At 32.4% G+C, this 72,089-nt stretch overlaps 2 long non-coding RNA genes across 6 annotated transcripts; both read left to right on the top strand.

The window, feature by feature from the left end:
- The first annotated feature begins 36,948 nt into the window (after positions 1-36,948).
- Positions 36,949-39,958, top strand: LOC146946861 (uncharacterized). Of its 3 annotated transcripts, XR_015026834.1 has the most exons (5): positions 36,949-37,362; positions 37,463-37,594; positions 37,700-37,869; positions 38,211-38,371; positions 39,722-39,958. It is a non-coding gene; the product is annotated as an uncharacterized LOC146946861 (long non-coding RNA). The 3 variants fall into 3 exon arrangements; XR_015026835.1 differs by lacking the exon at positions 38,211-38,371; XR_015026833.1 differs by having other exon boundaries at positions 38,211-39,958.
- A 1,479-nt stretch (positions 39,959-41,437) lies between these two features.
- On the top strand, positions 41,438-46,344 carry LOC146946860 (uncharacterized). 3 transcript variants are annotated; one of them, XR_015026831.1, is made up of 5 exons: positions 41,438-43,748; positions 43,849-43,980; positions 44,086-44,255; positions 44,597-44,757; positions 46,108-46,344. It is a non-coding gene; the product is annotated as an uncharacterized LOC146946860 (long non-coding RNA). The 3 variants fall into 3 exon arrangements; XR_015026832.1 differs by lacking the exon at positions 44,597-44,757; XR_015026830.1 differs by having other exon boundaries at positions 44,597-46,344.
- The last annotated feature ends 25,745 nt before the right edge of the window (positions 46,345-72,089 follow it).

The following is a 72,089-nucleotide window of genomic DNA, read 5'->3' as shown; positions in this document are numbered from 1 at the left end:
TGATAAATGAGAAGTTTGAACTTGACCGTTGATGCGAAACATGAGGCGAAAATGAGATTTTAGCCTATATGGTTAGATGTTTGATAAAGGTTGAACTTGTCCCTCGATGTCCCTTGATGCAAAATATGATATATGAAACTATTTGGTTTTGTATTCGGTAAAATGAAAGTGTATTGGAATGACCCTTGTCACAAAAATGAGATTTTAGCCTATATGGTTAGAAGTTTGATAAATATGAAGGTTGAATTTGTCCCTCGATGTCCTTTGATGCGTAACATAATATTGAACCTATTTGGTTTTAAATTATGTAAATAGAAAGTAATGAGATGATCCTTGCTGCGAAAACGAAATTTTAGCTAATATCGTTACAAGTTTGATAAATATGAAGGTTGAACCCTCGATGGCCCTTGATGCAAAACATGATATGTGAACCTATTTGGTTTCATATTCGGTAAAATGAAAGTATTGGAATGTTCCTTGTCGCGAAAACGAGATTTTAGCCTATATGGTTAGAAGTTTGATAAATATGAAGGTTGAACTTGTCCCTCTATATCCCTTCATGAGAAACATGATATTTGAACCTATTTTGTTTTAAATTTGGTAAATTGAACACATGCTTTTTCTCTCCTATCATATTGTTTCTCGATGACTCTTGTCGCAAAAATGAGGTTTTAGCATTTATGGTTACAAATATGATAAATGAGAAGGTTGAACTTGTACCTCGATGTCCCTTGATGCGAAATATGATTTTTAAGCCGAGTTTGTTTGGATTTTGCTAAACTGGAAGTATGAAAATGTGGTTCAATGATCCTCAAACCGAAAATCATTTTAGTTTAATATAAATTTGATAAATAGGAAAGTTAATATTTTGTTTCGATGACAGTTGACGCGAAAATGTGATATTTGATTAAATGGGAAGTAATACGAAGCTTCTTGATTGATGGATCAATCGTTAAATATGCAGTTCTTTCAAGGTTAGTCGTGTAACACTTGTAAATTTAATTTCTTTAATCACCACAACATCTCTCTTTATTCATCTTTTTACCATTTGTTTTAGTTTGTTTAGATATTGAATTTTGTCGTCAAAATATAACCTCTTTCGTATGTTTTGTTTATTTTTTTATCGATTGTCTTTTGAGTATATAACTTTGGAGTTTTTTTCTTTTTATTTTATTGAGTTATGTCTTCTGTTTGCCGCGAAAAACAGATTTTAGCTTAAATGGTTACATGTTTGATAAATTGGAAGTTTGAACTTGTCCCTCGGTAAATATAAAGTATTGGGATGACCCTTGACACAAAAACGAGATTTTAGCCTATATGGTTACAAAGTTTGATAAATGGGAAGTTTGAAATTGTCTCTTGATGTCGCTTGATGTGAAACATGATATGTGAACCTATTTGTTTTTGTATTCGGTAAAATGAAAGTATTGGAATGGCCCTTGTCGCGAAAATTTGATTTTGGTATATATGCCTACAAGTTTGATAAATGAGAAGTTTGAACTTGACCGTTGATGCGAAACATGAGGCGAAAATGAGATTTTAGCCTATATGGTTAGAAGTTTGATAAAGGTTGAACTTGTCCCTCGATGTCCCTTGATGCAAAATATGATATATGAAACTATTTGGTTTTGTATTCGGTAAAATGAAAGTGTATTGGAATGACCCTTGTCACAAAAATGAGATTTTAGCCTATATGGTTAGAAGTTTGATAAATATGAAGGTTGAATTTGTCCCTCGATGTCCTTTGATGCGTAACATAATATTGAACCTATTTGGTTTTAAATTATGTAAATAGAAAGTAATGAGATGATCCTTGCTGCGAAAACGAAATTTTAGCTAATATCGTTACAAGTTTGATAAATATGAAGGTTGAACCCTCGATGGCCCTTGATGCAAAACATGATATGTGAACCTATTTGGTTTCATATTCGGTAAAATGAAAGTATTGGAATGTTCCTTGTCGCGAAAACGAGATTTTAGCCTATATGGTTAGAAGTTTGATAAATATGAAGGTTGAACTTGTCCCTCTATATCCCTTCATGCGAAAAATGATATTTGAACCTATTTTGTTTTAAATTTGGTAAATTGAACACATGCTTTTTCTCTCCTATCATATTGTTTCTCGATGACTCTTGTCGCAAAAATGATGGTTTTAGCATTTATGGTTACAAATATGATAAATGAGAAGGTTGAACTTGTACCTCGATGTCCCTCGATGCGAAATATGATTTTTAAGCTGAGTTTGTTTGGATTTTGCTAAACTGGAAGTATGAAAATGTGGTTCAATGATCCTCAAACCGAAAATGATTTTAGTTTAATATAAATTTGATAAATAGGAAAGTTAATATTTTGTTTCGATGACAGTTGACGCGAAAATGTGATATTTGATTAAATGGGAAGAAATACGAAGCTTCTTGATTGATGGATCAGTCGTTAAATATGCAGTTCTCTCAAGGTTAGTCGTGTAACACTTGTAAATTTAATTTCTTTAATCACCACAACATCTCTCTTTATTCATCTTTTTACCATTTGTTTTAGTTTGTTTAGATATTGAATTTTGTCGTCAAAATATAACCTCTTTCGTATGTTTTGTTTATTTTTTTTATCGATTGTCTTTTGAGTATATAACTTTGGAGTTTTTTTCTTTTTATTTTATTGAGTTATGTCTTCTGTTTGCCGCGAAAAACAGATTTTAGCTTAAATGGTTACATGTTTGATAAATTGGAAGTTTGAACTTGTCCCTCGGTAAATATAAAGTATTGGGATGACCCTTGTCACAAAAACGAGATTTTAGCCTATATGGTTACAAAGTTTGATAAATGGGAAGTTTGAAATTGTCTCTTGATGTCGCTTGATGTGAAACATGATATGTGAACCTATTTGTTTTTGTATTCGGTAAAATGAAAGTATTGGAATGGCCCTTGTCGCGAAAATTTGATTTTGGTATATATGCCTACAAGTTTGATAAATGAGAAGTTTGAACTTGACCGTTGATGCGAAACATGAGGCGAAAATGAGATTTTAGCCTATATGGTTAGAAGTTTGATAAAGGTTGAACTTGTCCCTCGATGTCCCTTGATGCAAAATATGATATATGAAACTATTTGGTTTTGTATTCGGTAAAATGAAAGTGTATTGGAATGACCCTTGTCACAAAAATGAGATTTTAGCCTATATGGTTAGAAGTTTGATAAATATGAAGGTTGAATTTGTCCCTCGATGTCCTTTGATGCGTAACATAATATTGAACCTATTTGGTTTTAAATTATGTAAATAGAAAGTAATGAGATGATCCTTGCTGCGAAAACGAAATTTTAGCTAATATCGTTACAAGTTTGATAAATATGAAGGTTGAACCCTCGATGGCCCTTGATGCAAAACATGATATGTGAACCTATTTGGTTTCATATTCGGTAAAATGAAAGTATTGGAATGTTCCTTGTCGCGAAAACGAGATTTCAGCCTATATGGTTAGAAGTTTGATAAATATGAAGGTTGAACTTGTCCCTCTATATCCCTTCATGCGAAACATGATATTTGAACCTATTTTGTTTTAAATTTGGTAAATTGAACACATGCTTTTTCTCTCCTATCATATTGTTTCTCGATGACTCTTGTCGCAAAAATGATGGTTTTAGGATTTATGGTTACAAATATGATAAATGAGAAGGTTGAACTTGTACCTCGATGTCCCTCGATGCGAAATATGATTTTTAAGCTGAGTTTGTTTGGATTTTGCTAAACTGGAAGTATGAAAATGTGGTTCAATGATCCTCAAACCGAAAATGATTTTAGTTTAATATAAATTTGATAAATAGGAAAGTTAATATTTTGTTTCGATGACAGTTGACGCGAAAATATGATATTTGATTAAATGGGAAGAAATACGAAGCTTCTTGATTGATGGATCAATCGTTAAATATGCAGTTCTCTCAAGGTTAGTCGTGTAACACTTGTAAATTTAATTTCTTTAATCACCACAACATCTCTCTTTATTCATCTTTTTACCATTTGTTTTAGTTTGTTTAGATATTGAATTTTGTCGTCAAAATATAACCTCTTTCGTATGTTTTGTTTATTTTTTTTATCGATTGTCTTTTGAGTTTATAACTTTGGAGTTTTTTTCTTTTTATTTTATTGAGTTATGTCTTCTGTTTGCCGCGAAAAACAGATTTTAGCTTAAATGGTTACATGTTTGATAAATTGGAAGTTTGAACTTGTCCCTCGGTAAATATAAAGTATTGGGATGACCCTTGTCACAAAAACGAGATTTTAGCCTATATGGTTACAAAGTTTGATAAATGGGAAGTTTGAAATTGTCTCTTGATGTCGCTTGATGTGAAACATGATATGTGAACCTATTTGTTTTTGTATTCGGTAAAATGAAAGTATTGGAATGGCCCTTGTCGCGAAAATTTGATTTTGGTATATATGCCTACAAGTTTGATAAATGAGAAGTTTGAACTTGACCGTTGATGCGAAACATGAGGCGAAATTGAGATTTTAGCCTATATGGTTAGAAGTTTGATAAAGGTTGAACTTGTCCCTCGATGTCCCTTGATGCAAAATATGATATATGAAACTATTTGGTTTTGTATTCGGTAAAATGAAAGTGTATTGGAATGACCCTTGTCACAAAAATGAGATTTTAGCCTATATGGTTAGAAGTTTGATAAATATGAAGGTTGAATTTGTCCCTCGATGTCCTTTGATGCGTAACATAATATTGAACCTATTTGGTTTTAAATTATGTAAATAGAAAGTAATGAGATGATCCTTGCTGCGAAAACGAAATTTTAGCTAATATCGTTACAAGTTTGATAAATATGAAGGTTGAACCCTCGATGGCCCTTGATGCAAAACATGATATGTGAACCTATTTGGTTTCATATTCGGTAAAATGAAAGTATTGGAATGTTCCTTGTCGCGAAAACGAGATTTCAGCCTATATGGTTAGAAGTTTGATAAATATGAAGGTTGAACTTGTCCCTCTATATCCCTTCATGCGAAACATGATATTTGAACCTATTTTGTTTTAAATTTGGTAAATTGAACACATGCTTTTTCTCTCCTATCATATTGTTTCTCGATGACTCTTGTCGCAAAAATGATGGTTTTAGCATTTATGGTTACAAATATGATAAATGAGAAGGTTGAACTTGTACCTCGATGTCCCTCGATGCGAAATATGATTTTTAAGCTGAGTTTGTTTGGATTTTGCTAAACTGGAAGTATGAAAATGTGGTTCAATGATCCTCAAACCGAAAATGATTTTAGTTTAATATAAATTTGATAAATAGGAAAGTTAATATTTTGTTTCGATGACAGTTGCCGCGAAAATATGATATTTGATTAAATGGGAAGAAATACGAAGCTTCTTGATTGATGGATCAATCGTTAAATATGCAGTTCTCTCAAGGTTAGTCGTGTAACACTTGTAAATTTAATTTCTTTAATCACCACAACATCTCTCTTTATTCATCTTTTTACCATTTGTTTTAGTTTGTTTAGATATTGAATTTTGTCGTCAAAATATAACCTCTTTCGTATGTTTTGTTTATTTTTTTTTATCGATTGTCTTTTGAGTTTATAACTTTGGAGTTTTTTTCTTTTTATTTTATTGAGTTATGTCTTCTGTTTGCCGCGAAAAACAGATTTTAGCTTAAATGGTTACATATTTGATAAATTGGAAGTTTGAACTTGTCCCTCGGTAAATATAAAGTATTGGGATGACCCTTGTCACAAAAACGAGATTTTAGCCTATATGGTTACAAAGTTTGATAAATGGGAAGTTTGAAATTGTCTCTTGATGTCGCTTAATGTGAAACATGATATGTGAACCTATTTGTTTTTGTATTCGGTAAAATGAAAGTATTGGAATGGCCCTTGTCGCGAAAATTTGATTTTGGTATATATGCCTAGAAGTTTGATAAATGAGAAGTTTGAACTTGACCATTGATGCGAAACATGAGGCGAAAATGAGATTTTAGCCTATATGGTTAGAAGTTTGATAAAGGTTGAACTTGTCCCTCGATGTCCCTTGATGCAAAATATGATATATGAAACTATTTGGTTTTGTATTCGGTAAAATGAAAGTGTATTGGAATGACCCTTGTCACAAAAATGAGATTTTAGCCTATATGGTTAGAAGTTTGATAAATATGAAGGTTGAATTTGTCCCTCGATGTCCTTTGATGCGTAACATAATATTGAACCTATTTGGTTTGAAATTATGTAAATAGAAAGTAATGAGATGATCCTTGCTGCGAAAACAAAATTTTAGCTAATATCGTTACAAGTTTGATAAATATGAAGGTTGAACCCTCGATGGCCCTTGATGCAAAACATGATATGTGAACCTATTTGGTTTCATATTCGGTAAAATGAAAGTATTGGAATGTTCCTTGTCGCGAAAACGAGATTTTAGCCTATATGGTTAGAAGTTTGATAAATATGAAGGTTGAACTTGTCCCTCTATATCCCTTCATGCGAAACATGATATTTGAACCTATTTTGTTTTAAATTTGGTAAATTGAACACATGTTTTTTCTCTCCTATCATATTGTTTCTCGATGACTCTTGTCGCAAAAATGAGGTTTTAGCATTTATGGTTACAAATATGATAAATGAGAAGGTTGAACTTGTACCTCGATGTCCCTCGATGCGAAATATGATTTTTAATCTGAGTTTGTTTGGATTTTGCTAAACTGGAAGTATGAAAATGTGGTTCAATGATCCTCAAACCGAAAATGATTTTAGTTTAATATAAATTTGATAAATAGGAAAGTTAATATTTTGTTTCGATGACTGTTGACGCGAAAATGTGATATTTGATTAAATGGGAAGAAATACGAAGCTTCTTGATTGATGGATCAATCGTTAAATATGCAGTTCTCTCAAGGTTAGTCGTGTAACACTTGTAAATTTAATTTCTTTAATCACCACAACATCTCTCTTTATTCATCTTTTTACCATTTGTTTTAGTTTGTTTAGATATTGAATTTTGTCGTCAAAATATAACCTCTTTTGTATGTTTTGTTTATTTTTTTTATCGATTGTCTTTTGAGTATATAACTTTGGAGTTTTTTTCTTTTTATTTTATTGAGTTATGTCTTCTGTTTGCCGCGAAAAACAGATTTTAGCTTAAATGGTTACATGTTTGATAAATTGGAAGTTTGAACTTGTCCCTCGGTAAATATAAAGTATTGGGATGACCCTTGTCACAAAAACGAGATTTTAGCCTATATGGTTACAAAGTTTGATAAATGGGAAGTTTGAAATTGTCTCTTGATGTCGCTTGATGTGAAACATGATATGTGAACCTATTTGTTTTTGTATTCGGTAAAATGAAAGTATTGGAATGGCCCTTGTCGCGAAAATTTGATTTTGGTATATATGCCTACAAGTTTGATAAATGAGAAGTTTGAACTTGACCGTTGATGCGAAACATGAGGCGAAAATGAGATTTTAGCCTATATGGTTAGAAGTTTGATAAAGGTTGAACTTGTCCCTCGATGTCCCTTGATGCAAAATATGATATATGAAACTATTTGGTTTTGTATTCGGTAAAATGAAAGTGTATTGGAATGACCCTTGTCACAAAAATGAGATTTTAGCCTATATGGTTAGAAGTTTGATAAATATGAAGGTTGAATTTGTCCCTCGATGTCCTTTGATGCGTAACATAATATTGAACCTATTTGGTTTTAAATTATGTAAATAGAAAGTAATGAGATGATCCTTGCTGCGAAAACGAAATTTTAGCTAATATCGTTACAAGTTTGATAAATATGAAGGTTGAACCCTCGATGGCCCTTGATGCAAAACATGATATGTGAACCTATTTGGTTTCATATTCGGTAAAATGAAAGTATTGGAATGTTCCTTGTCGCGAAAACGAGATTTTAGCCTATATGGTTAGAAGTTTGATAAATATGAAGGTTGAACTTGTCCCTCTATATCCCTTCATGCGAAACATGATATTTGAACCTATTTTGTTTTAAATTTGGTAAATTGAACACATGTTTTTTCTCTCCTATCATATTGTTTCTCGATGACTCTTGTCGCAAAAATGAGGTTTTAGCATTTATGGTTACAAATATGATAAATGAGAAGGTTGAACTTGTACCTCGATGTCCCTCGATGCGAAATATGATTTTTAAGCTGAGTTTGTTTGGATTTTGCTAAACTGGAAGTATGAAAATGTGGTTCAATGATCCTCAAACCGAAAATGATTTTAGTTTAATATAAATTTGATAAATAGGAAAGTTAATATTTTGTTTCGATGACTGTTGACGCGAAAATGTGATATTTGATTAAATGGGAAGAAATACGAAGCTTCTTGATTGATGGATCAATCGTTAAATATGCAGTTCTCTCAAGGTTAGTCGTGTAACACTTGTAAATTTAATTTCTTTAATCACCACAACATCTCTCTTTATTCATCTTTTTAGCATTTGTTTTAGTTTGTTTAGATATTGAATTTTGTCGTCAAAATATAACCTCTTTCGTATGTTTTGTTTATTTTTTTTATCGATTGTCTTTTGAGTTTATAACTTTGGAGTTTTTTTCTTTTTATTTTATTGAGTTATGTCTTCTGTTTGCCGCGAAAAACAGATTTTAGCTTAAATGGTTACATGTTTGATAAATTGGAAGTTTGAACTTGTCCCTCGGTAAATATAAAGTATTGGGATGACCCTTGTCACAAAAACGAGATTTTAGCCTATATGGTTACAAAGTTTGATAAATGGGAAGTTTGAAATTGTCTCTTGATGTCGCTTGATGTGAAACATGATATGTGAACCTTTTTGTTTTTGTATTCTGTAAAATGAAAGTATTGGAATGGCCCTTGTCGCGAAAATTTGATTTTGGTATATATGCCTACAAGTTTGATAAATGAGAAGTTTGAACTTGACCATTGACGCGAAACATGAGGCGAAAATGAGATTTTAGCCTATATGGTTAGAAGTTTGATAAAGGTTGAACTTGTCCCTCGATGTCCCATGATGCAAAATATGATATATGAAACTATTTGGTTTTGTATTCGGTAAAATGAAAGTGTATTGGAATGACCCTTGTCACAAAAACGAGATTTTAGCCTATATGGTTAGAAGTTTGATAAATATGAAGGTTGAATTTGTCCCTCGATGTCCTTTGATGCGTAACATAATATTGAACCTATTTGGTTTTAAATTATGTAAATAGAAAGTAATGAGATGATCCTTGCTGCGAAAACGAAATTTTAGCTAATATCGTTACAAGTTTGATAAATATGAAGGTTGAACCCTCGATGGCCCTTGATGCAAAACATGATATGTGAACCTATTTGGTTTCATATTCGGTAAAATGAAAGTATTGGAATGTTCCTTGTCGCGAAAACGAGATTTTAGCCTATATGGTTAGAAGTTTGATAAATATGAAGGTTGAACTTGTCCCTCTATATCCCTTCATGCGAAACATGATATTTGAACCTATTTTGTTTTAAATTTGGTAAATTGAACACATGATTTTTCTCTCCTATCATATTGTTTCTCGATGACTCTTGTCGCAAAAATGATGGTTTTAGCATTTATGGTTACAAATATGATAAATGAGAAGGTTGAACTTGTACCTCGATGTCCCTCGATGCGAAATATGATTTTTAAGCTGAGTTTGTTTGGATTTTGCTAAACTGGAAGTATGAAAATGTGGTTCAATGATCCTCAAACCGAAAATGATTTTAGTTTAATATAAATTTGATAAATAGGAAAGTTAATATTTTGTTTCGATGACAGTTGACGCGAAAATATGATATTTGATTAAATGGGAAGAAATACGAAGCTTCTTGATTGATGGATCAATCGTTAAATATGCAGTTCTCTCAAGGTTAGTCGTGTAACACTTGTAAATTTAATTTCTTTAATCACCACAACATCTCTCTTTATTCATCTTTTTACCATTTGTTTTAGTTTGTTTAGATATTGAATTTTGTCGTCAAAATATAACCTCTTTCGTATGTTTTGTTTATTTTTTTATCGATTGTCTTTTGAGTTTATAACTTTGGAGTTTTTTTCTTTTTATTTTATTGAGTTATGTCTTCTGTTTGCCGCGAAAAACAGATTTTAGCTTAAATGGTTACATGTTTGATAAATTGGAAGTTTGAACTTGTCCCTCGGTAAATATAAAGTATTGGGATGACCCTTGTCACAAAAACGAGATTTTAGCCTATATGGTTACAAAGTTTGATAAATGGGAAGTTTGAAATTGTCTCTTGATGTCGCTTAATGTGAAACATGATATGTGAACCTATTTGTTTTTGTATTCGGTAAAATGAAAGTATTGGAATGGCCCTTGTCGCGAAAATTTGATTTTGGTATATATGCCTACAAGTTTGATAAATGAGAAGTTTGAACTTGACCATTGATGCGAAACATGAGGCGAAAATGAGATTTTACCCTATATGGTTAGAAGTTTGATAAAGGTTGAACTTGTCCCTCGATGTCCCTTGATGCAAAATATGATATATGAAACTATTTGGTTTTGTATTCGGTAAAATGAAAGTGTATTGGAATGAACCTTGTCACAAAAATGAGATTTTAGCCTATATGGTTAGAAGTTTGATAAATATGAAGGTTGAATTTGTCCCTCGATGTCCTTTGATGCGTAACATAATATTGAACCTATTTGGTTTTAAATTATGTATATAGAAAGTAATGAGATGATCCTTGCTGCGAAAACGAAATTTTAGATAATATCGTTACAAGTTTGATAAATATGAAGGTTGAACCCTCGATGGCCCTTGATGCAAAACATGATATGTGAACCTATTTGGTTTCATATTCGGTAAAATGAAAGTATTGGAATGTTCCTTGTCGCGAAAACGAGATTTTAGCCTATATGGTTAGAAGTTTGATAAATATGAAGGTTGAACTTGTCCCTCTATATCCCTTCATGCGAAACATGATATTTGAACCTATTTTGTTTTAAATTTGGTAAATTGAACACATGCTTTTTCTCTCCTATCATATTGTTTCTCGATGACTCTTGTCGCAAAAATGATGGTTTTAGCATTTATGGTTACAAATATGATAAATGAGAAGGTTGAACTTGTACCTCGATGTCCCTCGATGCGAAATATGATTTTAAAGCTGAGTTTGTTTGGATTTTGCTAAACTGGAAGTATGAAAATGTGGTTCAATGATCCTCAAACCGAAAATGATTTTAGTTTAATATAAATTTGATAAATAGGAAAGTTAATATTTTGTTTCGATGACAGTTGACGCGAAAATGTGATATTTGATTAAATGGGAAGAAATACGAAGCTTCTTGATTGATGGATCAGTCGTTAAATATGCAGTTCTCTCAAGGTTAGTCGTGTAACACTTGTAAATTTAATTTCTTTAATCACCACAACATCTCTCTTTATTCATCTTTTTACCATTTGTTTTAGTTTGTTTAGATATTGAATTTTGTCGTCAAAATATAACCTCTTTCGTATGTTTTGTTTATTTTTTTTATCGATTGTCTTTTGAGTATATAACTTTGGAGTTTTTTTCTTTTTATTTTATTGAGTTATGTCTTCTGTTTGCCGCGAAAAACAGATTTTAGCTTAAATGGTTACATGTTTGATAAATTGGAAGTTTGAACTTGTCCCTCGGTAAATATAAAGTATTGGGATGACCCTTGTCACAAAAACGAGATTTTAGCCTATATGGTTACAAAGTTTGATAAATGGGAAGTTTGAAATTGTCTCTTGATGTCGCTTGATGTGAAACATGATATGTGAACCTATTTGTTTTTGTATTCGGTAAAATGAAAGTATTGGAATGGCCCTTGTCGCGAAAATTTGATTTTGGTATATATGCCTACAAGTTTGATAAATGAGAAGTTTGAACTTGACCGTTGATGCGAAACATGAGGCGAAAATGAGATTTTAGCCTATATGGTTAGAAGTTTGATAAAGGTTGAACTTGTCCCTCGATGTCCCTTGATGCAAAATATGATATATGAAACTATTTGGTTTTGTATTCGGTAAAATGAAAGTGTATTGGAATGACCCTTGTCACAAAAATGAGATTTTAGCCTATATGGTTAGAAGTTTGATAAATATGAAGGTTGAATTTGTCCCTCGATGTCCTTTGATGCGTAACATAATATTGAACCTATTTGGTTTTAAATTATGTAAATAGAAAGTAATGAGATGATCCTTGCTGCGAAAACGAAATTTTAGCTAATATCGTTACAAGTTTGATAAATATGAAGGTTGAACCCTCGATGGCCCTTGATGCAAAACATGATATGTGAACCTATTTGGTTTCATATTCGGTAAAATGAAAGTATTGGAATGTTCCTTGTCGCGAAAACGAGATTTCAGCCTATATGGTTAGAAGTTTGATAAATATGAAGGTTGAACTTGTCCCTCTATATCCCTTCATGCGAAACATGATATTTGAACCTATTTTGTTTTAAATTTGGTAAATTGAACACATGCTTTTTCTCTCCTATCATATTGTTTCTCGATGACTCTTGTCGCAAAAATGATGGTTTTAGGATTTATGGTTACAAATATGATAAATGAGAAGGTTGAACTTGTACCTCGATGTCCCTCGATGCGAAATATGATTTTTAAGCTGAGTTTGTTTGGATTTTGCTAAACTGGAAGTATGAAAATGTGGTTCAATGATCCTCAAACCGAAAATGATTTTAGTTTAATATAAATTTGATAAATAGGAAAGTTAATATTTTGTTTCGATGACAGTTGACGCGAAAATATGATATTTGATTAAATGGGAAGAAATACGAAGCTTCTTGATTGATGGATCAATCGTTAAATATGCAGTTCTCTCAAGGTTAGTCGTGTAACACTTGTAAATTTAATTTCTTTAATCACCACAACATCTCTCTTTATTCATCTTTTTAGCATTTGTTTTAGTTTGTTTAGATATTGAATTTTGTCGTCAAAATATAACCTCTTTCGTATGTTTTGTTTATTTTTTTTATCGATTGTCTTTTGAGTTTATAACTTTGGAGTTTTTTTCTTTTTATTTTATTGAGTTATGTCTTCTGTTTGCCGCGAAAAACAGATTTTAGCTTAAATGGTTACATGTTTGATAAATTGGAAGTTTGAACTTGTCCCTCGGTAAATATAAAGTATTGGGATGACCCTTGTCACAAAAACGAGATTTTAGCCTATATGGTTACAAAGTTTGATAAATGGGAAGTTTGAAATTGTCTCTTGATGTCGCTTGATGTGAAACATGATATGTGAACCTTTTTGTTTTTGTATTCTGTAAAATGAAAGTATTGGAATGGCCCTTGTCGCGAAAATTTGATTTTGGTATATATGCCTACAAGTTTGATAAATGAGAAGTTTGAACTTGACCATTGACGCGAAACATGAGGCGAAAATGAGATTTTAGCCTATATGGTTAGAAGTTTGATAAAGGTTGAACTTGTCCCTCGATGTCCCATGATGCAAAATATGATATATGAAACTATTTGGTTTTGTATTCGGTAAAATGAAAGTGTATTGGAATGACCCTTGTCACAAAAACGAGATTTTAGCCTATATGGTTAGAAGTTTGATAAATATGAAGGTTGAATTTGTCCCTCGATGTCCTTTGATGCGTAACATAATATTGAACCTATTTGGTTTTAAATTATGTAAATAGAAAGTAATGAGATGATCCTTGCTGCGAAAACGAAATTTTAGCTAATATCGTTACAAGTTTGATAAATATGAAGGTTGAACCCTCGATGGCCCTTGATGCAAAACATGATATGTGAACCTATTTGGTTTCATATTCGGTAAAATGAAAGTATTGGAATGTTCCTTGTCGCGAAAACGAGATTTTAGCCTATATGGTTAGAAGTTTGATAAATATGAAGGTTGAACTTGTCCCTCTATATCCCTTCATGCGAAACATGATATTTGAACCTATTTTGTTTTAAATTTGGTAAATTGAACACATGATTTTTCTCTCCTATCATATTGTTTCTCGATGACTCTTGTCGCAAAAATGATGGTTTTAGCATTTATGGTTACAAATATGATAAATGAGAAGGTTGAACTTGTACCTCGATGTCCCTCGATGCGAAATATGATTTTTAAGCTGAGTTTGTTTGGATTTTGCTAAACTGGAAGTATGAAAATGTGGTTCAATGATCCTCAAACCGAAAATGATTTTAGTTTAATATAAATTTGATAAATAGGAAAGTTAATATTTTGTTTCGATGACAGTTGACGCGAAAATATGATATTTGATTAAATGGGAAGAAATACGAAGCTTCTTGATTGATGGATCAATCGTTAAATATGCAGTTCTCTCAAGGTTAGTCGTGTAACACTTGTAAATTTAATTTCTTTAATCACCACAACATCTCTCTTTATTCATCTTTTTACCATTTGTTTTAGTTTGTTTAGATATTGAATTTTGTCGTCAAAATATAACCTCTTTCGTATGTTTTGTTTATTTTTTTATCGATTGTCTTTTGAGTTTATAACTTTGGAGTTTTTTTCTTTTTATTTTATTGAGTTATGTCTTCTGTTTGCCGCGAAAAACAGATTTTAGCTTAAATGGTTACATGTTTGATAAATTGGAAGTTTGAACTTGTCCCTCGGTAAATATAAAGTATTGGGATGACCCTTGTCACAAAAACGAGATTTTAGCCTATATGGTTACAAAGTTTGATAAATGGGAAGTTTGAAATTGTCTCTTGATGTCGCTTAATGTGAAACATGATATGTGAACCTATTTGTTTTTGTATTCGGTAAAATGAAAGTATTGGAATGGCCCTTGTCGCGAAAATTTGATTTTGGTATATATGCCTACAAGTTTGATAAATGAGAAGTTTGAACTTGACCATTGATGCGAAACATGAGGCGAAAATGAGATTTTACCCTATATGGTTAGAAGTTTGATAAAGGTTGAACTTGTCCCTCGATGTCCCTTGATGCAAAATATGATATATGAAACTATTTGGTTTTGTATTCGGTAAAATGAAAGTGTATTGGAATGAACCTTGTCACAAAAATGAGATTTTAGCCTATATGGTTAGAAGTTTGATAAATATGAAGGTTGAATTTGTCCCTCGATGTCCTTTGATGCGTAACATAATATTGAACCTATTTGGTTTTAAATTATGTATATAGAAAGTAATGAGATGATCCTTGCTGCGAAAACGAAATTTTAGATAATATCGTTACAAGTTTGATAAATATGAAGGTTGAACCCTCGATGGCCCTTGATGCAAAACATGATATGTGAACCTATTTGGTTTCATATTCGGTAAAATGAAAGTATTGGAATGTTCCTTGTCGCGAAAACGAGATTTTAGCCTATATGGTTAGAAGTTTGATAAATATGAAGGTTGAACTTGTCCCTCTATATCCCTTCATGCGAAACATGATATTTGAACCTATTTTGTTTTAAATTTGGTAAATTGAACACATGCTTTTTCTCTCCTATCATATTGTTTCTCGATGACTCTTGTCGCAAAAATGATGGTTTTAGCATTTATGGTTACAAATATGATAAATGAGAAGGTTGAACTTGTACCTCGATGTCCCTCGATGCGAAATATGATTTTAAAGCTGAGTTTGTTTGGATTTTGCTAAACTGGAAGTATGAAAATGTGGTTCAATGATCCTCAAACCGAAAATGATTTTAGTTTAATATAAATTTGATAAATAGGAAAGTTAATATTTTGTTTCGATGACAGTTGACGCGAAAATGTGATATTTGATTAAATGGGAAGAAATACGAAGCTTCTTGATTGATGGATCAGTCGTTAAATATGCAGTTCTCTCAAGGTTAGTCGTGTAACACTTGTAAATTTAATTTCTTTAATCACCACAACATCTCTCTTTATTCATCTTTTTACCATTTGTTTTAGTTTGTTTAGATATTGAATTTTGTCGTCAAAATATAACCTCTTTCGTATGTTTTGTTTATTTTTTTTATCGATTGTCTTTTGAGTATATAACTTTGGAGTTTTTTTCTTTTTATTTTATTGAGTTATGTCTTCTGTTTGCCGCGAAAAACAGATTTTAGCTTAAATGGTTACATGTTTGATAAATTGGAAGTTTGAACTTGTCCCTCGGTAAATATAAAGTATTGGGATGACCCTTGTCACAAAAACGAGATTTTAGCCTATATGGTTACAAAGTTTGATAAATGGGAAGTTTGAAATTGTCTCTTGATGTCGCTTGATGTGAAACATGATATGTGAACCTATTTGTTTTTGTATTCGGTAAAATGAAAGTATTGGAATGGCCCTTGTCGCGAAAATTTGATTTTGGTATATATGCCTACAAGTTTGATAAATGAGAAGTTTGAACTTGACCGTTGATGCGAAACATGAGGCGAAAATGAGATTTTAGCCTATATGGTTAGAAGTTTGATAAAGGTTGAACTTGTCCCTCGATGTCCCTTGATGCAAAATATGATATATGAAACTATTTGGTTTTGTATTCGGTAAAATGAAAGTGTATTGGAATGACCCTTGTCACAAAAATGAGATTTTAGCCTATATGGTTAGAAGTTTGATAAATATGAAGGTTGAATTTGTCCCTCGATGTCCTTTGATGCGTAACATAATATTGAACCTATTTGGTTTTAAATTATGTAAATAGAAAGTAATGAGATGATCCTTGCTGCGAAAACGAAATTTTAGCTAATATCGTTACAAGTTTGATAAATATGAAGGTTGAACCCTCGATGGCCCTTGATGCAAAACATGATATGTGAACCTATTTGGTTTCATATTCGGTAAAATGAAAGTATTGGAATGTTCCTTGTCGCGTAAACGAGATTTCAGCCTATATGGTTAGAAGTTTGATAAATATGAAGGTTGAACTTGTCCCTCTATATCCCTTCATGCGAAACATGATATTTGAACCTATTTTGTTTTAAATTTGGTAAATTGAACACATGCTTTTTCTCTCCTATCATATTGTTTCTCGATGACTCTTGTCGCAAAAATGATGGTTTTAGGATTTATGGTTACAAATATGATAAATGAGAAGGTTGAACTTGTACCTCGATGTCCCTCGATGCGAAATATGATTTTTAAGCTGAGTTTGTTTGGATTTTGCTAAACTGGAAGTATGAAAATGTGGTTCAATGATCCTCAAACCGAAAATGATTTTAGTTTAATATAAATTTGATAAATAGGAAAGTTAATATTTTGTTTCGATGACAGTTGACGCGAAAATATGATATTTGATTAAATGGGAAGAAATACGAAGCTTCTTGATTGATGGATCAATCGTTAAATATGCAGTTCTCTCAAGGTTAGTCGTGTAACACTTGTAAATTTAATTTCTTTAATCACCACAACATCTCTCTTTATTCATCTTTTTACCATTTGTTTTAGTTTGTTTAGATATTGAATTTTGTCGTCAAAATATAACCTCTTTCGTATGTTTTGTTTATTTTTTTTATCGATTGTCTTTTGAGTTTATAACTTTGGAGTTTTTTTCTTTTCATTTTATTGAGTTATGTCTTCTGTTTGCCGCGAAAAACAGATTTTAGCTTAAATGGTTACATGTTTGATAAATTGGAAGTTTGAACTTGTCCCTCGGTAAATATAAAGTATTGGGATGACCCTTGTCACAAAAACGAGATTTTAGCCTATATGGTTACAAAGTTTGATAAATGGGAAGTTTGAAATTGTCTCTTGATGTCGCTTGATGTGAAACATGATATGTGAACCTATTTGTTTTTGTATTCGGTAAAATGAAAGTATTGGAATGACCCTTGTCGCGAAAATTTGATTTTGGTATATATGCCTACAAGTTTGATAAATGAGAAGTTTGAACTTGACCGTTGATGCGAAACATGAGGCGAAAATGAGATTTTAGCCTATATGGTTAGAAGTTTGATAAAGGTTGAACTTGTCCCTCGATGTCCCTTGATGCAAAATATGATATATGAAACTATTTGGTTTTGTATTCGGTAAAATGAAAGTGTATTGGAATGACCCTTGTCACAAAAATGAGATTTTAGCCTATATGGTTAGAAGTTTGATAAATATGAAGGTTGAATTTGTCCCTCGATGTCCTTTGATGCGTAACATAATATTGAACCTATTTGGTTTTAAATTATGTAAATAGAAAGTAATGAGATGATCCTTGCTGCGAAAACGAAATTTTAGCTAATATCGTTACAAGTTTGATAAATATGAAGGTTGAACCCTCGATGGCCCTTGATGCAAAACATGATATGTGAACCTATTTGGTTTCATATTCGGTAAAATGAAAGTATTGGAATGTTCCTTGTCGCGAAAACGAGATTTCAGCCTATATGGTTAGAAGTTTGATAAATATGAAGGTTGAACTTGTCCCTCTATATCCCTTCATGCGAAACATGATATTTGAACCTATTTTGTTTTAAATTTGGTAAATTGAACACATGCTTTTTCTCTCCTATCATATTGTTTCTCGATGACTCTTGTCGCAAAAATGATGGTTTTAGCATTTATGGTTACAAATATGATAAATGAGAAGGTTGAACTTGTACCTCGATGTCCCTCGATGCGAAATATGATTTTTAAGCTGAGTTTGTTTGGATTTTGCTAAACTGGAAGTATGAAAATGTGGTTCAATGATCCTCAAACCGAAAATGATTTTAGTTTAATATAAATTTGATAAATAGGAAAGTTAATATTTTGTTTCGATGACAGTTGCCGCGAAAATATGATATTTGATTAAATGGGAAGAAATACGAAGCTTCTTGATTGATGGATCAATCGTTAAATATGCAGTTCTCTCAAGGTTAGTCGTGTAACACTTGTAAATTTAATTTCTTTAATCACCACAACATCTCTCTTTATTCATCTTTTTACCATTTGTTTTAGTTTGTTTAGATATTGAATTTTGTCGTCAAAATATAACCTCTTTCGTATGTTTTGTTTATTTTTTTTTATCGATTGTCTTTTGAGTTTATAACTTTGGAGTTTTTTTCTTTTTATTTTATTGAGTTATGTCTTCTGTTTGCCGCGAAAAACAGATTTTAGCTTAAATGGTTACATATTTGATAAATTGGAAGTTTGAACTTGTCCCTCGGTAAATATAAAGTATTGGGATGACCCTTGTCACAAAAACGAGATTTTAGCCTATATGGTTACAAAGTTTGATAAATGGGAAGTTTGAAATTGTCTCTTGATGTCGCTTAATGTGAAACATGATATGTGAACCTATTTGTTTTTGTATTCGGTAAAATGAAAGTATTGGAATGGCCCTTGTCGCGAAAATTTGATTTTGGTATATATGCCTAGAAGTTTGATAAATGAGAAGTTTGAACTTGACCATTGATGCGAAACATGAGGCGAAAATGAGATTTTAGCCTATATGGTTAGAAGTTTGATAAAGGTTGAACTTGTCCCTCGATGTCCCTTGATGCAAAATATGATATATGAAACTATTTGGTTTTGTATTCGGTAAAATGAAAGTGTATTGGAATGACCCTTGTCACAAAAATGAGATTTTAGCCTATATGGTTAGAAGTTTGATAAATATGAAGGTTGAATTTGTCCCTCGATGTCCTTTGATGCGTAACATAATATTGAACCTATTTGGTTTGAAATTATGTAAATAGAAAGTAATGAGATGATCCTTGCTGCGAAAACAAAATTTTAGCTAATATCGTTACAAGTTTGATAAATATGAAGGTTGAACCCTCGATGGCCCTTGATGCAAAACATGATATGTGAACCTATTTGGTTTCATATTCGGTAAAATGAAAGTATTGGAATGTTCCTTGTCGCGAAAACGAGATTTTAGCCTATATGGTTAGAAGTTTGATAAATATGAAGGTTGAACTTGTCCCTCTATATCCCTTCATGCGAAACATGATATTTGAACCTATTTTGTTTTAAATTTGGTAAATTGAACACATGTTTTTTCTCTCCTATCATATTGTTTCTCGATGACTCTTGTCGCAAAAATGAGGTTTTAGCATTTATGGTTACAAATATGATAAATGAGAAGGTTGAACTTGTACCTCGATGTCCCTCGATGCGAAATATGATTTTTAAGCTGAGTTTGTTTGGATTTTGCTAAACTGGAAGTATGAAAATGTGGTTCAATGATCCTCAAACCGAAAATGATTTTAGTTTAATATAAATTTGATAAATAGGAAAGTTAATATTTTGTTTCGATGACTGTTGACGCGAAAATGTGATATTTGATTAAATGGGAAGAAATACGAAGCTTCTTGATTGATGGATCAATCGTTAAATATGCAGTTCTCTCAAGGTTAGTCGTGTAACACTTGTAAATTTAATTTCTTTAATCACCACAACATCTCTCTTTATTCATCTTTTTACCATTTGTTTTAGTTTGTTTAGATATTGAATTTTGTCGTCAAAATATAACCTCTTTCGTATGTTTTGTTTATTTTTTTTATCGATTGTCTTTTGAGTATATAACTTTGGAGTTTTTTTCTTTTTATTTTATTGAGTTATGTCTTCTGTTTGCCGCGAAAAACAGATTTTAGCTTAAATGGTTACATGTTTGATAAATTGGAAGTTTGAACTTGTCCCTCGGTAAATATAAAGTATTGGGATGACCCTTGTCACAAAAACGAGATTTTAGCCTATATGGTTACAAAGTTTGATAAATGGGAAGTTTGAAATTGTCTCTTGATGTCGCTTGATGTGAAACATGATATGTGAACCTATTTGTTTTTGTATTCGGTAAAATGAAAGTATTGGAATGGCCCTTGTCGCGAAAATTTGATTTTGGTATATATGCCTACAAGTTTGATAAATGAGAAGTTTGAACTTGACCATTGACGCGAAACATGAGGCGAAAATGAGATTTTAGCCTATATGGTTAGAAGTTTGATAAAGGTTGAACTTGTCCCTCGATGTCCCATGATGCAAAATATGATATATGAAACTATTTGGTTTTGTATTCGGTAAAATGAAAGTGTATTGGAATGACCCTTGTCACAAAAATGAGATTTTAGCCTATATGGTTAGAAGTTTGATAAATATGAAGGTTGAATTTGTCCCTCGATGTCCTTTGATGCGTAACATAATATTGAACCTATTTGGTTTTAAATTATGTAAATAGAAAGTAATGAGATGATCCTTGCTGCGAAAACGAAATTTTAGCTAATATCGTTACAAGTTTGATAAATATGAAGGTTGAACCCTCGATGGCCCTTGATGCAAAACATGATATGTGAACCTATTTGGTTTCATATTCGGTAAAATGAAAGTATTGGAATGTTCCTTGTCGCGAAAACGAGATTTTAGCCTATATGGTTAGAAGTTTGATAAATATGAAGGTTGAACTTGTCCCTCTATATCCCTTCATGCGAAACATGATATTTGAACCTATTTTGTTTTAAATTTGGTAAATTGAACACATGATTTTTCTCTCCTATCATATTGTTTCTCGATGACTCTTGTCGCAAAAATGATGGTTTTAGCATTTATGGTTACAAATATGATAAATGAGAAGGTTGAACTTGTACCTCGATGTCCCTCGATGCGAAATATGATTTTTAAGCTGAGTTTGTTTGGATTTTGCTAAACTGGAAGTATGAAAATGTGGTTCAATGATCCTCAAACCGAAAATGATTTTAGTTTAATATAAATTTGATAAATAGGAAAGTTAATATTTTGTTTCGATGACTGTTGACGCGAAAATGTGATATTTGATTAAATGGGAAGAAATACGAAGCTTCTTGATTGATGGATCAATCGTTAAATATGCAGTTCTCTCAAGGTTAGTCGTGTAACACTTGTAAATTTAATTTCTTTAATCACCACAACATCTCTCTTTATTCATCTTTTTACCATTTGTTTTAGTTTGTTTAGATATTGAATTTTGTCGTCAAAATATAACCTCTTTCGTATGTTTTGTTTATTTTTTTTATCGATTGTCTTTTGAGTATATAACTTTGGAGTTTTTTTCTTTTTATTTTATTGAGTTATGTCTTCTGTTTGCCGCGAAAAACAGATTTTAGCTTAAACGGTTACATGTTTGATAAATTGGAAGTTTGAACTTGTCCCTCGGTAAATATAAAGTATTGGGATGACCCTTGTCACAAAAACGAGATTTTAGCCTATATGGTTACAAAGTTTGATAAATGGGAAGTTTGAAATTGTCTCTTGATGTCGCTTGATGTGAAACATGATATGTGAACCTTTTTGTTTTTGTATTCTGTAAAATGAAAGTATTGGAATGGCCCTTGTCGCGAAAATTTGATTTTGGTATATATGCCTACAAGTTTGATAAATGAGAAGTTTGAACTTGACCATTGACGCGAAACATGAGGCGAAAATGAGATTTTAGCCTATATGGTTAGAAGTTTGATAAAGGTTGAACTTGTCCCTCGATGTCCCATGATGCAAAATATGATATATGAAACTATTTGGTTTTGTATTCGGTAAAATGAAAGTGTATTGGAATGACCCTTGTCACAAAAATGAGATTTTAGCCTATATGGTTAGAAGTTTGATAAATATGAAGGTTGAATTTGTCCCTCGATGTCCTTTGATGCGTAACATAATATTGAACCTATTTGGTTTTAAATTATGTAAATAGAAAGTAATGAGATGATCCTTGCTGCGAAAACGAAATTTTAGCTAATATCGTTACAAGTTTGATAAATATGAAGGTTGAACCCTCGATGGCCCTTGATGCAAAACATGATATGTGAACCTATTTGGTTTCATATTCGGTAAAATGAAAGTATTGGAATGTTCCTTGTCGCGAAAACGAGATTTTAGCCTATATGGTTAGAAGTTTGATAAATATGAAGGTTGAACTTGTCCCTCTATATCCCTTCATGCGAAACATGATATTTGAACCTATTTTGTTTTAAATTTGGTAAATTGAACACATGATTTTTCTCTCCTATCATATTGTTTCTCGATGACTCTTGTCGCAAAAATGATGGTTTTAGCATTTATGGTTACAAATATGATAAATGAGAAGGTTGAACTTGTACCTCGATGTCCCTCGATGCGAAATATGATTTTTAAGCTGAGTTTGTTTGGATTTTGCTAAACTGGAAGTATGAAAATGTGGTTCAATGATCCTCAAACCGAAAATGATTTTAGTTTAATATAAATTTGATAAATAGGAAAGTTAATATTTTGTTTCGATGACAGTTGACGCGAAAATATGATATTTGATTAAATGGGAAGAAATACGAAGCTTCTTGATTGATGGATCAATCGTTAAATATGCAGTTCTCTCAAGGTTAGTCGTGTAACACTTGTAAATTTAATTTCTTTAATCACCACAACATCTCTCTTTATTCATCTTTTTACCATTTGTTTTAGTTTGTTTAGATATTGAATTTTGTCGTCAAAATATAACCTCTTTCGTATGTTTTGTTTATTTTTTTATCGATTGTCTTTTGAGTTTATAACTTTGGAGTTTTTTTCTTTTTATTTTATTGAGTTATGTCTTCTGTTTGCCGCGAAAAACAGATTTTAGCTTAAATGGTTACATGTTTGATAAATTGGAAGTTTGAACTTGTCCCTCGGTAAATATAAAGTATTGGGATGACCCTTGTCACAAAAACGAGATTTTAGCCTATATGGTTACAAAGTTTGATAAATGGGAAGTTTGAAATTGTCTCTTGATGTCGCTTGATGTGAAACATGATATGTGAACCTATTTGTTTTTGTATTCGGTAAAATGAAAGTATTGGAATGGCCCTTGTCGCGAAAATTTGATTTTGGTATATATGCCTACAAGTTTGATAAATGAGAAGTTTGAACTTGACCATTGATGCGAAACATGAGGCGAAAATGAGATTTTACCCTATATGGTTAGAAGTTTGATAAAGGTTGAACTTGTCCCTCGATGTCCCTTGATGCAAAATATGATATATGAAACTATTTGGTTTTGTATTCGGTAAAATGAAAGTGTATTGGAATGAACCTTGTCACAAAAATGAGATTTTAGCCTATATGGTTAGAAGTTTGATAAATATGAAGGTTGAATTTGTCCCTCGATGTCCTTTGATGCGTAACATAATATTGAACCTATTTGGTTTTAAATTATGTATATAGAAAGTAATGAGATGATCCTTGCTGCGAAAACGAAATTTTAGATAATATCGTTACAAGTTTGATAAATATGAAGGTTGAACCCTCGATGGCCCTTGATGCAAAACATGATATGTGAACCTATTTGGTTTCATATTCGGTAAAATGAAAGTATTGGAATGTTCCTTGTCGCGAAAACGAGATTTTAGCCTATATGGTTAGAAGTTTGATAAATATGAAGGTTGAACTTGTCCCTCTATATCCCTTCATGCGAAACATGATATTTGAACCTATTTTGTTTTAAATTTGGTAAATTGAACACATGATTTTTCTCTCCTATCATATTGTTTCTCGATGACTCTTGTCGCGAAAATGATGGTTTTAGCATTTATGGTTACAAATATGATAAATGAGAAGGTTGAACTTGTACCTCGATGTCCCTCGATGCGAAATATGATTTTTAAGCTGAGTTTGTTTGGATTTTGCTAAACTGGAAGTATGAAAATGTGGTTCAATGATCCTCAAACCGAAAATGATTTTAGTTTAATATAAATTTGATAAATAGGAAAGTTAATATTTTGTTTCGATGACAGTTGACGCGAAAATATGATATTTGATTAAATGGGAAGAAATACGAAGCTTCTTGATTGATGGATCAATCGTTAAATATGCAGTTCTCTCAAGGTTAGTCGTGTAACACTTGTAAATTTAATTTCTTTAATCACCACAACATCTCTCTTTATTCATCTTTTTACCATTTGTTTTAGTTTGTTTAGATATTGAATTTTGTCGTCAAAATATAACCTCTTTCGTATGTTTTGTTTATTTTTTTATCGATTGTCTTTTGAGTTTATAACTTTGGAGTTTTTTTCTTTTTATTTTATTGAGTTATGTCTTCTGTTTGCCGCGAAAAACAGATTTTAGCTTAAATGGTTACATGTTTGATAAATTGGAAGTTTGAACTTGTCCCTCGGTAAATATAAAGTATTGGGATGACCCTTGTCACAAAAACGAGATTTTAGCCTATATGGTTACAAAGTTTGATAAATGGGAAGTTTGAAATTGTCTCTTGATGTCGCTTGATGTGAAACATGATATGTGAACCTATTTGTTTTTGTATTCGGTAAAATGAAAGTATTGGAATGGCCCTTGTCGCGAAAATTTGATTTTGGTATATATGCCTACAAGTTTGATAAATGAGAAGTTTGAACTTGACCATTGATGCGAAACATGAGGCGAAAATGAGATTTTACCCTATATGGTTAGAAGTTTGATAAAGGTTGAACTTGTCCCTCGATGTCCCTTGATGCAAAATATGATATATGAAACTATTTGGTTTTGTATTCGGTAAAATGAAAGTGTATTGGAATGAACCTTGTCACAAAAATGAGATTTTAGCCTATATGGTTAGAAGTTTGATAAATATGAAGGTTGAATTTGTCCCTCGATGTCCTTTGATGCGTAACATAATATTGAACCTATTTGGTTTTAAATTATGTATATAGAAAGTAATGAGATGATCCTTGCTGCGAAAACGAAATTTTAGATAATATCGTTACAAGTTTGATAAATATGAAGGTTGAACCCTCGATGGCCCTTGATGCAAAACATGATATGTGAACCTATTTGGTTTCATATTCGGTAAAATGAAAGTATTGGAATGTTCCTTGTCGCGAAAACGAGATTTTAGCCTATATGGTTAGAAGTTTGATAAATATGAAGGTTGAACTTGTCCCTCTATATCCCTTCATGCGAAACATGATATTTGAACCTATTTTGTTTTAAATTTGGTAAATTGAACACATGATTTTTCTCTCCTATCATATTGTTTCTCGATGACTCTTGTCGCGAAAATGATGGTTTTAGCATTTATGGTTACAAATATGATAAATGAGAAGGTTGAACTTGTACCTCGATGTCCCTCGATGCGAAATATGATTTTTAAGCTGAGTTTGTTTGGATTTTGCTAAACTGGAAGTATGAAAATGTGGTTCAATGATCCTCAAACCGAAAATGATTTTAGTTTAATATAAATTTGATAAATAGGAAAGTTAATATTTTGTTTCGATGACAGTTGACGCGAAAATATGATATTTGATTAAATGGGAAGAAATACGAAGCTTCTTGATTGATGGATCAATCGTTAAATATGCAGTTCTCTCAAGGTTAGTCGTGTAACACTTGTAAATTTAATTTCTTTAATCACCACAACATCTCTCTTTATTCATCTTTTTACCATTTGTTTTAGTTTGTTTAGATATTGAATTTTGTCGTCAAAATATAACCTCTTTCGTATGTTTTGTTTATTTTTTTATCGATTGTCTTTTGAGTTTATAACTTTGGAGTTTTTTTCTTTTTATTTTATTGAGTTATGTCTTCTGTTTGCCGCGAAAAACAGATTTTAGCTTAAATGGTTACATGTTTGATAAATTGGAAGTTTGAACTTGTCCCTCGGTAAATATAAAGTATTGGGATGACCCTTGTCACAAAAACGAGATTTTAGCCTATATGGTTACAAAGTTTGATAAATGGGAAGTTTGAAATTGTCTCTTGATGTCGCTTGATGTGAAACATGATATGTGAACCTATTTGTTTTTGTATTCGGTAAAATGAAAGTATTGGAATGGCCCTTGTCGCGAAAATTTGATTTTGGTATATATGCCTACAAGTTTGATAAATGAGAAGTTTGAACTTGACCATTGATGCGAAACATGAGGCGAAAATGAGATTTTACCCTATATGGTTAGAAGTTTGATAAAGGTTGAACTTGTCCCTCGATGTCCCTTGATGCAAAATATGATATATGAAACTATTTGGTTTTGTATTCGGTAAAATGAAAGTGTATTGGAATGAACCTTGTCACAAAAATGAGATTTTAGCCTATATGGTTAGAAGTTTGATAAATATGAAGGTTGAATTTGTCCCTCGATGTCCTTTGATGCGTAACATAATATTGAACCTATTTGGTTTTAAATTATGTATATAGAAAGTAATGAGATGATCCTTGCTGCGAAAACGAAATTTTAGATAATATCGTTACAAGTTTGATAAATATGAAGGTTGAACCCTCGATGGCCCTTGATGCAAAACATGATATGTGAACCTATTTGGTTTCATATTCGGTAAAATGAAAGTATTGGAATGTTCCTTGTCGCGAAAACGAGATTTTAGCCTATATGGTTAGAAGTTTGATAAATATGAAGGTTGAACTTGTCCCTCTATATCCCTTCATGCGAAACATGATATTTGAACCTATTTTGTTTTAAATTTGGTAAATTGAACACATGCTTTTTCTCTCCTATCATATTGTTTCTCGATGACTCTTGTCGCAAAAATGATGGTTTTAGCATTTATGGTTACAAATATGATAAATGAGAAGGTTGAACTTGTACCTCGATGTCCCTCGATGCGAAATATGATTTTTAAGCTGAGTTTGTTTGGATTTTGCTAAACTGGAAGTATGAAAATGTGGTTCAATGATCCTCAAACCGAAAATGATTTTAGTTTAATATAAATTTGATAAATAGGAAAGTTAATATTTTGTTTCGATGACAGTTGACGCGAAAATGTGATATTTGATTAAATGGGAAGAAATACGAAGCTTCTTGATTGATGGATCAGTCGTTAAATATGCAGTTCTCTCAAGGTTAGTCGTGTAACACTTGTAAATTTAATTTCTTTAATCACCACAACATCTCTCTTTATTCATCTTTTTACCATTTGTTTTAGTTTGTTTAGATATTGAATTTTGTCGTCAAAATATAACCTCTTTCGTATGTTTTGTTTATTTTTTTTATCGATTGTCTTTTGAGTATATAACTTTGGAGTTTTTTTCTTTTTATTTTATTGAGTTATGTCTTCTGTTTGCCGCGAAAAACAGATTTTAGCTTAAATGGTTACATGTTTGATAAATTGGAAGTTTGAACTTGTCCCTCGGTAAATATAAAGTATTGGGATGACCCTTGTCACAAAAACGAGATTTTAGCCTATATGGTTACAAAGTTTGATAAATGGGAAGTTCGAAATTGTCTCTTGATGTCGCTTGATGTGAAACATGATATGTGAACCTATTTGTTTTTGTATTCGGTAAAATGAAAGTATTGGAATGGCCCTTGTCGAGAAAATTTGATTTTGGTATATATGCCTACAAGTTTGATAAATGAGAAGTTTGAACTTGACCATTGATGCGAAACATGAGGCGAAAATGAGATTTTAGCCTATATGGTTAGAAGTGTGATAAAGGTTGAACTTGTCCCTCGATGTCCCTTGATGCAAAATATGATATATGAAACTATTTGGTTTTGTATTCGGTAAAATGAAAGTGTATTGGAATGACCCTTGTCACAAAAATGAGATTTTAGCCTATATGGTTAGAAGTTTGATAAATATGAAGGTTGAATTTGTCCCTCGATGTCCTTTGATGCGTAACATAATATTGAACCGATTTGGTTTTAAATTATGTAAATAGAAAGTAATGAGATGATCCTTGCTGCGAAAACGAAATTTTAGATAATATCGTTACAAGTTTGATAAATATGAAGGTTGAACCCTCGATGGCCCTTGATGCAAAACATGATATGTGAACCTATTTGGTTTCATATTCGGTAAAATGAAAGTATTGGAATGTTCCTTGTCGCGAAAACGAGATTTTAGCCTATATGGTTAGAAGTTTGATAAATATGAAGGTTGAACTTGTCCCTCTATATCCCTTCATGCGAAACATGATATTTGAACCTATTTTGTTTTAAATTTGGTAAATTGAACACATGCATTTTCTCTCCTATCATATTGTTTCTCGATGACTCTTTTCGCAAAAATGATGGTTTTAGCATTTATGGTTACAAATATGATAAATGAGAAGGTTGAACTTGTACCTCGATGTCCCTCGATGCGAAATATGATTTTAAAGCTGAGTTTGTTTGGATTTTGCTAAACTGGAAGTATGAAAATGTGGTTCAATGATCCTCAAACCGAAAATGATTTTAGTTTAATATAAATTTGATAAATAGGAAAGTTAATATTTTGTTTCGATGACTGTTGACGCAAAAATGTGATATTTGATTAAATGGGAAGAAATACGAAGCTTCTTGATTGATGGATCAATCGTTAAATATGCAGTTCTCTCAAGGTTAGTCGTGTAACACTTGTAAATTTAATTTCTTTAATCACCACAACATCTCTCTTTATTCATCTTTTTACCATTTGTTTTAGTTTGTTTAGATATTGAATTTTGTCATCAAAATATAACCTCTTTCGTATGTTTTGTTTATTTTTTTTATCGATTGTCTTTTGAGTTTATAACTTTGGAGTTTTTTTCTTTTTATTTTATTGAGTTATGTCTTCTGTTTGCCGCGAAAAACAGATCTTAGCTTAAATGGTTACATGTTTGATAAATTGGAAGTTTGAACTTGTCCCTCGGTAAATATAAAGTATTGGGATGACCCTTGTCACAAAAACGAGATTTTAGCCTATATGGTTACAAAGTTTGATAAATGGGAAGTTTGAAATTGTCTCTTGATGTCGCTTAATGTGAAACATGATATGTGAACCTATTTGTTTTTGTATTCGGTAAAATGAAAGTATTGGAATGGCCCTTGTCGAGAAAATTTGATTTTGGTATATATGCCTACAAGTTTGATAAATGAGAAGTTTGAACTTGACCATTGATGCGAAACATGAGGCGAAAATGAGATTTTAGCCTATATGGTTAGAAGTGTGATAAAGGTTGAACTTGTCCCTCGATGTCCCTTGATGCAAAATATGATATATGAAACTATTTGGTTTTGTATTCGGTAAAATGAAAGTGTATTGGAATGACCCTTGTCACAAAAATGAGATTTTAGCCTATATGGTTAGAAGTTTGATAAATATGAAGGTTGAATTTGTCCCTCGATGTCCTTTGATGCGTAACATAATATTGAACCGATTTGGTTTTAAATTATGTAAATAGAAAGTAATGAGATGATCCTTGCTGCGAAAACGAAATTTTAGATAATATCGTTACAAGTTTGATAAATATGAAGGTTGAACCCTCGATGGCCCTTGATGCAAAACATGATATGTGAACCTATTTGGTTTCATATTCGGTAAAATGAAAGTATTGGAATGTTCCTTGTCGCGAAAACGAGATTTTAGCCTATATGGTTAGAAGTTTGATAAATATGAAGGTTGAACTTGTCCCTCTATATCCCTTCATGCGAAACATGATATTTGAACCTATTTTGTTTTAAATTTGGTAAATTGAACACATGCATTTTCTCTCCTATCATATTGTTTCTCGATGACTCTTTTCGCAAAAATGATGGTTTTAGCATTTATGGTTACAAATATGATAAATGAGAAGGTTGAACTTGTACCTCGATGTCCCTCGATGCGAAATATGATTTTAAAGCTGAGTTTGTTTGGATTTTGCTAAACTGGAAGTATGAAAATGTGGTTCAATGATCCTCAAACCGAAAATGATTTTAGTTTAATATAAATTTGATAAATAGGAAAGTTAATATTTTGTTTCGATGACTGTTGACGCAAAAATGTGATATTTGATTAAATGGGAAGAAATACGAAGCTTCTTGATTGATGGATCAATCGTTAAATATGCAGTTCTCTCAAGGTTAGTTGTGTAACACTTGTAAATTTAATTTCTTTAATCACCACAACATCTCTCTTTATTCATCTTTTTACCATTTGTTTTAGTTTGTTTAGATATTGAATTTTGTCATCAAAATATAACCTCTTTCGTATGTTTTGTTTATTTTTTTTATCGATTGTCTTTTGAGTTTATAACTTTGGAGTTTTTTTCTTTTTATTTTATTGAGTTATGTCTTCTGTTTGCCGCGAAAAACAGATTTTAGCTTAAATGGTTACATGTTTGATAAATTGGAAGTTTGAACTTGTCCCTCGGTAAATATAAAGTATTGGGATGACCCTTGTCACAAAAACGAGATTTTAGCCTATATGGTTACAAAGTTTGATAAATGGGAAGTTTGAAATTGTCTCTTGATGTCGCTTGATGTGAAACATGATATGTGAACCTTTTTGTTTTTGTATTCTGTAAAATGAAAGTATTGGAATGGCCCTTGTCGCGAAAATTTGATTTTGGTATATATGCCTACAAGTTTGATAAATGAGAAGTTTGAACTTGACCATTGATGCGAAACATGAGGCGAAAATGAGATTTTAGCCTATATGGTTAGAAGTTTGATAAAGGTTGAACTTGTCCCTCGATGTCCCTTGATGCAAAATATGATATATGAAACTATTTGGTTTTGTATTCGGTAAAATGAAAGTGTATTGGAATGACCCTTGTCATAAAAATGAGATTTTAGCCTATATGGTTAGAAGTTTGATAAATATGAAGGTTGAATTTGTCCCTCGATGTCCTTTGATGCGTAACATAATATTGAACCTATTTGGCTTTAAATTATGTAAATAGAAAGTAATGAGATGATCCTTGCTGCGAAAACGAAATTTTAGCTAATATCATTACAAGTTTGATAAATATGAAGGTTGAACCCTCGATGGCCCTTGATGCAAAACATGATATGTGAACCTATTTGGTTTCATATTCGGTAAAATGAAAGTATTGGAATGTTCCTTGTCGCGAAAACGAGATTTTAGCCTATATGGTTAGAAGTTTGATAAATATGAAGGTTGAACTTGTCCCTCTATATCCCTTCATGCGAAACATGATATTTGAACCTATTTTGTTTTAAATTTGGTAAATTGAACACATGCTTTTTCTCTCCTATCATATTGTTTCTCGATGACTCTTGTCGCAAAAATGATGGTTTTAGCATTTATGGTTACAAATATGATAAATGAGAAGGTTGAACTTGTACCTCGATGTCCCTCGAGGCGAAATATGATTTTTAAGCTGAGTTTGTTTGGATTTTGCTAAACTGGAAGTATGAAAATGTGGTTCAATGATCCTCAAACCGAAAATGATTTTAGTTTAATATAAATTTGATAAATAGGAAAGTTAATATTTTGTTTCGATGACAGTTGACGCAAAAATATGATATTTGATTAAATGGGAAGAAATATGAAGCTTCTTGATTGATGGATCAATCGTTAAATATGCAGTTCTCTCAAGGTTAGTCGTGTAACACTTGTAAATTTAATTTCTTTAATCACCACAACATCTCTCTTTATTCATCTTTTTACCATTTGTTTTAGTTTGTTTAGATATTGAATTTTGTCGTCAAAATATAACCTCTTTCGTATGTTTTGTTTATTTTTTTATCGATTGTCTTTTGAGTTTATAACTTTGGAGTTTTTTTCTTTTTATTTTATTGAGTTATGTCTTCTGTTTGCCGCGAAAAACAGATTTTAGCTTAAATGGTTACATGTTTGATAAATTGGAAGTTTGAACTTGTCCCTCGGTAAATATAAAGTATTGGGATGACCCTTGTCACAAAAACGAGATTTTAGCCTATATGGTTACAAAGTTTGATAAATGGGAAGTTTGAAATTGTCTCTTGATGTCGCTTAATGTGAAACATGATATGTGAACCTATTTGTTTTTGTATTCGGTAAAATGAAAGTATTGGAATGGCCCTTGTCGCGAAAATTTGATTTTGGTATATATGCCTACAAGTTTGATAAATGAGAAGTTTGAACTTGACCATTGATGCGAAACATGAGGCGAAAATGAGATTTTAGCCTATATGGTTAGAAGTTTGATAAAGGTTGAACTTGTCCCTCGATGTCCCTTGATGCAAAATATGATATATGAAACTATTTGGTTTTGTATTCGGTAAAATGAAAGTGTATTGGAATGACCCGTGTCACAAAAATGAGATTTTAGCCTATATGGTTAGAAGTTTGATAAATATGAAGGTTGAATTTGTCCCTCGATGTCCTTTGATGCGTAACATAATATTGAACCTATTTGGTTTGAAATTATGTAAATAGAAAGTAATGAGATGATCCTTGCTGCAAAAACGAAATTTTAGCTAATATCGTTACAAGTTTGATAAATATGAAGGTTGAACCCTCGATGGCCCTTGATGCAAAACATGATATGTGAACCTATTTGGTTTCATATTCGGTAAAATAAAAGTATTGGAATGTTCCTTGTCGCGAAAACGAGATTTTAGCCTATATGGTTAGAAGTTTGATAAATATGAAGGTTGAACTTGTCCCTCTATATCCCTTCATGCGAAACATGATATTTGAACCTATTTTGTTTTAAATTTGGTAAATTGAACACATGCTTTTTCTCTCCTATCATATTGTTTCTCGATGACTCTTGTCGCAAAAATGAGGTTTTAGCATTTATGGTTACAAATATGATAAATGAGAAGGTTGAACTTGTACCTTGATGTCCCTTGATGCGAAATATGATTTTTAAGCTGAGTTTGTTTGGATTTTGCTAAACTGGAAGTATGAAAATGTGGTTCAATGATCCTCAAACCGAAAATGATTTTAGTTTAATATAAATTTGATAAATAGGAAAGTTAATATTTTGTTTCGATGACTGTTGACGCGAAAATGTGATATTTGATTAAATGGGAAGAAATACGAAGCTTCTTGATTGATGGATCAATCGTTAAATATGCAGTTCTCTCAAGGTTAGTCGTGTAACACTTGTAAATTTAATTTCTTTAATCACCACAACATCTCACTTTATTCATCTTTTTACCATTTGTTTTAGTTTGTTTAGATATTGAATTTTGTCGTCAAAATATAACCTCTTTCGTATGTTTTGTTTATTTTTTTTATCGATTGTCTTTTGAGTATATAACTTTGGAGTTTTTTTCTTTTTATTTTATTGAGTTATATCTTCTGTTTGCCGCGAAAAACAGATTTTAGCTTAAATGGTTACATGTTTGATAAATTGGAAGTTTGAACTTGTCCCTCGGTAAATATAAAGTATTGGGATGACCCTTGTCACAAAAACGAGATTTTAGTCTATATGGTTACAAAGTTTGATAAATGGGAAGTTTGAAATTGTCTCTTGATGTCGCTTGATGTGAAACATGATATGTGAACCTATTTGTTTTTGTATTCGGTAAAATGAAAGTATTGGAATGGCCCTTGTCGCGAAAATTTGATTTTGGTATATATGCCTACAAGTTTGATAAATGAGAAGTTTGAACTTGACCGTTGATGTGAAACATGAGGCGAAAATGAGATTTTAGCCTATATGGTTAGAAGTTTGATAAAGGTTGAACTTGTCCCTCGATGTCCCTTGATGCAAAATATGATATATGAAACTATTTGATTTTGTATTCGGTAAAATGAAAGTGTATTGAAATGACCCTTGTCACAAAAATGAGAATTTAGCCTATAGTTTGATAAATATGAAGGTTGAATTTGTCCCTCGATGTCCTTTGATGCGTAACATAATATTGAACCTATTTGGTTTTAAATTATGTAAATAGAAAGTAATGAGATGATCCTTGCTGCGAAAACGAAATTTTAGCTAATATCGTTACAAGTTTGATAAATATGAAGGTTGAACCCTCGATGGCCCTTGATGCAAAACATGATATGTGAACCTATTTGGTTTCATATTCGGTAAAATGAAAGTATTGGAATGTTCCTTGTCGCGAAAACGAGATTTTAGCCTATATGGTTAGAAGTTTGATAAATATGAAGGTTGAACTTGTCCCTCTATATCCCTTCATGCGAAACATGATATTTGAACCTATTTTGTTTTAAATTTGGTAAATTGAACACATGCTTTTTCTCTCCTATCATATTGTTTCTCGATGACTCTTGTCGCAAAAATGAGGTTTTAGCATTTATGGTTACAAATATGATAAATGAGAAGGTTGAACTTGTACCTCGATGTCCCTTGATGCGAAATATGATTTTTAAGCCGAGTTTGTTTGGATTTTGCTAAACTGGAAGTATGAAAATGTGGTTCAATGATCCTCAAACCGAAAATAATTTTAGTTTAATATAAATTTGATAAATAGGAAAGTTAATATTTTGTTTCGATGACAGTTGACGCGAAAATGTGATATTTGATTAAATGGGAAGAAATACGAAGCTTCTTGATTGATGGATCAATCGTTAAATATGCAGTTCTCTCAAGGTTAGTCGTGTAACACTTGTAAATTTAATTTCTTTAATCACCACAACATCTCTCTTTATTCATCTTTTTACCATTTGTTTTAGTTTGTTTAGATATTGAATTTTGTCGTCAAAATATAACCTCTTTCGTATGTTTTGTTTATTTTTTTATCGATTGTCTTTTGAGTATATAACTTTGGAGTTTTTTTCTTTTTATTTTATTGAGTTATGTCTTCTGTTTGCCGCGAAAAACAGATTTTAGCTTAAATGGTTACATGTTTGATAAATTGGAAGTTTGATAAATTGGAAGTTTGAACTTGTCCCTCGGTAAATATAAAGTATTGGGATGACCCTTGTCACAAAAACGATATTTTAGCCTATATGATTACAAAGTTTGATAAATGGGAAGTTTGAAATTGTCTCTTGATGTCGCTTGATGTGAAACATGATATGTGAACCTATTTGTTTTTGTATTCGGTAAAATGAATGTATTGGAATGGCCCTTGTCGCGAAAATTTGATTTTGGTATATATGCCTACAAGTTTGATAAATGAGAAGTTTGAACTTGACCGTTGATGCAAAACATGAGGCGAAAATGAGATTTTAGCCTATATGGTTAGAAGTTTGATAAAGGTTGAACTTGTCCCTCGATGTCCCTTGATGCAAAATATGATATATGAAACTATTTGGTTTTGTATTCGGTAAAATGAAAGTGTATTGGAATGACCCTTGTCACAAAAATGAGATTTTAGCCTATATGGTTAGAAGTTTGATAAATATGAAGGTTGAATTTGTCCCCCGATGTCCTTTGATGCGTAACATAATATTGAACCTATTTGGTTTTAAATTATGTAAATAGAAAGTAATGAGATGATCCTTGCTGCGAAAACGAAATTTTAGCTAATATCGTTACAAGTTTGATAAATATGAAGGTTGAACCCTCGATGGCCCTTGATGTAAAACATGATATGTGAACCTATTTGGTTTCATATTCGGTAAAATGAAAGTATTGGAATGTTCCTTGTCGCGAAAACGAGATTTTAGCCTGTATGGTTAGAAGTTTGATAAATATGAAGGTTGAACTTGTCCCTCTATATCCCTTCATGCGAAACATGATATTTGAACCTATTTTGTTTTAAATTTGGTAAATTGAACACATGCTTTTTCTCTCCTATCATATTGTTTCTCGATGACTCTTGTCGCAAAAATGAAGGTTTTAGCATTTATGGTTACAAATATGATAAATGAGAAGGTTGAACTTGTACCTCGATGTCCCTCGATGCGAAATATGATTTTTAAGCTGAGTTTGTTTGGATTTTGCTAAACTGGAAGTATGAAAATGTGGTTCAATGATCCTCAAACCGAAAATGATTTTAGTTTAATATAAATTTGATAAATAGGAAAGTTAATATTTTGTTTCGATGACAGTTGACGCGAAAATGTGATATTTGATTAAATGGGAAGAAATACGAAGCTTCTTGATTGATGGATCAATCGTTAAATATGCAGTTCTCTCAAGGTTAGTCGTGTAACACTTGTAAATTTAATTACTTTAATCACCACAACATCTCTCTTTATTCATCTTTTTACCAGTTGTTTTAGTTTGTTTAGATATTGAATTTTGTTGTCAAAATATAACCTCTTTCGTATGTTTTTTTTATTTTTTTATCGATTGTCTTTTGAGTTTATAACTTTGGAGTTTTTTCTTTTTATTTTATTGAGTTATGTCTTCTGTTTGCCGCGAAAAACAGATTTTAGCTTAAATGGTTACATGTTTGATAAATTGGAAGTTTGAACTTGTCCCTCGGTAAATATAAAGTATTGGGATGACCCTTGTCACAAAAACGAGATTTTAGCCTATATGGTTACAAAGTTTGATAAATGGGAAGTTTGAAATTGTCTCTTGATGTCGCTTGATGTGAAATGTAATATCCCGCCTGTCAGTGTCGGAATATTACCGTCAATCGTGCTATAAGATTAATATAAAGGAAAGTAAGTTTATGGAGAACATTATCAAGTGATGACAGTCAAATACGAGCTAAGTCTCAGAGTCGTATTTAACACGCTTAAGATAAAGGGTATTTTGGTAATTTCACACAAAAGGATATTTATTTGATATTTGTCCCAAAATATCTCATTTTCTCCCAACCTTTCTCTCTCTTGGTTGGAAAAGTTTATCTCCTCCTTCTCTCTACTCTCCATCGCCTCTCTTCCTTCTTCTTCTTCTTCTTCTTCTTCTTCTTCTTCTTTTCTTCTTCTTCCATCAATCCTTTCCAAACTATTTCCAAATCATGAAACAAGTTGTGTAAGTTTTCCAATGGTGCTAGAAGCTTGGATTAATAGGTAAGTTTCAATTCTTCTCTCCTTTATGAAGTTAAGGTTTTGATTAAGTTGGATTCTTGAATGATCAAGCTTATGTTGTGGTTTGTACATAATCATGGAGGTATATAGAAGCTTGGGTTAGCAATTTTTCCATCTTAAAGCTCATAAAGAGATGTTCAAGGGAAGCTAGGTTTTTGATGCAGAGAAAAGTTGGAATTGGAGCTTAAGCTGGGGCTGTTGCTTAATCAACTAGGTGAGTGTTTCATTAATTTTGAATTTGAGGTTGATTATGGATGAATTTCATGAAATAGTGGTAAGCTCAAGTTCTGGTTTTTAATTCGTAACTATTTCTATGTAGCTTGAAATTGAATGATTGCTGAATTTTTGGATTCCTCATTCAATTCCCTATAGTTCGGACACAAATTTTGTATGATTCGGATTTGAAACGAGTTCGGAAAACATGTTTAAAGTTTGATATTTTCTGCTGGATTCTGACTGCGGATTTTGGAACAGGGCTTCATTAAAATGGTAAGAACTCTTTCCATGTAACTCTGAATTGAGTGGTTGTTATTTCTGTGGATAGATAACGAAATTCTCTACAGTTTAGACACAAGAATTATTAAATTCTATTAAGTATAGTAGGAGAAAAGTTACCTGCAAGTTTGGGGAAAGTTTCAGTCTCGTTTCTGTACCAATGTCCACTCTTTTGTTAAACTGTACAAATTGGATGGTTAATCCTCAAAACAAAAATTATATTTGGAATCCTGACACCCTAAGCTTTCCAACGAGTGGTCGTTTGCTCAAAACCGATATCGTTTGGTATTTTAATTAAATTGTTAAAGTCAAGGCATTGATGCTGGATATTGCAGGGTACGGGTTTTGCATAAGTGAGTCATATTGAATGGACAGGGACTGAAGCAGAGGTCTGAAAATAAGGCTTCTAAGAGCAAGATAAGAGGGTTGAAGGGAAAGCAATGATATGAGCTTTGAGTTGTGGCAAAATATATTGAGAGAATCAAGAACTTTTATGGTGAGTTCCATAGATAGTTTTCCCACCCTTGGGATTATGTTTTTATCTTGTGAGGATAATATGAATATTAGGAATTTTATATGTTATGATTAGTTACCCAAATTATGCCATGCTTGCTAACTCATGAATACTTGCTGAAAAGATGTTTTACATGTTTTTATATATTTACTTAAGAATAAAGCAAGTATTTAATATGTTGGTAAAGCGTGACATGCGAGAGAATAATATTCATTATGTCCGGGTAGCATAAAATAAGAAAGGGGAAAGAACTAGAGCCTCGATATAGTTATCGAGAACTAGATAGTTAGCATGAATTATTTATGCTAGGATGTGAGAGATTGGATATCTTTTCACAAAGAAAGTTAAGCAAGAATCCTAAATATGATAAGACGCGAAGTGTAATCTCTTCGCATATGTTTAAGATAATCAAGCATTATGTTAAGACGTGAATTGATGATTAATCTCTTCACATATGTAAGAATCAACAAGTAAGCATGAAAATGTTTAACCTTTCATGATATGTTTAAGATTAAGATTTATGATTAAAAAATGAATATGTAGGTGACATGTCTCTTGCAATCCATGAATGTATGGATTCAAGGGGTTCTCATGATGGGAACGATTTAAGCCGTAAGGAACCCGCATGTCACTGAGTAAGTAAGATGTAGGTGTTCGTGTCTCTTGTTATCCACGCCAGGGGGATACGAGAGGTTCTCGACCTAAGGGGAACGGTTCAAGCCGCAAGGGACCCGCACGACACCGAGGGAGTCCGATGTACGTACATCGGTCATGTATGGGATTGTTCTCGGGGTTACTCCACCCGGGACTCTCCGTAAAATGAACTCAGATAATAATGTTTGTTCAACGCTAACCAAGTATGACCCTGACTTTATTTATGTTTATGTTGCAAGAAATGAATTTATGTAAGATTATGTTTATGACCAATAGCACGAGATGCTATTAGACAAGTATAAGATATGAAATAGATCAAGTAAAGAATGTTATGCCGATGACGATCTTAGGTTCCCCTAATCGTCCGGTTTAGGATTGTGTCATGAATATGTTATGTTAAGTCTTGATGCGTTTAACGTATCTTGAGTTAGCGGTCCTAGGATCCCTTGACCGCCATGACACGTGTGATAGTAAGCCTATAACAAGTAAGATGAATTATGACGGCCCTAGTATGCACAACTGTCTAAGTATGCAAGTCCCCACACACGTATAATTAACCGTCAGGTTGTAATGTAGACACGTGGTGACCGTAGGTTTCCCATTGAGGTTGCCTTTAGCCTAGGATTAGGTGGAACTCACTGAGACATTATGTCTCATCCCAATCCTATTTTGTTTCAGATATCAGGTGGATTAGCAAGCCAGTAGCCGAATGGATGATGCGACAAGTGTTCGTTCGTACTTGCAGCTGGATGGAGTGGATTTTAAAGGATGCTTTTATGATGTTTTAGAAATGTTAAGTTGTATTATCATTGTACGAACGCCCTTGTTGTCTTTTATATTCATTCGAAGTTTTATTGTTGTAAATTTTTAATGTATCCAGTACTAAATTAACGCACTTGCTAGGCTTTCTAGATACGTCTAGTATGGGTGTTACATTTGGTATCAGAGCAGGTCGATTCAGACCGTGCCTTGGGTCATTAAGTTACAACTAAGGAAGTGGGACCATTGGGTTCCAGGTAAATGTTTTAATTGTTGATATTAGTTGAGCTTGATCAACTCAATTTAACATTCGACGGTTAGAACGGATGCCTGAGAGCTAAATAGGACCAGGAGGAATGAAGTATGTGATGAAGATGATTTGAGAAGGTAGGAACTCGGAGTAAGAATAGTAAGAAACTGATTATGCCAAATGGTGGCCGGTGGGCTAATCCGTTTAAGTATGATTTCTTCGGGAATGCAAGGTTATGTCAAGATGGGTTGATCCGATAACGTTGGGGAAGTTGTTAAAGATATTTTGAATACCCGAATGTGAAGAATTTGAGAATGTTTAAGAGGGACCGGAAGTTCCGGTAAAAGTCGTTGTTGGAGTAGGACAATGTTATAGAAAGGAAATATATTTATGGAACATAAGTACAAGGCTACAAGATAAGGAGAAGTCGACATATGTGGACGGAGTTAGTAGACTCTCAGAAGTAGAGTTATGTGAATGAGGTTATGGATTTGTAAGCTCAGAGTGGACAGGACAGGGTTCTGGTGTTTTGAAAGTGCGATAAGTTGCAATGTAGCGAGGCAAGTTACTCGTAGTAGAAGAAGTTAAAGGTTTAAGCGAAAGTTTATGTCGTCAGGATTAAGGCATTAGTTTCCGACGTTCCGAGAACTGTATCGAATTAGGTTGATGCTTGCCATTAACATATTATAGAATATTTTACAATAATGGGAATGAATGATATGCATTAGGTTACGTGAGAAATAAGGATTTTATGTAAAGTAGGTTTTTGAAAAAAAAAAATGTTTAACTGAAGAAGCTCACCAATAGCGAACCTGGGGCGAGGTTTCTGTTTTTCCGAAAACGGTCAGTTCGTCTCTAGGTCTGCAGTAACTATTGGAGAGTTATTTTCGCAATAATATTTTAAGTGATGAAAACCTTTATGACAACAAGTGACGAATGCATATCACACCCTAAGATTTTCAAAGGAAGAAGGCATGAACAACTATCAACGAAATTGATTTGATTCAAGGTAACTTTGGAAGTTAATGTGTTAAGAGTCAAGATGAGTTTAAACCAAGAATATAGAGGTTCCGGTATATGATTGGACGTTATGGATGTGAAGACATGAAGTAAGAAGTTAGGTGGTGAGGAGTTATGTTTGATCACAAAATTCTCAGGTTTTGGTGGAGTATTAATTACCCCTCGAATCTATGATTTGCTTAATTAGTTTACTAAGGCTCGTTACCATGACAAATTTTAATGTTTGTGAAATTTATAAAATTTTAGAAAAGATATACGCATACGGGTGATTGGAATTGGTGTTCATGAATTTTAAATGGAATTCCGTAGGTACCGGTTGGTTACAATACATGAAAAATAATTTGAACACTTGGAGAATGATTTGATGACACTGTTGTGTTATCAACTCGTTCCATGAATTTTATGGTAACGACCGAGACCCAAAATTCAATATTTTATACATATAATAAAGAAACCTCAACACCAATGATCCGTGTGCAAAATTATGAAGTTTTCTTCAAGAAGAAAATTAACGAGCTAGCATTGGTAAGATTAAGCAAAGCATAGCTTGCGAGAAACGAAGATGCAAAGTAGGATGTTCAAGAAAGGTATGCACGGTGTGCAATATGAGCATGCTATGGGAATTTGAGATTTGCTCAGGAATAAACTTAAGAATGGTAGTGATACGACAGAAGGTAAATCTACAAGTAAGTATGTAAAGTTCAACTACAAGAAGGTAATATGAGAATACGGCAAGTCTATCATGAGATTCTGTCAAACAAGGCCTCATGAAGAGCAAGTTGCAGAAGTGGATGCCACATGAATGGTCTTGAGAAGAGTTCAAGAAGATGATAAAGTATAAGAGAAGGAATGAGAAGTTTCACTCGTATCGATAGAATGGAGTGTTGGCTACAACCAACCGATGGGAATCAAAGAAGCGCAACGGAAGTGAACAGGTTAAGTTGTTAATTATAAAGAAGCTAAATATTGTTATGTGGATCAAGGATCCTACATGGTCTGAGTTATACATCAATATGTGTCTGAAACATACATATAGTTAAGAAGGAATAGAAAAGAATCCACTTTCGAAGTTTAAGAATTTTATCACGGAAGGAATTACGATTCATGAGTTATGTATGATGAGATTCATACTCACCGATGCCATGATGGTTAAATGATGACGATGCTTACTTGAATGGTGCTAAACCAGGATTTTTCAACTTTTAAAGTGAAAATGGGTATTAAGGGACTTGGACATGAATTATTCTAAAAACATGACATTTTCATTTTTGAAACCAATGACACACGTCATAAGTGAATAAGTTCACTTAAGACGTGCGGACTTCCGGACCAACTCGTCAGTGGCGAGCTTGGGCGAGATTCTGCCTTTTTCAGAACATAGAAACTCGCTCTGTGGTTCTGCAGTACCGTTATCGATTTGGATTCAAAATGTTTTCTTAAAAAAAAAAATATACATATATTCAATCCAAGGATCCGTATACCAATGTTTATAAGATTTCTTAATGTAAAAAGATAGAACAAGTATCGATATTATCTAACAGTATGTGGCATGTGAAAGTATGTAATGCACAATGGAAATTAAAGATTGGCGTAATGGATAACAATGTTCTCCAAAAGGTTGTCTGAGACGTACAAGTGTATGTTAAGGATATTCAAGTGCAAATGGTTTTAGTCGGGAAGTTTAGAAGCATGTGAACTAAGAGACCGGCTGTTGAATGTAAAGTATATGGCAGAATTTGAAGTCGCTTATCCATGCCAAGTTATATGAGTTACCGATGGTTTCGAGTGCATGAAATCATAATAAGATCGGAGGATTTTCCTAAGGCTCTGAAAGGAGATTCGTGGAATCGTCTAGTAAGTAATGTAAGTAAGTGATAAGTGTCTCAAGTTACATAAGGAAAAATATGTATGAGCTAAGTGTTTACACAATAAGTTGTTTATGGTGCAATTGAGCACTGCAGGGCAAATCTGGATTCTAGTGAGACTCCAGTTGAAAGGCAAATCATGAGTGTCCCAGATAGCGATAAGTTACCCATATAAATGATTTACCCTAAGTAGGTAATATGGATCCGAGATATATGGTACAATATGCCGTAAGAATAAGTTTTGCTCATGATGTTTTAACGTTAAGTTAAGACTATGAGAAGAATGATTCCGACAATGCAAGAATTATTTCAAAATGTTATGTTTGAACTCGTTACATGTTAAATGATCTCTAAATTTCGAGGACGAAATTTTTTTAAGAGGGGTAGAATGTAATATCCCGCCTGTCAGTGTCGGAATATTACCGTCAATCGTGCTATAAGATTAATATAAAGGAAAGTAAGTTTATGGAGAACATTATCAAGTGATGACAGTCAAATACGAGCTAAGTCTCAGAGTCGTATTTAACACGCTTAAGATAAAGGGTATTTTGGTAATTTCACACAAAAGGATATTTATTTGATATTTGTCCCAAAATATCTCATTTTCTCCCAACCTTTCTCTCTCTTGGTTGGAAAAGTTTATCTCCTCCTTCTCTCTACTCTCCATCGCCTCTCTTCCTTCTTCTTCTTCTTCTTCTTCTTCTTCTTCTTCTTCTTTTCTTCTTCTTCCATCAATCCTTTCCAAACTATTTCCAAATCATGAAACAAGTTGTGTAAGTTTTCCAATGGTGCTAGAAGCTTGGATTAATAGGTAAGTTTCAATTCTTCTCTCCTTTATGAAGTTAAGGTTTTGATTAAGTTGGATTCTTGAATGATCAAGCTTATGTTGTGGTTTGTACATAATCATGGAGGTATATAGAAGCTTGGGTTAGCAATTTTTCCATCTTAAAGCTCATAAAGAGATGTTCAAGGGAAGCTAGGTTTTTGATGCAGAGAAAAGTTGGAATTGGAGCTTAAGCTGGGGCTGTTGCTTAATCAACTAGGTGAGTGTTTCATTAATTTTGAATTTGAGGTTGATTATGGATGAATTTCATGAAATAGTGGTAAGCTCAAGTTCTGGTTTTTAATTCGTAACTATTTCTATGTAGCTTGAAATTGAATGATTGCTGAATTTTTGGATTCCTCATTCAATTCCCTATAGTTCGGACACAAATTTTGTATGATTCGGATTTGAAACGAGTTCGGAAAACATGTTTAAAGTTTGATATTTTCTGCTGGATTCTGACTGCGGATTTTGGAACAGGGCTTCATTAAAATGGTAAGAACTCTTTCCATGTAACTCTGAATTGAGTGGTTGTTATTTCTGTGGATAGATAACGAAATTCTCTACAGTTTAGACACAAGAATTATTAAATTCTATTAAGTATAGTAGGAGAAAAGTTACCTGCAAGTTTGGGGAAAGTTTCAGTCTCGTTTCTGTACCAATGTCCACTCTTTTGTTAAACTGTACAAATTGGATGGTTAATCCTCAAAACAAAAATTATATTTGGAATCCTGACACCCTAAGCTTTCCAACGAGTGGTCGTTTGCTCAAAACCGATATCGTTTGGTATTTTAATTAAATTGTTAAAGTCAAGGCATTGATGCTGGATATTGCAGGGTACGGGTTTTGCATAAGTGAGTCATATTGAATGGACAGGGACTGAAGCAGAGGTCTGAAAATAAGGCTTCTAAGAGCAAGATAAGAGGGTTGAAGGGAAAGCAATGATATGAGCTTTGAGTTGTGGCAAAATATATTGAGAGAATCAAGAACTTTTATGGTGAGTTCCATAGATAGTTTTCCCACCCTTGGGATTATGTTTTTATCTTGTGAGGATAATATGAATATTAGGAATTTTATATGTTATGATTAGTTACCCAAATTATGCCATGCTTGCTAACTCATGAATACTTGCTGAAAAGATGTTTTACATGTTTTTATATATTTACTTAAGAATAAAGCAAGTATTTAATATGTTGGTAAAGCGTGACATGCGAGAGAATAATATTCATTATGTCCGGGTAGCATAAAATAAGAAAGGGGAAAGAACTAGAGCCTCGATATAGTTATCGAGAACTAGATAGTTAGCATGAATTATTTATGCTAGGATGTGAGAGATTGGATATCTTTTCACAAAGAAAGTTAAGCAAGAATCCTAAATATGATAAGACGCGAAGTGTAATCTCTTCGCATATGTTTAAGATAATCAAGCATTATGTTAAGACGTGAATTGATGATTAATCTCTTCACATATGTAAGAATCAACAAGTAAGCATGAAAATGTTTAACCTTTCATGATATGTTTAAGATTAAGATTTATGATTAAAAAATGAATATGTAGGTGACATGTCTCTTGCAATCCATGAATGTATGGATTCAAGGGGTTCTCATGATGGGAACGATTTAAGCCGTAAGGAACCCGCATGTCACTGAGTAAGTAAGATGTAGGTGTTCGTGTCTCTTGTTATCCACGCCAGGGGGATACGAGAGGTTCTCGACCTAAGGGGAACGGTTCAAGCCGCAAGGGACCCGCACGACACCGAGGGAGTCCGATGTACGTACATCGGTCATGTATGGGATTGTTCTCGGGGTTACTCCACCCGGGACTCTCCGTAAAATGAACTCAGATAATAATGTTTGTTCAACGCTAACCAAGTATGACCCTGACTTTATTTATGTTTATGTTGCAAGAAATGAATTTATGTAAGATTATGTTTATGACCAATAGCACGAGATGCTATTAGACAAGTATAAGATATGAAATAGATCAAGTAAAGAATGTTATGCCGATGACGATCTTAGGTTCCCCTAATCGTCCGGTTTAGGATTGTGTCATGAATATGTTATGTTAAGTCTTGATGCGTTTAACGTATCTTGAGTTAGCGGTCCTAGGATCCCTTGACCGCCATGACACGTGTGATAGTAAGCCTATAACAAGTAAGATGAATTATGACGGCCCTAGTATGCACAACTGTCTAAGTATGCAAGTCCCCACACACGTATAATTAACCGTCAGGTTGTAATGTAGACACGTGGTGACCGTAGGTTTCCCCTTGAGGTTGCCTTTAGCCTAGGATTAGGTGGAACTCACTGAGACATTATGTCTCATCCCAATCCTATTTTGTTTCAGATATCAGGTGGATTAGCAAGCCAGTAGCCGAATGGATGATGCGACAAGTGTTCGTTCGTACTTGCAGCTGGATGGAGTGGATTTTAAAGGATGCTTTTATGATGTTTTAGAAATGTTAAGTTGTATTATCATTGTACGAACGCCCTTGTTGTCTTTTATATTCATTCGAAGTTTTATTGTTGTAAATTTTTAATGTATCCAGTACTAAATTAACGCACTTGCTAGGCTTTCTAGATACGTCTAGTATGGGTGTTACATGAAACATGATATGTGAACCTATTTGTTTTTGTATTCGGTAAAATGAAAGTATTGGAATGGCCCTTGTTGCGAAAATTTGATTTTGGTATATATGCCTACAAGTTTGATAAATGAGAAGTTTGAACTTGACCATTGATGCGAAACATGAGGCGAAAATGAGATTTTAGCCTATATGGTTAGAAGTTTGATAAAGGTTGAACTTGTCCCTCGATGTCCCTTGATGCAAAATATGATATATGAAACTATTTGGTTTTGTATTCGGTAAAATGAAAGTGTATTGGAATGACCCTTGTCACAAAAATGAGATTTTAGCCTATATGGTTAGAAGTTTGATAAATATGAAGGTTGAATTTGTCCCCCGATGTCCTTTGATGCGTAACATAATATTGAACCTATTTGGTTTTAAATTATGTAAATAGAAAGTAATGAGATGATCCTTGCTGCGAAAACGAAATTTTAGCTAATATCGTTACAAGTTTGATAAATATGAAGGTTGAACCCTCGATGGCCCTTGATGTAAAACATGATATGTGAACCTATTTGGTTTCATATTCGGTAAAATGAAAGTATTGGAATGTTCCTTGTCGCGAAAACGAGATTTTAGCCTGTATGGTTAGAAGTTTGATAAATATGAAGGTTGAACTTGTCCCTTTATATCCCTTCATGCGAAACATGATATTTGAACCTATTTTGTTTTAAATTTGGTAAATTGAACACATGCTTTTTCTCTCCTATCATATTGTTTCTCGATGACTCTTGTCGCAAAAATGAAGGTTTTAGCATTTATGGTTACAAATATGATAAATGAGAAGGTTGAACTTGTACCTCGATGTCCCTCGATGCGAAATATGATTTTTAAGCTGAGTTTGTTTGGATTTTGCTAAACTGGAAGTATGAAAATGTGGTTCAATGATCCTCAAACCGAAAATGATTTTAGTTTAATATAAATTTGATAAATAGGAAAGTTAATATTTTGTTTCGATGACAGTTGACGCGAAAATGTGATATTTGATTAAATGGGAAGAAATACGAAGCTTCTTGATTGATGGATCAATCGTTAAATATGCAGTTCTCTCAAGGTTAGTCGTGTAACACTTGTAAATTTAATTACTTTAATCACCACAACATCTCTCTTTATTCATCTTTTTACCAGTTGTTTTAGTTTGTTTAGATATTGAATTTTGTCGTCAAAATATAACCTCTTTCGTATGTTTTTTTTATTTTTTTATCGATTGTCTTTTGAGTTTATAACTTTGGAGTTTTTTCTTTTTATTTTATTGAGTTATGTCTTCTGTTTGCCGCGAAAAACAGATTTTAGCTTAAATGGTTACATGTTTGATAAATTGGAAGTTTGAACTTGTCCCTCGGTAAATATAAAGTATTGGGATGACCCTTGTCACAAAAACGAGATTTTAGCCTATATGGTTACAAAGTTTGATAAATGGGAAGTTTGAAATTGTCTCTTGATGTCGCTTGATGTGAAACATGATATGTGAACCTATTTGTTTTTGTATTCGGTAAAATGAAAGTATTGGAATGGCCCTTGTCGCGAAAATTTGATTTTGGTATATATGCCTACAAGTTTGATAAATGAGAAGTTTGAACTTGACCATTGATGCGAAACATGAGGCGAAAATGAGATTTTAGCCTATATGGTTAGAAGTTTGATAAAGGTTGAACTTGTCCCTCGATGTCCCTTTATGCAAAATATGATATATGAAACTATTTGGTTTTGTATTCGGTAAAATGAAAGTGTATTGGAATGACCCTTGTCACAAAAATGAGATTTTAGCCTATATGGTTAGAAGTTTGATAAATATGAAGGTTGAATTTGTCCCTCGATGTCCTTTGATGCGTAACATAATATTGAACCTATTTGGTTTTAAATTATGTAAATAGAAAGTAATGAGATGATCCTTGCTGCGAAAACGAAATTTTAGCTAATATCGTTACAAGTTTGATAAATATGAAGGTTGAACCCTCGATGGCCCTGATAGGTCCGCAAGTGCACGGAAATATCGGTTTTAGTATAAAAGATGTCGAATCCCACAGAGACCAATGTCAAGTACCGTTATCTATTGTCACGTTGTTTATCTAAGGCGATACTAATTAATTTGGTTGCGAAATTGGGAAAAAACTTTGATTTGATTTAACTTAAAACAAGAGGCCGGAATATAATTTGTGTCGATCGTTGATGCTTGCTAAATTGTATTTTATTATTGTAACAGGACAATATTTTCGCGCGTAAAAAGAATTAATTTAAAGAGGTCGTCAGCTTTCGCGTGTACGACATCGAATCTTGACTTTGTAATCTATTCGACCGCTTTCGCGCGTACGCCTTACAACGTCAAAACTCCATTTGAAAAATAATCAATTTACTCTTGAAAAGTTATTTTTAGTAGAAATTTTAATTTAAAGGTCCTGTTAGCTTTCGCATAACTAGTACCGTATTTTAAACTCACAGACGCCAGCTTTCGCGTGTACGACCACAAGTTTAAAATAGCCTTTTTGAAAATTAGAAATTTCTAAATTAATTAAAGAAAACGCTTTCGCTGTATTTCAAAATCAATTCCTAAAAATTCTAAGGTCAGATATAGGTTTCACTCTTTCGATATGAAACCCGTATCACTTTATTTCAGCTTTCACCGTAAACATTCATCGTTAAAAACCAAAATTTTTAGACTTAAAAATAATTCCTGTTACAATTACTAATCATACAAATTAACAGAGCAACATTGGTACGACGTTCATTACATTCTGGACTCTATAAAAATCTACTCTGACATGATATAACTAATAAATAAACAATGGTTCATGCATGCTAATTATTATAATGGAACAGAGAAACACACAAACAAAATAAATGAATAGAAACAAAGTAAACAAGAACCTGTGAGTGATGACTACTCTAAAAATAACAGCCGCGGCATCAGCAGTTGCAAGCAATTGGAATCGAATGGAACCGCAGCAATTTGAACGATGATTAGGAAACCAACGCAACAGTGAACAGCAGCAACAATCAGCAATTTGAATGAAATAACACCAGCAGCAACAGTACTAAATTAGAATTGGAATTTAAAGCAAACAAAACTGTTGACCGCGACAATAATTTAACATGGAACGGTAGCAGCTTATTTGGAATTTAAAGGGAAGAATAAAATAAGGGAACTAAGATCACGTATCAATCCAAAATCAAAGAAAACTAGAACTGAAATTATATATATATATATATATATATATATATATATATAATTGTACGGTACATAAAGGTTTTGAATGGAAAATAATTTGCAGAACTGAATTGTAAATTGCGGTGGCTAAAAGTAAATTGAAAGCTTAAACAAAAATCTCTAAAAAGCTTGGTGTCTACAACTGATTCTCCAAGGTCTATATATAGGAAAAAATTCAACAGAGAGTGCTTCAGATCATGTCTAAGGTAGTGAAGAATATGGAGGAAGTGGGCAAAGTGCTTCTGAAACGTGAAGACATATTCAACTTGACTCATGTGTTGGACTTTCCTTTCCATCTGACTTGTTGGCCTTTTAACCTTTTTTTTTTCTTCTTTTTCCACCACCATTTTTCCTAATAACGACGCGCATGACCTTTAATCAACATATACCTGAAATAGACACACAATACCAACATAACAATGCAAAAATCTAAAGAAATCAAGATCAAAACATGTGTGAGTCGAGTCAAAATAATAGTGCATTTTACATGTTATCAGGCCCTTGATGTAAAACATGATATGTGAACCTATTTGGTTTCATATTCGGTAAAATGAAAGTATTGGAATGTTCCTTGTCGCGAAAACGAGATTTTAGCCTGTATGGTTAGAAGTTTGATAAATATGAAGGTTGAACTTGTCCCTCTATATCCCTTCATGCGAAACATGATATTTGAACCTATTTTGTTTTAAATTTGGTAAATTGAACACATGCTTTTTCTCTCCTATCATATTGTTTCTCGATGACTCTTGTCGCAAAAATGAAGGTTTTAGCATTTATGGTTACAAATATGATAAATGAGAAGGTTGAACTTGTACCTCGATGTCCCTCGATGCGAAATATGATTTTTAAGCTGAGTTTGTTTGGATTTTGCTAAACTGGAAGTATGAAAATGTGGTTCAATGATCCTCAAACCGAAAATGATTTTAGTTTAATATAAATTTGATAAATAGGAAAGTTAATATTTTGTTTCGATGACAGTTGACGCGAAAATGTGATATTTGATTAAATGGGAAGAAATACGAAGCTTCTTGATTGATGGATCAATCGTTAAATATGCAGTTCTCTCAAGGTTAGTCGTGTAACACTTGTAAATTTAATTACTTTAATCACCACAACATCTCTCTTTATTCATCTTTTTACCAGTTGTTTTAGTTTGTTTAGATATTGAATTTTGTCGTCAAAATATAACCTCTTTCGTATGTTTTTTTTATTTTTTTATCGATTGTCTTTTGAGTTTATAACTTTGGAGTTTTTTCTTTTTATTTTATTGAGTTATGTCTTCTGTTTGCCGCGAAAAACAGATTTTAGCTTAAATGGTTACATGTTTGATAAATTGGAAGTTTGAACTTGTCCCTCGGTAAATATAAAGTATTGGGATGACCCTTGTCACAAAAACGAGATTTTAGCCTATATGGTTACAAAGTTTGATAAATGGGAAGTTTGAAATTGTCTCTTGATGTCGCTTGATGTGAAACATGATATGTGAACCTATTTGTTTTTGTATTCGGTAAAATGAAAGTATTGGAATGGCCCTTGTCGCGAAAATTTGATTTTGGTATATATGCCTACAAGTTTGATAAATGAGAAGTTTGAACTTGACCATTGATGCGAAACATGAGGCGAAAATGAGATTTTAGCCTATATGGTTAGAAGTTTGATAAAGGTTGAACTTGTCCCTCGATGTCCCTTGATGCAAAATATGATATATGAAACTATTTGGTTTTGTATTCGGTAAAATGAAAGTGTATTGGAATGACCCTTGTCACAAAAATGAGATTTTAGCCTATATGGTTAGAAGTTTGATAAATATGAAGGGTGAATTTGTCCCCCGATGTCCTTTGATGCGTAACATAATATTGAACCTATTTGGTTTTAAATTATGTAAATAGAAAGTAATGAGATGATCCTTGCTGCGAAAACGAAATTTTAGCTAATATCGTTACAAGTTTGATAAATATGAAGGTTGAACCCTCGATGGCCCTTGATGCAAAACATGATATGTGAACCTATTTGGTTTCATATTCGGTAAAATGAAAGTATTGGAATGTTCCTTGTCGCGAAAACGAGATTTTAGCCTGTATGGTTAGAAGTTTGATAAATATGAAGGTTGAACTTGTCCCTCTATATCCCTTCATGCGAAACATGATATTTGAACCTATTTTGTTTTAAATTTGGTAAATTGAACACATGCTTTTTCTCTCCTATCATATTGTTTCTCGATGACTCTTGTCGCAAAAATGAAGGTTTTAGCATTTATGGTTACAAATATGATAAATGAGAAGGTTGAACTTGTACCTCGATGTCCCTCGATGCGAAATATGATTTTTAAGCTGAGTTTGTTTGGATTTTGCTAAACTGGAAGTATGAAAATGTGGTTCAATGATCCTCAAACCGAAAATGATTTTAGTTTAATATAAATTTGATAAATAGGAAAGTTAATATTTTGTTTCGATGACAGTTGACGCGAAAATGTGATATTTGATTAAATGGGAAGAAATACGAAGCTTCTTGATTGATGGATCAATCGTTAAATATGCAGTTCTCTCAAGGTTAGTCGTGTAACACTTGTAAATTTAATTACTTTAATCACCACAACATCTCTCTTTATTCATCTTTTTACCAGTTGTTTTAGTTTGTTTAGATATTGAATTTTGTCGTCAAAATATAACCTCTTTCGTATGTTTTTTTTATTTTTTTATCGATTGTCTTTTGAGTTTATAACTTTGGAGTTTTTTCTTTTTATTTTATTGAGTTATGTCTTCTGTTTGCCGCGAAAAACAGATTTTAGCTTAAATGGTTACATGTTTGATAAATTGGAAGTTTGAACTTGTCCCTCGGTAAATATAAAGTATTGGGATGACCCTTGTCACAAAAACGAGATTTTAGCCTATATGGTTACAAAGTTTGATAAATGGGAAGTTTGAAATTGTCTCTTGATGTCGCTTGATGTGAAACATGATATGTGAACCTATTTGTTTTTGTATTCGGTAAAATGAAAGTATTGGAATGGCCCTTGTCGCGAAAATTTGATTTTGGTATATATGCCTACAAGTTTGATAAATGAGAAGTTTGAACTTGACCATTGATGCGAAACATGAGGCGAAAATGAGATTTTAGCCTATATGGTTAGAAGTTTGATAAAGGTTGAACTTGTCCCTCGATGTCCCTTGATGCAAAATATGATATATGAAACTATTTGGTTTTGTATTCGGTAAAATGAAAGTGTATTGGAATGACCCTTGTCACAAAAATGAGATTTTAGCCTATATGGTTAGAAGTTTGATAAATATGAAGGTTGAATTTGTCCCCCGATGTCCTTTGATGCGTAACATAATATTGAACCTATTTGGTTTTAAATTATGTAAATAGAAAGTAATGAGATGATCCTTGCTGCGAAAACGAAATTTTAGCTAATATCGTTACAAGTTTGATAAATATGAAGGTTGAACCCTCGATGGCCCTTGATGCAAAACATGATATGTGAACCTATTTGGTTTCATATTCGGTAAAATGAAAGTATTGGAATGTTCCTTGTCGCGAAAACGAGATTTTAGCCTGTATGGTTAGAAGTTTGATAAATATGAAGGTTGAACTTGTCCCTCTATATCCCTTCATGCGAAACATGATATTTGAACCTATTTTGTTTTAAATTTGGTAAATTGAACACATGCTTTTTCTCTCCTATCATATTGTTTCTCGATGACTCTTGTCGCAAAAATGAAGGTTTTAGCATTTATGGTTACAAATATGATAAATGAGAAGGTTGAACTTGTACCTCGATGTCCCTTGATGCAAAATATGATATATGAAACTATTTGGTTTTGTATTCGGTAAAATGAAAGTGTATTGGAATGACCCTTGTCACAAAAATGAGATTTTAGCCTATATGGTTAGAAGTTTGATAAATATGAAGGTTGAATTTGTCCCCCGATGTCCTTTGATGCGTAACATAATATTGAACCTATTTGATTTTAAATTATGTAAATAGAAAGTAATGAGATGATCCTTGCTGCGAAAACGAAATTTTAGCTAATATCGTTACAAGTTTGATAAATATGAAGGTTGAACCCTCGATGGCCCTTGATGTAAAACATGATATGTGAACCTATTTGGTTTCATATTCGGTAAAATGAAAGTATTGGAATGTTCCTTGTCGCGAAAACGAGATTTTAGCCTGTATGGTTAGAAGTTTGATAAATATGAAGGTTGAACTTGTCCCTCTATATCCCTTCATGCGAAACATGATATTTGAACCTATTTTGTTTTAAATTTGGTAAATTGAACACATGCTTTTTCTCTCCTATCATATTGTTTCTCGATGACTCTTGTCGCAAAAATGATGGTTTTAGCATTTATGGTTACAAATATGATAAATGAGAAGGTTGAACTTGTACCTCGATGTCCCTCGATGCGAAATATGATTTTTAAGCTGAGTTTGTTTGGATTTTGCTAAACTGGAAGTATGAAAATGTGGTTCAATGATCCTCAAACCGAAAATGATTTTAGTTTAATATAAATTTGATAAATAGGAAAGTTAATATTTTGTTTCGATGACAGTTGACGCGAAAATGTGATATTTGATTAAATGGGAAGAAATACGAAGCTTCTTGATTGATGGATCAATCGTTAAATATGCAGTTCTCTCAAGGTTAGTCGTGTAACACTTGTAAATTTAATTACTTTAATCACCACAACATCTCTCTTTATTCATCTTTTTACCAGTTGTTTTAGTTTGTTTAGATATTGAATTTAGTCGTCAAAATATAACCTCTTTCGTATGTTTTTTTTATTTTTTTATCGATTGTCTTTTGAGTTTATAACTTTGGAGTTTTTTCTTTTTATTTTATTGAGTTATGTCTTCTGTTTGCCGCGAAAAACAGATTTTAGCTTAAATGGTTACATGTTTGATAAATTGGAAGTTTGAACTTGTCCCTCGGTAAATATAAAGTATTGGGATGACCCTTGTCACAAAAACGAGATTTTAGCCTATATGGTTACAAAGTTTGATAAATGGGAAGTTTGAAATTGTCTCTTGATGTCGCTTGATGTGAAACATGATATGTGAACCTATTTGTTTTTGTATTCGGTAAAATGAAAGTATTGGAATGGCCCTTGTCGCGAAAATTTGATTTTGGTATATATGCCTACAAGTTTGATAAATGAGAAGTTTGAACTTGACCATTGATGCGAAACATGAGGCGAAAATGAGATTTTAGCCTATATGGTTAGAAGTTTGATAAAGGTTGAACTTGTCCCTCGATGTCCCTTGATGCAAAATATGATATATGAAACTATTTGGTTTTGTATTCGGTAAAATGAAAGTGTATTGGAATGACCCTTGTCACAAAAATGAGATTTTAGCCTATATGGTTAGAAGTTTGATAAATATGAAGGTTGAATTTGTCCCCCGATGTCCTTTGATGCGTAACATAATATTGAACCTATTTGGTTTTAAATTATGTAAATAGAAAGTAATGAGATGATCCTTGCTGCGAAAACGAAATTTTAGCTAATATCGTTACAAGTTTGATAAATATGAAGGTTGAACCCTCGATGGCCCTTGATGCAAAACATGATATGTGAACCTATTTGGTTTCATATTCGGTAAAATGAAAGTATTGGAATGTTCCTTGTCGCGAAAACGAGATTTTAGCCTGTATGGTTAGAAGTTTGATAAATATGAAGGTTGAACTTGTCCCTCTATATCCCTTCATGCGAAACATGATATTTGAACCTATTTTGTTTTAAATTTGGTAAATTGAACACATGCTTTTTCTCTCCTATCATATTGTTTCTCGATGACTCTTGTCGCAAAAATGAAGGTTTTAGCATTTATGGTTACAAATATGATAAATGAGAAGGTTGAACTTGTACCTCGATGTCCCTCGATGCGAAATATGATTTTTAAGCTGAGTTTGTTTGGATTTTGCTAAACTGGAAGTATGAAAATGTGGTTCAATGATCCTCAAACCGAAAATGATTTTAGTTTAATATAAATTTGATAAATAGGAAAGTTAATATTTTGTTTCGATGACAGTTGACGCGAAAATGTGATATTTGATTAAATGGGAAGAAATACGAAGCTTCTTGATTGATGGATCAATCGTTAAATATGCAGTTCTCTCAAGGTTAGTCGTGTAACACTTGTAAATTTAATTACTTTAATCACCACAACATCTCTCTTTATTCATCTTTTTACCAGTTGTTTTAGTTTGTTTAGATATTGAATTTTGTCGTCAAAATATAACCTCTTTCGTATGTTTTTTTTATTTTTTTATCGATTGTCTTTTGAGTTTATAACTTTGGAGTTTTTTCTTTTTATTTTATTGAGTTATGTCTTCTGTTTGCCGCGAAAAACAGATTTTAGCTTAAATGGTTACATGTTTGATAAATTGGAAGTTTGAACTTGTCCCTCGGTAAATATAATGTATTGGGATGACCCTTGTCACAAAAACGAGATTTTAGCCTATATGGTTACAAAGTTTGATAAATGGGAAGTTTGAAATTGTCTCTTGATGTCGCTTGATGTGAAACATGATATGTGAACCTATTTGTTTTTGTATTCGGTAAAATGAAAGTATTGGAATGGCCCTTGTCGCGAAAATTTGATTTTGGTATATATGCCTACAAGTTTGATAAATGAGAAGTTTGAACTTGACCATTGATGCGAAACATGAGGCGAAAATGAGATTTTAGCCTATATGGTTAGAAGTTTGATAAAGGTTGAACTTGTCCCTCGATGTCCCTTGATGCAAAATATGATATATGAAACTATTTGGTTTTGTATTCGGTAAAATGAAAGTGTATTGGAATGACCCTTGTCACAAAAATGAGATTTTAGCCTATATGGTTAGAAGTTTGATAAATATGAAGGTTGAATTTGTCCCCCGATGTCCTTTGATGCGTAACATAATATTGAACCTATTTGGTTTTAAATTATGTAAATAGAAAGTAATGAGATGATCCTTGCTGCGAAAACGAAATTTTAGCTAATATCGTTACAAGTTTGATAAATATGAAGGTTGAACCCTCGATGGCCCTTGATGCAAAACATGATATGTGAACCTATTTGGTTTCATATTCGGTAAAATGAAAGTATTGGAATGTTCCTTGTCGCGAAAACGAGATTTTAGCCTGTATGGTTAGAAGTTTGATAAATATGAAGGTTGAACTTGTCCCTCTATATCCCTTCATGCGAAACATGATATTTGAACCTATTTTGTTTTAAATTTGGTAAATTGAACACATGCTTTTTCTCTCCTATCATATTGTTTCTCGATGACTCTTGTCGCAAAAATGAAGGTTTTAGTATTTATGGTTACAAATATGATAAATGAGAAGGTTGAACTTGTACCTCGATGTCCCTCGATGCGAAATATGATTTTTAAGCTGAGTTTGTTTGGATTTTGCTAAACTGGAAGTATGAAAATGTGGTTCAATGATCCTCAAACCGAAAATGATTTTAGTTTAATATAAATTTGATAAATAGGAAAGTTAATATTTTGTTTCGATGACAGTTGACGCGAAAATGTGATATTTGATTAAATGGGAAGAAATACGAAGCTTCTTGATTGATGGATCAATCGTTAAATATGCAGTTCTCTCAAGGTTAGTCGTGTAACACTTGTAAATTTAATTACTTTAATCACCACAACATCTCTCTTTATTCATCTTTTTACCAGTTGTTTTAGTTTGTTTAGATATTGAATTTTGTCGTCAAAATATAACCTCTTTCGTATGTTTTTTTTATTTTTTTATCGATTGTCTTTTGAGTTTATAACTTTGGAGTTTTTTCTTTTTATTTTATTGAGTTATGTCTTCTGTTTGCCGCGAAAAACAGATTTTAGCTTAAATGGTTACATGTTTGATAAATTGGAAGTTTGAACTTGTCCCTCGGTAAATATAATGTATTGGGATGACCCTTGTCACAAAAACGAGATTTTAGCCTATATGGTTACAAAGTTTGATAAATGGGAAGTTTGAAATTGTCTCTTGATGTCGCTTGATGTGAAACATGATATGTGAACCTATTTGTTTTTGTATTCGGTAAAATGAAAGTATTGGAATGGCCCTTGTCGCGAAAATTTGATTTTGGTATATATGCCTACAAGTTTGATAAATGAGAAGTTTGAACTTGACCATTGATGCGAAACATGAGGCGAAAATGAGATTTTAGCCTATATGGTTAGAAGTTTGATAAAGGTTGAACTTGTCCCTCGATGTCCCTTGATGCAAAATATGATATATGAAACTATTTGGTTTTGTATTCGGTAAAATGAAAGTGTATTGGAATGACCCTTGTCACAAAAATGAGATTTTAGCCTATATGGTTAGAAGTTTGATAAATATGAAGGTTGAATTTGTCCCCCGATGTCCTTTGATGCGTAACATAATATTGAACCTATTTGGTTTTAAATTATGTAAATAGAAAGTAATGAGATGATCCTTGCTGCGAAAACGAAATTTTAGCTAATATCGTTACAAGTTTGATAAATATGAAGGTTGAACCCTCGATGGCCCTTGATGCAAAACATGATATGTGAACCTATTTGGTTTCATATTCGGTAAAATGAAAGTATTGGAATGTTCCTTGTCGCGAAAACGAGATTTTAGCCTGTATGGTTAGAAGTTTGATAAATATGAAGGTTGAACTTGTCCCTCTATATCCCTTCATGCGAAACATGATATTTGAACCTATTTTGTTTTAAATTTGGTAAATTGAACACATGCTTTTTCTCTCCTATCATATTGTTTCTCGATGACTCTTGTCGCAAAAATGAAGGTTTTAGTATTTATGGTTACAAATATGATAAATGAGAAGGTTGAACTTGTACCTCGATGTCCCTCGATGCGAAATATGATTTTTAAGCTGAGTTTGTTTGGATTTTGCTAAACTGGAAGTATGAAAATGTGGTTCAATGATCCTCAAACCGAAAATGATTTTAGTTTAATATAAATTTGATAAATAGGAAAGTTAATATTTTGTTTCGATGACAGTTGACGCGAAAATGTGATATTTGATTAAATGGGAAGAAATACGAAGCTTCTTGATTGATGGATCAATCGTTAAATATGCAGTTCTCTCAAGGTTAGTCGTGTAACACTTGTAAATTTAATTACTTTAATCACCACAACATCTCTCTTTATTCATCTTTTTACCAGTTGTTTTAGTTTGTTTAGATATTGAATTTTGTCGTCAAAATATAACCTCTTTCGTATGTTTTTTTTATTTTTTTATCGATTGTCTTTTGAGTTTATAACTTTGGAGTTTTTTCTTTTTATTTTATTGAGTTATGTCTTCTGTTTGCCGCGAAAAACAGATTTTAGCTTAAATGGTTACATGTTTGATAAATTGGAAGTTTGAACTTGTCCCTCGGTAAATATAATGTATTGGGATGACCCTTGTCACAAAAACGAGATTTTAGCCTATATGGTTACAAAGTTTGATAAATGGGAAGTTTGAAATTGTCTCTTGATGTCGCTTGATGTGAAACATGATATGTGAACCTATTTGTTTTTGTATTCGGTAAAATGAAAGTATTGGAATGGCCCTTGTCGCGAAAATTTGATTTTGGTATATATGCCTACAAGTTTGATAAATGAGAAGTTTGAACTTGACCATTGATGCGAAACATGAGGCGAAAATGAGATTTTAGCCTATATGGTTAGAAGTTTGATAAAGGTTGAACTTGTCCCTCGATGTCCCTTGATGCAAAATATGATATATGAAACTATTTGGTTTTGTATTCGGTAAAATGAAAGTGTATTGGAATGACCCTTGTCACAAAAATGAGATTTTAGCCTATATGGTTAGAAGTTTGATAAATATGAAGGGTGAATTTGTCCCCCGATGTCCTTTGATGCGTAACATAATATTGAACCTATTTGGTTTTAAATTATGTAAATAGAAAGTAATGAGATGATCCTTGCTGCGAAAACGAAATTTTAGCTAATATCGTTACAAGTTTGATAAATATGAAGGTTGAACCCTCGATGGCCCTTGATGCAAAACATGATATGTGAACCTATTTGGTTTCATATTCGGTAAAATGAAAGTATTGGAATGTTCCTTGTCGCGAAAACGAGATTTTAGCCTGTATGGTTAGAAGTTTTATAAATATGAAGGTTGAACTTGTCCCTCTATATCCCTTCATGCGAAACATGATATTTGAACCTATTTTGTTTTAAATTTGGTAAATTGAACACATGCTTTTTCTCTCCTATCATATTGTTTCTCGATGACTCTTGTCGCAAAAATGAAGGTTTTAGCAATTATGGTTACAAATATGATAAATGAGAAGGTTGAACTTGTACCTCGATGTCCCTCGATGCGAAATATGATTTTTAAGCTGAGTTTGTTTGGATTTTGCTAAACTGGAAGTATGAAAATGTGGTTCAATGATCCTCAAACCGAAAATGATTTTAGTTTAATATAAATTTGATAAATAGGAAAGTTAATATTTTGTTTCGATGACAGTTGACGCGAAAATGTGATATTTGATTAAATGGGAAGAAATACGAAGCTTCTTGATTGATGGATCAATCGTTAAATATGCAGTTCTCTCAAGGTTAGTCGTGTAACACTTGTAAATTTAATTACTTTAATCACCACAACATCTCTCTTTATTCATCTTTTTACCAGTTGTTTTAGTTTGTTTAGATATTGAATTTTGTCGTCAAAATATAACCTCTTTCGTATGTTTTTTTTATTTTTTTATCGATTGTCTTTTGAGTTTATAACTTTGGAGTTTTTTCTTTTTATTTTATTGAGTTATGTCTTCTGTTTGCCGCGAAAAACAGATTTTAGGTTAAATGGTTACATGTTTGATAAATTGGAAGTTTGAACTTGTCCCTCGGTAAATATAATGTATTGGGATGACCCTTGTCACAAAAACGAGATTTTAGCCTATATGGTTACAAAGTTTGATAAATGGGAAGTTTGAAATTGTCTCTTGATGTCGCTTGATGTGAAACATGATATGTGAACCTATTTGTTTTTGTATTCGGTAAAATGAAAGTATTGGAATGGCCCTTGTCGCGAAAATTTGATTTTGGTATATATGCCTACAAGTTTGATAAATGAGAAGTTTGAACTTGACCATTGATGCGAAACATGAGGCGAAAATGAGATTTTAGCCTATATGGTTAGAAGTTTGATAAAGGTTGAACTTGTCCCTCGATGTCCCTTGATGCAAAATATGATATATGAAACTATTTGGTTTTGTATTCGGTAAAATGAAAGTGTATTGGAATGACCCTTGTCACAAAAATGAGATTTTAGCCTATATGGTTAGAAGTTTGATAAATATGAAGGGTGAATTTGTCCCCCGATGTCCTTTGATGCGTAACATAATATTGAACCTATTTGGTTTTAAATTATGTAAATAGAAAGTAATGAGATGATCCTTGCTGCGAAAACGAAATTTTAGCTAATATCGTTACAAGTTTGATAAATATGAAGGTTGAACCCTCGATGGCCCTTGATGCAAAACATGATATGTGAACCTATTTGGTTTCATATTCGGTAAAATGAAAGTATTGGAATGTTCCTTGTCGCGAAAACGAGATTTTAGCCTGTATGGTTAGAAGTTTGATAAATATGAAGGTTGAACTTGTCCCTCTATATCCCTTCATGCGAAACATGATATTTGAACCTATTTTGTTTTAAATTTGGTAAATTGAACACATGCTTTTTCTCTCCTATCATATTGTTTCTCGATGACTCTTGTCGCAAAAATGAAGGTTTTAGCATTTATGGTTACAAATATGATAAATGAGAAGGTTGAACTTGTACCTCGATGTCCCTCGATGCGAAATATGATTTTTAAGCTGAGTTTGTTTGGATTTTGCTAAACTGGAAGTATGAAAATGTGGTTCAATGATCCTCAAACCGAAAATGATTTTAGTTTAATATAAATTTGATAAATAGGAAAGTTAATATTTTGTTTCGATGACAGTTGACGCGAAAATGTGATATTTGATTAAATGGGAAGAAATACGAAGCTTCTTGATTGATGGATCAATCGTTAAATATGCAGTTCTCTCAAGGTTAGTCGTGTAACACTTGTAAATTTAATTACTTTAATCACCACAACATCTCTCTTTATTCATCTTTTTACCAGTTGTTTTAGTTTGTTTAGATATTGAATTTTGTCGTCAAAATATAACCTCTTTCGTATGTTTTTTTTATTTTTTTATCGATTGTCTTTTGAGTTTATAACTTTGGAGTTTTTTCTTTTTATTTTATTGAGTTATGTCTTCTGTTTGCCGCGAAAAACAGATTTTAGCTTAAATGGTTACATGTTTGATAAATTGGAAGTTTGAACTTGTCCCTCGGTAAATATAATGTATTGGGATGACCCTTGTCACAAAAACGAGATTTTAGCCTATATGGTTACAAAGTTTGATAAATGGGAAGTTTGAAATTGTCTCTTGATGTCGCTTGATGTGAAACATGATATGTGAACCTATTTGTTTTTGTATTCGGTAAAATGAAAGTATTGGAATGGCCCTTGTCGCGAAAATTTGATTTTGGTATATATGCCTACAAGTTTGATAAATGAGAAGTTTGAACTTGACCATTGATGCGAAACATGAGGCGAAAATGAGATTTTAGCCTATATGGTTAGAAGTTTGATAAAGGTTGAACTTGTCCCTCGATGTCCCTTGATGCAAAATATGATATATGAAACTATTTGGTTTTGTATTCGGTAAAATGAAAGTGTATTGGAATGACCCTTGTCACAAAAATGAGATTTTAGCCTATATGGTTAGAAGTTTGATAAATATGAAGGTTGAATTTGTCCCCCGATGTCCTTTGATGCGTAACATAATATTGAACCTATTTGGTTTTAAATTATGTAAATAGAAAGTAATGAGATGATCCTTGCTGCGAAAACGAAATTTTAGCTAATATCGTTACAAGTTTGATAAATATGAAGGTTGAACCCTCGATGGCCCTTGATGCAAAACATGATATGTGAACCTATTTGGTTTCATATTCGGTAAAATGAAAGTATTGGAATGTTCCTTGTCGCGAAAACGAGATTTTAGCCTGTATGGTTAGAAGTTTGATAAATATGAAGGTTGAACTTGTCCCTCTATATCCCTTCATGCGAAACATGATATTTGAACCTATTTTGTTTTAAATTTGGTAAATTGAACACATGCTTTTTCTCTCCTATCATATTGTTTCTCGATGACTCTTGTCGCAAAAATGAAGGTTTTAGCATTTATGGTTACAAATATGATAAATGAGAAGGTTGAACTTGTACCTCGATGTCCCTCGATGCGAAATATGATTTTTAAGCTGAGTTTGTTTGGATTTTGCTAAACTGGAAGTATGAAAATGTGGTTCAATGATCCTCAAACCGAAAATGATTTTAGTTTAATATAAATTTGATAAATAGGAAAGTTAATATTTTGTTTCGATGACAGTTGACGCGAAAATGTGATATTTGATTAAATGGGAAGAAATACGAAGCTTCTTGATTGATGGATCAATCGTTAAATATGCAGTTCTCTCAAGGTTAGTCGTGTAACACTTGTAAATTTAATTACTTTAATCACCACAACATCTCTCTTTATTCATCTTTTTACCAGTTGTTTTAGTTTGTTTAGATATTGAATTTTGTCGTCAAAATATAACCTCTTTCGTATGTTTTTTTTATTTTTTTATCGATTGTCTTTTGAGTTTATAACTTTGGAGTTTTTTCTTTTTATTTTATTGAGTTATGTCTTCTGTTTGCCGCGAAAAACAGATTTTAGCTTAAATGGTTACATGTTTGATAAATTGGAAGTTTGAACTTGTCCCTCGGTAAATATAATGTATTGGGATGACCCTTGTCACAAAAACGAGATTTTAGCCTATATGGTTACAAAGTTTGATAAATGGGAAGTTTGAAATTGTCTCTTGATGTCGCTTGATGTGAAACATGATATGTGAACCTATTTGTTTTTGTATTCGGTAAAATGAAAGTATTGGAATGGCCCTTGTCGCGAAAATTTGATTTTGGTATATATGCCTACAAGTTTGATAAATGAGAAGTTTGAACTTGACCATTGATGCGAAACATGAGGCGAAAATGAGATTTTAGCCTATATGGTTAGAAGTTTGATAAAGGTTGAACTTGTCCCTCGATGTCCCTTGATGCAAAATATGATATATGAAACTATTTGGTTTTGTATTCGGTAAAATGAAAGTGTATTGGAATGACCCTTGTCACAAAAATGAGATTTTAGCCTATATGGTTAGAAGTTTGATAAATATGAAGGGTGAATTTGTCCCCCGATGTCCTTTGATGCGTAACATAATATTGAACCTATTTGGTTTTAAATTATGTAAATAGAAAGTAATGAGATGATCCTTGCTGCGAAAACGAAATTTTAGCTAATATCGTTACAAGTTTGATAAATATGAAGGTTGAACCCTCGATGGCCCTTGATGCAAAACATGATATGTGAACCTATTTGGTTTCATATTCGGTAAAATGAAAGTATTGGAATGTTCCTTGTCGCGAAAACGAGATTTTAGCCTGTATGGTTAGAAGTTTGATAAATATGAAGGTTGAACTTGTCCCTCTATATCCCTTCATGCGAAACATGATATTTGAACCTATTTTGTTTTAAATTTGGTAAATTGAACACATGCTTTTTCTCTCCTATCATATTGTTTCTCGATGACTCTTGTCGCAAAAATGAAGGTTTTAGCATTTATGGTTACAAATATGATAAATGAGAAGGTTGAACTTGTACCTCGATGTCCCTCGATGCGAAATATGATTTTTAAGCTGAGTTTGTTTGGATTTTGCTAAACTGGAAGTATGAAAATGTGGTTCAATGATCCTCAAACCGAAAATGATTTTAGTTTAATATAAATTTGATAAATAGGAAAGTTAATATTTTGTTTCGATGACAGTTGACGCGAAAATGTGATATTTGATTAAATGGGAAGAAATACGAAGCTTCTTGATTGATGGATCAATCGTTAAATATGCAGTTCTCTCAAGGTTAGTCGTGTAACACTTGTAAATTTAATTACTTTAATCACCACAACATCTCTCTTTATTCATCTTTTTACCAGTTGTTTTAGTTTGTTTAGATATTGAATTTTGTCGTCAAAATATAACCTCTTTCGTATGTTTTTTTTATTTTTTTATCGATTGTCTTTTGAGTTTATAACTTTGGAGTTTTTTCTTTTTATTTTATTGAGTTATGTCTTCTGTTTGCCGCGAAAAACAGATTTTAGCTTAAATGGTTACATGTTTGATAAATTGGAAGTTTGAACTTGTCCCTCGGTAAATATAATGTATTGGGATGACCCTTGTCACAAAAACGAGATTTTAGCCTATATGGTTACAAAGTTTGATAAATGGGAAGTTTGAAATTGTCTCTTGATGTCGCTTGATGTGAAACATGATATGTGAACCTATTTGTTTTTGTATTCGGTAAAATGAAAGTATTGGAATGGCCCTTGTCGCGAAAATTTGATTTTGGTATATATGCCTACAAGTTTGATAAATGAGAAGTTTGAACTTGACCATTGATGCGAAACATGAGGCGAAAATGAGATTTTAGCCTATATGGTTAGAAGTTTGATAAAGGTTGAACTTGTCCCTCGATGTCCCTTGATGCAAAATATGATATATGAAACTATTTGGTTTTGTATTCGGTAAAATGAAAGTGTATTGGAATGACCCTTGTCACAAAAATGAGATTTTAGCCTATATGGTTAGAAGTTTGATAAATATGAAGGGTGAATTTGTCCCCCGATGTCCTTTGATGCGTAACATAATATTGAACCTATTTGGTTTTAAATTATGTAAATAGAAAGTAATGAGATGATCCTTGCTGCGAAAACGAAATTTTAGCTAATATCGTTACAAGTTTGATAAATATGAAGGTTGAACCCTCGATGGCCCTTGATGCAAAACATGATATGTGAACCTATTTGGTTTCATATTCGGTAAAATGAAAGTATTGGAATGTTCCTTGTCGCGAAAACGAGATTTTAGCCTGTATGGTTAGAAGTTTGATAAATATGAAGGTTGAACTTGTCCCTCTATATCCCTTCATGCGAAACATGATATTTGAACCTATTTTGTTTTAAATTTGGTAAATTGAACACATGCTTTTTCTCTCCTATCATATTGTTTCTCGATGACTCTTGTCGCAAAAATGAAGGTTTTAGCATTTATGGTTACAAATATGATAAATGAGAAGGTTGAACTTGTACCTCGATGTCCCTCGATGCGAAATATGATTTTTAAGCTGAGTTTGTTTGGATTTTGCTAAACTGGAAGTATGAAAATGTGGTTCAATGATCCTCAAACCGAAAATGATTTTAGTTTAATATAAATTTGATAAATAGGAAAGTTAATATTTTGTTTCGATGACAGTTGACGCGAAAATGTGATATTTGATTAAATGGGAAGAAATACGAAGCTTCTTGATTGATGGATCAATCGTTAAATATGCAGTTCTCTCAAGGTTAGTCGTGTAACACTTGTAAATTTAATTACTTTAATCACCACAACATCTCTCTTTATTCATCTTTTTACCAGTTGTTTTAGTTTGTTTAGATATTGAATTTTGTCGTCAAAATATAACCTCTTTCGTATGTTTTTTTTATTTTTTTATCGATTGTCTTTTGAGTTTATAACTTTGGAGTTTTTTCTTTTTATTTTATTGAGTTATGTCTTCTGTTTGCCGCGAAAAACAGATTTTAGCTTAAATGGTTACATGTTTGATAAATTGGAAGTTTGAACTTGTCCCTCGGTAAATATAATGTATTGGGATGACCCTTGTCACAAAAACGAGATTTTAGCCTATATGGTTACAAAGTTTGATAAATGGGAAGTTTGAAATTGTCTCTTGATGTCGCTTGATGTGAAACATGATATGTGAACCTATTTGTTTTTGTATTCGGTAAAATGAAAGTATTGGAATGGCCCTTGTCGCGAAAATTTGATTTTGGTATATATGCCTACAAGTTTGATAAATGAGAAGTTTGAACTTGACCATTGATGCGAAACATGAGGCGAAAATGAGATTTTAGCCTATATGGTTAGAAGTTTGATAAAGGTTGAACTTGTCCCTCGATGTCCCTTGATGCAAAATATGATATATGAAACTATTTGGTTTTGTATTCGGTAAAATGAAAGTGTATTGGAATGACCCTTGTCACAAAAATGAGATTTTAGCCTATATGGTTAGAAGTTTGATAAATATGAAGGTTGAATTTGTCCCCCGATGTCCTTTGATGCGTAACATAATATTGAACCTATTTGGTTTTAAATTATGTAAATAGAAAGTAATGAGATGATCCTTGCTGCGAAAACGAAATTTTAGCTAATATCGTTACAAGTTTGATAAATATGAAGGTTGAACCCTCGATGGCCCTTGATGCAAAACATGATATGTGAACCTATTTGGTTTCATATTCGGTAAAATGAAAGTATTGGAATGTTCCTTGTCGCGAAAACGAGATTTTAGCCTGTATGGTTAGAAGTTTGATAAATATGAAGGTTGAACTTGTCCCTCTATATCCCTTCATGCGAAACATGATATTTGAACCTATTTTGTTTTAAATTTGGTAAATTGAACACATGCTTTTTCTCTCCTATCATATTGTTTCTCGATGACTCTTGTCGCAAAAATGAAGGTTTTAGCATTTATGGTTACAAATATGATAAATGAGAAGGTTGAACTTGTACCTCGATGTCCCTCGATGCGAAATATGATTTTTAAGCTGAGTTTGTTTGGATTTTGCTAAACTGGAAGTATGAAAATGTGGTTCAATGATCCTCAAACCGAAAATGATTTTAGTTTAATATAAATTTGATAAATAGGAAAGTTAATATTTTGTTTCGATGACAGTTGACGCGAAAATGTGATATTTGATTAAATGGGAAGAAATACGAAGCTTCTTGATTGATGGATCAATCGTTAAATATGCAGTTCTCTCAAGGTTAGTCGTGTAACACTTGTAAATTTAATTACTTTAATCACCACAACATCTCTCTTTATTCATCTTTTTACCAGTTGTTTTAGTTTGTTTAGATATTGAATTTTGTCGTCAAAATATAACCTCTTTCGTATGTTTTTTTTATTTTTTTATCGATTGTCTTTTGAGTTTATAACTTTGGAGTTTTTTCTTTTTATTTTATTGAGTTATGTCTTCTGTTTGCCGCGAAAAACAGATTTTAGCTTAAATGGTTACATGTTTGATAAATTGGAAGTTTGAACTTGTCCCTCGGTAAATATAATGTATTGGGATGACCCTTGTCACAAAAACGAGATTTTAGCCTATATGGTTACAAAGTTTGATAAATGGGAAGTTTGAAATTGTCTCTTGATGTCGCTTGATGTGAAACATGATATGTGAACCTATTTGTTTTTGTATTCGGTAAAATGAAAGTATTGGAATGGCCCTTGTCGCGAAAATTTGATTTTGGTATATATGCCTACAAGTTTGATAAATGAGAAGTTTGAACTTGACCATTGATGCGAAACATGAGGCGAAAATGAGATTTTAGCCTATATGGTTAGAAGTTTGATAAAGGTTGAACTTGTCCCTCGATGTCCCTTGATGCAAAATATGATATATGAAACTATTTGGTTTTGTATTCGGTAAAATGAAAGTGTATTGGAATGACCCTTGTCACAAAAATGAGATTTTAGCCTATATGGTTAGAAGTTTGATAAATATGAAGGGTGAATTTGTCCCCCGATGTCCTTTGATGCGTAACATAATATTGAACCTATTTGGTTTTAAATTATGTAAATAGAAAGTAATGAGATGATCCTTGCTGCGAAAACGAAATTTTAGCTAATATCGTTACAAGTTTGATAAATATGAAGGTTGAACCCTCGATGGCCCTTGATGCAAAACATGATATGTGAACCTATTTGGTTTCATATTCGGTAAAATGAAAGTATTGGAATGTTCCTTGTCGCGAAAACGAGATTTTAGCCTGTATGGTTAGAAGTTTGATAAATATGAAGGTTGAACTTGTCCCTCTATATCCCTTCATGCGAAACATGATATTTGAACCTATTTTGTTTTAAATTTGGTAAATTGAACACATGCTTTTTCTCTCCTATCATATTGTTTCTCGATGACTCTTGTCGCAAAAATGAAGGTTTTAGCATTTATGGTTACAAATATGATAAATGAGAAGGTTGAACTTGTACCTCGATGTCCCTCGATGCGAAATATGATTTTTAAGCTGAGTTTGTTTGGATTTTGCTAAACTGGAAGTATGAAAATGTGGTTCAATGATCCTCAAACCGAAAATGATTTTAGTTTAATATAAATTTGATAAATAGGAAAGTTAATATTTTGTTTCGATGACAGTTGACGCGAAAATGTGATATTTGATTAAATGGGAAGAAATACGAAGCTTCTTGATTGATGGATCAATCGTTAAATATGCAGTTCTCTCAAGGTTAGTCGTGTAACACTTGTAAATTTAATTACTTTAATCACCACAACATCTCTCTTTATTCATCTTTTTACAAGTTGTTTTAGTTTGTTTAGATATTGAATTTTGTCGTCAAAATATAACCTCTTTCGTATGTTTTTTTTATTTTTTTATCGATTGTCTTTTGAGTTTATAACTTTGGAGTTTTTTCTTTTTATTTTATTGAGTTATGTCTTCTGTTTGCCGCGAAAAACAGATTTTAGCTTAAATGGTTACATGTTTGATAAATTGGAAGTTTGAACTTGTCCCTCGGTAAATATAATGTATTGGGATGACCCTTGTCACAAAAACGAGATTTTAGCCTATATGGTTACAAAGTTTGATAAATGGGAAGTTTGAAATTGTCTCTTGATGTCGCTTGATGTGAAACATGATATGTGAACCTATTTGTTTTTGTATTCGGTAAAATGAAAGTATTGGAATGGCCCTTGTCGCGAAAATTTGATTTTGGTATATATGCCTACAAGTTTGATAAATGAGAAGTTTGAACTTGACCATTGATGCGAAACATGAGGCGAAAATGAGATTTTAGCCTATATGGTTAGAAGTTTGATAAAGGTTGAACTTGTCCCTCGATGTCCCTTGATGCAAAATATGATATATGAAACTATTTGGTTTTGTATTCGGTAAAATGAAAGTGTATTGGAATGACCCTTGTCACAAAAATGAGATTTTAGCCTATATGGTTAGAAGTTTGATAAATATGAAGGGTGAATTTGTCCCCCGATGTCCTTTGATGCGTAACATAATATTGAACCTATTTGGTTTTAAATTATGTAAATAGAAAGTAATGAGATGATCCTTGCTGCGAAAACGAAATTTTAGCTAATATCGTTACAAGTTTGATAAATATGAAGGTTGAACCCTCGATGGCCCTTGATGTAAAACATGATATGTGAACCTATTTGGTTTCATATTCGGTAAAATGAAAGTATTGGAATGTTCCTTGTCGCGAAAACGAGATTTTAGCCTGTATGGTTAGAAGTTTGATAAATATGAAGGTTGAACTTGTCCCTCTATATCCCTTCATGCGAAACATGATATTTGAACCTATTTTGTTTTAAATTTGGTAAATTGAACACATGCTTTTTCTCTCCTATCATATTGTTTCTCGATGACTCTTGTCGCAAAAATGAAGGTTTTAGCATTTATGGTTACAAATATGATAAATGAGAAGGTTGAACTTGTACCTCGATGTCCCTCGATGCGAAATATGATTTTTAAGCTGAGTTTGTTTGGATTTTGCTAAACTGGAAGTATGAAAATGTGGTTCAATGATCCTCAAACCGAAAATGATTTTAGTTTAATATAAATTTGATAAATAGGAAAGTTAATATTTTGTTTCGATGACAGTTGACGCGAAAATGTGATATTTGATTAAATGGGAAGAAATACGAAGCTTCTTGATTGATGGATCAATCGTTAAATATGCAGTTCTCTCAAGGTTAGTCGTGTAACACTTGTAAATTTAATTACTTTAATCACCACAACATCTCTCTTTATTCATCTTTTTACCAGTTGTTTTAGTTTGTTTAGATATTGAATTTTGTCGTCAAAATATAACCTCTTTCGTATGTTTTTTTTATTTTTTTATCGATTGTCTTTTGAGTTTATAACTTTGGAGTTTTTTCTTTTTATTTTATTGAGTTATGTCTTCTGTTTGCCGCGAAAAACAGATTTTAGCTTAAATGGTTACATGTTTGATAAATTGGAAGTTTGAACTTGTCCCTCGGTAAATATAATGTATTGGGATGACCCTTGTCACAAAAACGAGATTTTAGCCTATATGGTTACAAAGTTTGATAAATGGGAAGTTTGAAATTGTCTCTTGATGTCGCTTGATGTGAAACATGATATGTGAACCTATTTGTTTTTGTATTCGGCAAAATGAAAGTATTGGAATGGCCCTTGTCGCGAAAATTTGATTTTGGTATATATGCCTACAAGTTTGATAAATGAGAAGTTTGAACTTGACCATTGATGCGAAACATGAGGCGAAAATGAGATTTTAGCCTATATGGTTAGAAGTTTGATAAAGGTTGAACTTGTCCCTCGATGTCCCTTGATGCAAAATATGATATATGAAACTATTTGGTTTTGTATTCGGTAAAATGAAAGTGTATTGGAATGACCCTTGTCACAAAAATGAGATTTTAGCCTATATGGTTAGAAGTTTGATAAATATGAAGGGTGAATTTGTCCCCCGATGTCCTTTGATGCGTAACATAATATTGAACCTATTTGGTTTTAAATTATGTAAATAGAAAGTAATGAGATGATCCTTGCTGCGAAAACGAAATTTTAGCTAATATCGTTACAAGTTTGATAAATATGAAGGTTGAACCCTCGATGGCCCTTGATGCAAAACATGATATGTGAACCTATTTGGTTTCATATTCGGTAAAATGAAAGTATTGGAATGTTCCTTGTCGCGAAAACGAGATTTTAGCCTGTATGGTTAGAAGTTTGATAAATATGAAGGTTGAACTTGTCCCTCTATATCCCTTCATGCGAAACATGATATTTGAACCTATTTTGTTTTAAATTTGGTAAATTGAACACATGCTTTTTCTCTCCTATCATATTGTTTCTCGATGACTCTTGTCGCAAAAATGAAGGTTTTAGCATTTATGGTTACAAATATGATAAATGAGAAGGTTGAACTTGTACCTCGATGTCCCTCGATGCGAAATATGATTTTTAAGCTGAGTTTGTTTGGATTTTGCTAAACTGGAAGTATGAAAATGTGGTTCAATGATCCTCAAACCGAAAATGATTTTAGTTTAATATAAATTTGATAAATAGGAAAGTTAATATTTTGTTTCGATGACAGTTGACGCGAAAATGTGATATTTGATTAAATGGGAAGAAATACGAAGCTTCTTGATTGATGGATCAATCGTTAAATATGCAGTTCTCTCAAGGTTAGTCGTGTAACACTTGTAAATTTAATTACTTTAATCACCACAACATCTCTCTTTATTCATCTTTTTACCAGTTGTTTTAGTTT

Source organism: Medicago sativa, chromosome 2, assembly GCF_051527215.1.
Source record: "Medicago sativa cultivar Bolivia chromosome 2, Bolivia_mono, whole genome shotgun sequence".
In the NCBI taxonomy this organism is placed as follows: Eukaryota; Viridiplantae; Streptophyta; class Magnoliopsida; order Fabales; family Fabaceae; genus Medicago; species Medicago sativa.
Note: the sequence above shows the minus strand (reverse complement) of the source record. Positions and strands in the feature narration are given on the sequence as shown.